Raw genomic sequence first — 72089 nt, 5'->3', positions numbered from 1 at the left:
AGCTGGGTAATCTTTATAAAATCAAAATCCTACATAGGCTACTAGAGCTGGGTAATATTTATAAAATCAAAACCCTACATAGGCTACAAGAGCTGGGTAATCTTTATAAAATCAAAACCCTACATAGGCTACTAGAGCTGGGTTGTAAAATCAAAACCCTACATAGGCTACTAGAGCTGGGTTGTAAAATCAAAAACCTACATAGGCTACTAGAGCTGGGTTGTAAAATCAAAACCCTACACAGGCTACTAGAGCTGGGTTGTAAAATCAAAACCCTACATAGGCTACTAGAGCTGGGTAATCTTTGTAAAATCAAAACCCTACATATGCTACTAGAGCTGGGTTGTAAAATCAAAACCCAACAATAGGCTACTAGAGCTGGGTAATCTTTGTAAAATCAAAACCCTACATAGGCTACAAGAGCTGGGTAATCTTTATAAAATCAAAACCCTATATAGGCTACTAGAGCTGGGTTGTAAAATCAAAACCCTACATAGGCTAATAGAGCTGGGTTGTAAAATCAAAACCCTACATAGGCTACTAGAGCTGGGTTGTAAAATCAAAACCCAACAATAGGCTACTAGAGCTGGGTAATCTTTGTAAAATCAAAACCCTACATAGGCTACAAGAGCTGGGTTGTAAAATCAAAACCCAACAATAGGCTACTAGAGCTGGGTAATCTTTGTAAAATCAAAACCCTACATAGGCTACTAGAGCTGGGTTGTAAAATCAAAACCCTACATAGGTTAATAGAGCTGGGTAATCTTTGTAAAATCAAAACCCTACATAGGCTACTAGAGCTGGGTAATCTTTGTAAAATCAAAACCCTACATAGGCTACTAGAGCTGGGTTGTAAAATCAAAACCCTACATAGGCTACTAGAGCTGGGTAATCTTTGTAAAATCAAAACCCTACATAGGCTACAAGAGCTGGGTAATCTTTGTAAAATCAAAACCCTACATAGGCTACTAGAGCTGGGTAATCTTTGTAAAATCAAAACCCTACATAGGCTAATAGAGCTGGGTAATCTTTGTAAAATCAAAACCCTACATAGGCTACTAGAGCTAGGTAATCTTTGTAAAATCAAAACCCTACATAGGCTAATAGAGCTGGGTAATCTTTGTAAAATCAAAACCCTACATAGGCTACTAGAGCTGGGTAATCTTTGTAAAATCAAAACCCAACAATAGGCTACTAGAGCTGGGTAATCTTTATAAAATCAAAACCCTACATAGGCTACAAGAGCTGGGTAATCTTTATAAAATCAAAACCCTACATAGGCTAATAGAGCTGGGTAATCTTTGTAAAATCAAAACCCTACATAGGCTACTAGAGCTGGGTAATCTTTGTAAAATCAAAACCCTACATAGGCTACTAGAGCTGGGTAATCTTTGTAAAATCAAAACCCTACATAGGCTACTAGAGCTGGGTAATCTTTGTAAAATCAAAACCCTACATAGGCTACTAGAGCTGGGTAATCTTTGTAAAATCAAAACCCTACATAGGCTACTAGAGCTGGGTAATCTTTGTAAAATCAAAACCCTACATAGGCTACTAGAGCTGGGTAATCTTTATAAAATCAAAACCCTATATAGGCTACAAGAGCTTGGTAATCTTTATAAAATCAAATCAAGCTACCTGATAGGGCCTCCATGAGTCCAAAATATTGGACTTGAGTACTCGAGGGTCAAATTCGACCCGGACCCGAGTATATAACACTTACCTAGATGATAATAAGACTAAGGCATAAAGTAAAATAGCATTATGCATCTTAATTCCAGTGATGAACATGGGTTCCAAATCATACCATTGTATTGCATTTCACATATTCGACTTCTGTTTTCCCTTCATGTCTCATATCCCTATAATGTAACCAGCTGCAAGCATATGTTAAAAGGACATAAAAAATATAATTAAATGAGAGTGCTCTTCCTTGCACAGGTACTAGAGTCCTGTGAACGGACTCGAGTCTTGCTAAACTCGACCCGTGCCCGAGTACTCGAGTACTTGTGGAGACCCTACTATCTGAGCTGCATCTTCTAGGCTACAGCATGTGACCATTGGGCAAGTGACTGCCATATACAGGATAATTAGAGCTGTACCTGTATATGTAGGCACTGGTATTACTATAGTTACAAAGTACATGTATTCTGGGTGACCCTCTCTCACATTTTACCAAAAAAAAGTAAAGTTTGTTTTATTTAACGACGCCACTAGAGCACATTGATTTTTTTATCTTATCATCGGCTATTGGATGTCAAACATATGGTCATTCTGACACAGTTTTTTTTAGAGGAAACCCGCTGTTGCCACATAAGCTACTCTTTTTTATGACAGGCAGCAAGGGATCTTTTATTTGCACTTCCCACAGGCAGGATAGCACAAACCATGGCCTCTGTTGAACCAGTTATGGATCATTGGTCGGTGCAAGTGGTTTACACCTACTCATTGAGCCTTGCGGAGCACTCACTCAGGGTTTGAAGTCGGTATCTGGATTAAAAATCCCATGCCTCGACTGGGATCCGAACCCAGTACCTACCAGCCTGTAGACCGATGGCCTAACCACGACGCCACCGAGGCCGGTCACATTGTACCAATGCCTGGCATCTTTTATCAGTAACCCTGTCAGTGAGTAATGAGCTATTTCTCATTTCAGCCAGTGCACCACGACTGGTATATAAAAAACTGTGGTATGTGCAATCCTGTCTGTGTGAACAAAACAAACTACAGTTGAATCCCATTGGTTCAAACCCCGTTGGTGCTTGAGAAAGTGTTCGACCCATTGCATGGTTCGACCTATCAATTCGTGTAACTCAGGACTACGTTTTTGGTTCAAGCGCTGTGGTGTATTCGACCTTTCCGTATTCGAACCAACGAGATTATACTGTCTTATGAGCAATTTCTCTCGGACAAGAATTCAAGAATATAGCATACCCTTTTGATATACCAGTAGTGAGGTGCTGGTTGAAATGGAAAAACAATGATCCACTAACTGTTCGACCGAATAGTGCCATAATCATTAATGATTTATGTATATTTATGAATGTGTTGCTTAACAGTGTGTAACTAGAGAATAAAAATGTATATACATTGCATTGTGCATTTGCATCATCAAATAAAACTTACCTCTATTTTAGCCTCTCCAAGCTGCACAAACACTACATAAACACCATGGTCATGTAGGGCCTGTAAAATATATAAACACTAATGATTAAACTGATCTGTTAAATGCAAAAGAAAGCAACAAAAGAAAACAAAAGTGGACAGACCAATACGTAACAATGTCATGACCAGCAGAAAGATGAGGATTGGGGAGTAATTTCTGCCTCCTCGCAAGTAATATTCTAAAATAACAACGAACAAAAGTTCCTATCTGGATTAAACAATAGTTTGTACTTGATACAAATAATAGTCCATGATTTAAACAATTAAACAATGGTTCTCACTTGATACAAACAATATTCCTTACCTGATACAACCAGTAGTCCATGATTCAAACAATAGTCCTTACCTGATACAACCAATAGTCCATGATTCAAACAATAGTCCTTACCTGATACAACCAATAGTCCATGATTCAAACAATAGTCCTTACCTGATACAACCAATAGTAGACCATAGTCCATTCAAACAATAGTCCTTACCTGATAAACAACCACCCAGTAGAAACCATGATTTCAAACAATAGTCCTTACCTGATACAACCAATAGTCCATGATTCAAACAATAGTCCTTACCTGATACAACCAATAGTCCATGATTCAAACAATAGTCCTTACCTGATACAACCAATAGTCCATGATTCAAACAATAGTCCTTACCTGATACAACCAATAGTCCATGATTCAAACAATAGTCCTTACCTGATACAACCAGTAGACCATAATTCAAACAATAGTCCTTACCTGATACAACCAGTAGACCATGATTCAAACAATAGTCCTTACCTGATACAACCAGTAGACCATGATTCAAACAATAGTCCTTACCTGATACAACCAATAGTCCATGATTCAAACAATAGTCCTTACCTGATACAACCAATAGTCCATGATTCAAACAATAGTCCTTACCTGATACAACCAGTAGACCATGATTCAAACAATAGTCCTTACCTGATACAACCAGTAGACCATGATTCAAACAATAGTCCTTACCTGATACAACCAATAGTCCATGATTCAAACAATAGTCCTTACCTGATACAACCAGTAGACCATGATTCAAACAATAGTCCTTACCTGATACAACCAGTAGACCATGATTCAAACAATAGTCCTTACCTGATACAACCAGTAGACCATGATTCAAACAATAGTCCTTACCTGATACAACCAATAGTCCATGATTCAAACAATAGTCCTTACCTGATACAACCAGTAGTCCATGATTCAAACAATAGTCCTTACCTGATACAACCAGTAGACCATGATTCAAACAATAGTCCTTACCTGATACAACCAGTAGACCATGATTCAAACAATAGTCCTTACCTGATACAACCAATAGTCCATGATTCAAACAATAGTCCTTACCTGATACAACCAGTAGACCATGATTCAAACAATAGTCCTTACCTGATACAACCAGTAGACCATGATTCAAACAATAGTCCTTACCCAGTACAAACCAATAGTCCATGATTCAAACAATAGTCCTTACCTGATACAACCAATAGTCCATGATTCAAACAATAGTCCTTACCTGATACAACCAGTACAATTACAAACAATAGTCCACCTGATTCAAAAACAATAGTCCTTACCTGATACAACCAGTAGACCATGATTCAAACAATAGTCCTTACCTGATACAACCAACAGTCCATGATTCAAACAATAGTCCTTACCTGATACAACCAGTAGACCATGATTCAAACAATAGTCCTTACCTGATACAACCAGTAGTCCATGATTCAAACAATAGTCCTTACCTGATACAACCAGTAGACCATGATTCAAACAATAGTCCTTACCTGATACAACCAATAGTCCATGATTCAAACAATAGTCCTTACCTGATACAACCAATAGTCCATGATTCAAACAATAGTCCTTACCTGATACAACCAGTAGACCATGATTCAAACAATAGTCCTTACCTGATACAACCAGTAGACCATGATTCAAACAATAGTCCTTACCTGATACAACCAGTAGACCATGATTCAAACAATAGTCCTTACCTGATACAACCAACAGTCCATGATTCAAACAATAGTCCTTACCTGATACAACCAGTAGACCATGATTCAAACAATAGTCCTTACCTGATACAACCAGTAGACCATGATTCAAACAATAGTCCTTACCTGATACAACCAGTAGTCCATGATTCAAACAATAGTCCTTACCTGATACAACCAGTAGACCATGATTCAAACAATAGTCCTTACCTGATACAACCAGTAGACCATGATTCAAACAATAGTCCTTACCTGATACAACCAACAGTCCATGATTCAAACAATAGTCCTTACAAACAATAGTCCTTACCTGATACAACCAGTAGACCATGATTCAAACAATAGTCCTTACCTGATACAACCAGTAGACCATGATTCAAACAATAGTCCTTACCTGATACAACCAATAGTCCATGATTCAAACAATAGTCCTTACCTGATACAACCAGTAGTCCATGATTCAAACAATAGTCCTTACCTGATACAACCAGTAGACCATGATTCAAACAATAGTCCTTACCTGATACAACCAGTAGTCCATGATTCAAACAATAGTCCTTACCTGATACAACCAGTAGACCATGATTCAAACAATAGTCCTTACCTGATACAACCAATAGTCCATGATTCAAACAATAGTCCTTACCTGATACAACCAATAGTCCATGATTCAAACAATAGTCCTTACCTGATACAACCAGTAGACCATGATTCAAACAATAGTCCTTACCTGATACAACCAGTAGACCATGATTCAAACAATAGTCCTTACCTGATACAACCAGTAGACCATGATTCAAACAATAGTCCTTACCTGATACAACCAGTAGACCATGATTCAAACAATAGTCCTTACCTGATACAACCAGTAGACCATGATTCAAACAATAGTCCTTACCTGATACAACCAGTAGACCATGATTCAAACAATAGTCCTTACCTGATACAACCAGTAGACCATGATTCAAACAATAGTCCTTACCTGATACAACCAATAGTCCATGATTCAAACAATAGTCCTTACCTGATACAACCAGTAGACCATGATTCAAACAATAGTCCTTACCTGATACAACCAATAGTCCATGATTCAAACAATAGTCCTTACCTGATACAACCAGTAGACCATGATTCAAACAATAGTCCTTACCTGATACAACCAGTAGACCATGATTCAAACAATAGTCCTTACCTGATACAACCAGTAGACCATGATTCAAACAATAGTCCTTACCTGATACAACCAGTAGACCATGATTCAAACAATAGTCCTTACCCAGTACAAACCAATAGTCCATGATTCAAACAATAGTCCTTACCTGATACAACCAGTAGACCATGATTCAAACAATAGTCCTTACCTGATACAACCAGTAGACCATGATTCAAACAATAGTCCTTACCTGATACAACCAGTAGACCATGATTCAAACAATAGTCCTTACCTGATACAACCAGTAGACCATGATTCAAACAATAGTCCTTACCTGATACAACCAGTAGACCATGATTCAAACAATAGTCCTTACCTGATACAACCAGTAGACCATGATTCAAACAATAGTCCTTACCTGATACAACCAGTAGACCATGATTTAAACAATAGTCCTTACCCAGTACAAACCAATAGTCCATGATTCAAACAATAGTCCTTACCTGATACAACCAGTAGACCATGATTCAAACAATAGTCCTTACCTGATACAACCAGTAGTCCATGATTCAAACAATAGTCCTTACCTGATACAACCAGTAGACCATGATTCAAACAATAGTCCTTACCTGATACAACCAATAGTCCATGATTCAAACAATAGTCCTTACCTGATACAACCAGTAGACCATGATTCAAACAATAGTCCTTACCTGATACAACCAACAGTCCATGATTCAAACAATAGTCCTTACCTGATACAACCAATAGTCCATGATTCAAACAATAGTCCTTACCTGATACAACCAGTAGACCATGATTCAAACAATAGTCCTTACCTGATACAACCAATAGTCCATGATTCAAACAATAGTCCTTACCTGATACAACCAGTAGACCATGATTCAAACAATAGTCCTTACCTGATACAACCAGTAGACCATGATTCAAACAATAGTCCTTACCTGATACAACCAATAGTCCATGATTCAAACAATAGTCCTTACCTGATACAACCAGTAGACCATGATTCAAACAATAGTCCTTACCTGATACAACCAGTAGACCATGATTCAAACAATAGTCCTTACCTGATACAACCAGTAGACCATGATTCAAACAATAGTCCTTACCTGATACAACCAGTAGACCATGATTCAAACAATAGTCCTTACCTGATACAACCAGTAGACCATGATTCAAACAATAGTCCTTACCTGATACAACCAAGACCATGATTCAAACAATAGTCCTTACCTGATGCAACCAGTAGACCATGATTCAAACAATAGTCCTTACCTGATGCAACCAGTAGACCATGATTCAAACAATAGTCCTTACCTGATGCAACCAGTAGACCATGATTCAAACAATAGTCCTTACCTGATGCAACCAGTAGACCATGATTCAAACAATAGTCCTTACCTGATACAACCAGTAGACCATGATTCAAACAATAGTCCTTACCTGATACAACCAGTAGACCATGATTCAAACAATAGTCCTTACCTGATACAACCAGTAGTCCATGATTCAAACAATAGTCCTTACCTGATACAACCAATAGTCCATGATTCAAACAATAGTCCTTACCTGATACAACCAGTAGACCATGATTCAAACAATAGTCCTTACCTGATACAACCAATAGTCCATGATTCAAACAATAGTCCTTACCTGATACAACCAGTAGACCATGATTCAAACAATAGTCCTTACCTGATACAACCAATAGTCCAGGCTTCAAACAATAGTCCTTACCTGATACAACCAGTAGACCATGATTCAAACAATAGTCCTTACCTGATACAACCAATAGTCCATGATTCAAACAATAGTCCTTACCTGATACAACCAGTAGACCATGATTCAAACAATAGTCCTTACCTGATACAACCAGTAGACCATGATTTAAACAATAGTCCTTACCTGATACAACCAATAGACCATGATTCAAACAATAGTCCTTACCTGATACAACCAGTAGACCATGATTCAAACAATAGTCCTTACCTGATACAACCAGTAGACCATGATTTAAACAATAGTCCTTACCCAGTACAAACCAATAGTCCATGATTCAAACAATAGTCCTTACCTGATACAACCAGTAGTCCATGATTCAAACAATAGTCCTTACCTGATACAACCAGTAGACCATGATTCAAACAATAGTCCTTACCTGATACAACCAATAGTCCATGATTCAAACAATAGTCCTTACCTGATACAACCAGTAGACCATGATTTAAACAATAGTCCTTACCTGATACAACCAATAGTCCATGATTCAAACAATAGTCCTTACCTGATACAACCAATAGTCCATGATTCAAACAATAGTCCTTACCTGATACAACCAATAGTCCATGATTCAAACAATAGTCCTTACCTGATACAACCAATAGTCCATGATTCAAACAATAGTCCTTACCTGATACAACCAATAGTCCATGATTCAAACAATAGTCCTTACCTGATACAACCAGTAGACCATGATTCAAACAATAGTCCTTACCTGATACAACCAGTAGTCCATGATTCAAACAATAGTCCTTACCTGATACAACCAGTAGACCATGATTCAAACAATAGTCCTTACCTGATACAACCAATAGTCCATGATTCAAACAATAGTCCTTACCTGATACAACCAATAGTCCATGATTCAAACAATAGTCCTTACCTGATACAACCAGTAGACCATGATTCAAACAATAGTCCTTACCTGATACAACCAGTAGACCATGATTTAAACAATAGTCCTTACCTGATACAACCAGTAGTCCATGATTTAAACAATAGTCCTTACCTGATACAACCAGTAGACCATGATTCAAACAATAGTCCTTACCTGATACAACCAGTAGACCATGATTCAAACAATAGTCCTTACCTGATACAACCAGTAGTCCATGATTCAAACAATAGTCCTTACCTGATACAACCAATAGTCCATGATTCAAACAATAGTCCTTACCTGATACAACCAGTAGACCATGATTTAAACAATAGTCCTTACCCAGTACAAACCAATAGTCCAGGCTTCAAACAATAGTCCTTACCTGATACAACCAGTAGACCATGATTCAAACAATAGTCCTTACCTGATACAACCAGTAGACCATGATTCAAACAATAGTCCTTACCTGATACAACCAGTAGACCATGATTCAAACAATAGTCCTTACCTGATACAACCAGTAGACCATGATTCAAACAATAGTCCTTACCTGATACAACCAGTAGACCATGATTCAAACAATAGTCCTTACCTGATACAACCAGTAGTCCATGATTCAAACAATAGTCCTTACCTGATACAACCAGTAGACCATGATTCAAACAATAGTCCTTACCTGATACAACCAGTAGACCATGATTCAAACAATAGTCCTTACCTGATACAACCAATAGTCCATGATTCAAACAATAGTCCTTACCTGATACAACCAGTAGACCATGATTCAAACAATAGTCCTTACCTGATACAACCAATAGTCCATGATTCAAACAATAGTCCTTACCTGATACAACCAGTAGACCATGATTCAAACAATAGTCCTTACCTGATACAACCAGTAGACCATGATTCAAACAATAGTCCTTACCTGATACAACCAGTAGTCCATGATTCAAACAATAGTCCTTACCTGATACAACCAGTAGACCATGATTCAAACAATAGTCCTTACCTGATACAACCAGTAGACCATGATTCAAACAATAGTCCTTACCTGATACAACCAGTAGTCCATGATTTAAACAATAGTCCTTACCTGATACAACCAATAGTCCATGATTCAAACAATAGTCCTTACCTGATACAACCAGTAGACCATGATTCAAACAATAGTCCTTACCCAGTACAAACCAATAGTCCAGGCTTCAAACAATAGTCCTTACCTGATACAACCAGTAGACCATGATTCAAACAATAGTCCTTACCCAATACAAACCAATAGTCCAGGCTTCAAACAATAGTCCTTACCTGATACAACCAGTAGACCATGATTCAAACAATAGTCCTTACCTGATACAACCAATAGTCCATGATTCAAACAATAGTCCTTACCTGATACAACCAGTAGACCATGATTCAAACAATAGTCCTTACCTGATACAACCAGTAGACCATGATTTAAACAATAGTCCTTACCTGATACAACCAGTAGACCATAATTCAAACAATAGTCCTTACCTGATACAACCAGTAGACCATGATTTAAACAATAGTCCTTACCTGATACAACCAGTAGACCATGATTTAAACAATAGTCCTTACCTGATACAACCAGTAGTCCATGATTTAAACAATAGTCCTTACCTGATACAACCAATAGTCCATGATTCAAACAATAGTCCTTACCTGATACAACCAGTAGTCCATGATTCAAACAATAGTCCTTACCTGATACAACCAGTAGACCATGATTCAAACAATAGTCCTTACCTGATACAACCAATAGTCCATGATTCAAACAATAGTCCTTACCTGATACAACCAGTAGACCATGATTTAAACAATAGTCCTTACCTGATACAACCAGTAGACCATGATTTAAACAATAGTCCTTACCCAGTACAAACCAATAGTCCAGGCTTCAAACAATAGTCCTTACCTGATACAACCAATAGTCCATGATTCAAACAATAGTCCTTACCTGATACAACCAGTAGACCATAATTCAAACAATAGTCCTTACCTGATACAACCAATAGTCCATGATTCAAACAATAGTCCTTACCTGATACAACCAGTAGACCATGATTCAAACAATAGTCCTTACCTGATACAACCAATAGTCCATGATTCAAACAATAGTCCTTACCTGATACAACCAGTAGACCATGATTTAAACAATAGTCCTTACCTGATACAACCAATAGACCATGATTCAAACAATAGTCCTTACCTGATACAACCAATAGTCCAGGCTTCAAACAATAGTTACTACCTAATGTATGCAGTGTACAGCTGTTTAAAGTGTAATCTCAATCAAGTGGAAGATGAATATCATTTTCTTTTAGTATGTCCATATTATGCTTTGAGCAGGAAATATTTCATATCACAATACTTTATAGTAAATATTTCAAGAGAAACATTTAATTCATTGATTTCCACCCAAAATATAAATAGCCAGTTTAAATTGAATATACATGTATTGTAATTTGTACACGCATAGCACACGATTCATTTCTTTTAAAAGTAATTATCTTTGTCATGTGGCCTAAATAACTGAATAAATAGCTTGTCTTGTGTTGTCTTGTATGCAGTATTATACAAATACCACCATTTTACAATGCAATATTATGCAAATTGGTTAGCACTTACTTGTTTTTCGCTAACTTTGGCTCCTAGGATGTCTCTATAGAGGCTTGTGGCTTTCTCCAGGTCAGGGCAGGCGATCGCCACGTGATTCAGGTTCCCGATTTTCCATGCCTGTTCAAGGAAGGAAGGAAGGAAGGAAATGTTTCATTTAACGATGAACTCATTCATTAACGATTTCATTTATGGTTATATGGCGTTGGACATATGGTTAAGGATTACACAGCTATTGAGAAAGGAAACCCGCTGTCACCACTTCATGGGCTACTCCTTTCGATTAGCAGCAAGGGATCTTTTATCCAGTCTGTTGGATGGTGCATACCACGACCTTTGTTAGACCAGTTGTGGAGCACTGGCTGGAACGAGAAATAGCCATATGGGTCCATCGACGGGGATCGGTCCTAGACCGACCGCGCATCAAGCGAACGCTTTACCACCAGGCTACGTCGTGTCCACTAACGATCGTGTCACTTCCCCCCACTAGATATCGTTCCTACAGTTGTGATATTGGAAACATAGAGAGGCACAATCAAAGAAGACGAGCTGGATTTGTTAACCCCTAGAACCACGAACATACGGTCTTTAAAGCCGCACACCCTAGTTCCATCCAGCGAAAATAAATTATAATTTGGTTAATCTACAAACCTGTAACACACTTAGATCACGTTTTTATCAAATGGAGTGAAAAAGCAGGTTTTATATCGATAAATACCATGGGAATCCCCATGTCCCAAATGCTTGAAATAATTTTGAAAGTTAGTATTCTGATGTCACCGGTAGATGTCGCTCGATGCACAACAATGCCTACGTCACGACAAATTTCACAGACTTTGGGTGCGTTCGTTTCACCTCTCCTGGACATGTTCCAACTGTTCTGTCCTGGTTGTATCCCCTCTCCAGATATCGTAAGACTTAGCAAAATTATTGGTTTTAAGGGTTTGTAACGTTTTGTATTGAGACACTTACTTGTCTGAACTTTATTGTTACTGAAAATGTTCACGAACTGTGAAGAAAAATCTCACAAATGAACAACAACAAATCGGATGTTGATTGCGCGAACCGTGCACGAGAAAACAAACCGAACCAAAATGATAACGGTCACGTGATATACCAACGTCTGTGACATTGAAATAGAAATATCCCCTCTAAAAATAGATTGGACCTCGCTTGCTTAACGGTTTTTTCTCGACAACAAGTCTTGTGAACAAATGCAAAAAATGCATTTCGTGGTTTTACAAACATCAGGATTACCAAAAAGCACTTCAGGTGAATGGAAATGTGTATTCTAAATAATAAAATGTAAGTAAAGTGCAATTTTATTTGTGAAAAATGGGGTTTAATAGCGAAAAACAACACCGTAATGGATAACAAATAAACGTAACTAGGGTGTGTCCCTTTAAGGAATGTATGTATAATCAATTAGCATTTTGGTTTGAGGGAGGATGTAATATCTTAGTCAAACAGGTGTTTCTGCGTTCCATGACCCACACCCCCTCCGCCTCGCTATGCCATTGCCCTCCATACGCACCTGGGCATTGGTCAGTTCCACAAAAAAAAACAAAAAAAAACAAACAAACAATTAAACGCAACGAATTCATATAGCATGTTATTATGTTACGTCAGATTATTGAGGGGGATATCAAGGCCTTTGCTTTACACGCTGTTCGCGAATTAGCGAATGACTGAACACCTAGGCGAGCCTATTTTAGCCTATATATTAGAATCGTTCCCATTTGTTTCGCACCTTTCTCTATTATAACGGTGCGATTTCCGGTTCCTATAGCCACCAGAGAAAGAAAGAAATGTTTTATTTAACGACGCACTCAACACATTTTATTTACGGTTATATGGCGTCAGACATATGGTTAAAGACCACACAGATGTTGAGAGGAAAATCACCGTCACCACTACATGGGCTACTCTTTCCGATTAGCAGCAAAGGATATTTTATTTGCGCTTCCCACAGGCAGGATAGCACAAACCATGGCCTTTGTTGAACCATTTATGGATCACTGGTCGGTGCAAGTGGTTTACACCTACCCACTGAGCCTTGCGGAGCACTCACTCAGGTTTTGGAGTTGGTATCTGGATTAAAAATCCCATGCCTCGACTGGGATCCGAACCCAGTACCTACCAGCCTGTAGACCGATGGCCTAACCACTATGCCACCGAGGCCGGTAGATAGCCACTAGAGAGAGAGAGAGAGAGAGAGAGAGAGAGAGAGAGAGAGAGAGAGAGAGAGAGAGAGAGAGAGAGAGAGAGAGAGAGAGAGAGAGAGAGAGAGATAGAAATGGGTTGGGGTAGAAGAAGATAAAAAAGGTGTCATGTTAATGGGATTAAAGACTTATACAGAATGGATGCGGCTCGTGCGTGCGGTCCGGCTAAAAAAAACAAAACATACAAAACATAGTTTCAACGCGAGCGTCTAGACTGGATGCGTGCGATGCGTGCGTCTTCAAAAGTCCGGAATTTTTGTTTTCATATCTTAAAAAGAAGTCCGGGAAACCAATTTACACGCTGCTTAAGTTCAAGGGCCATAACTCTATCAAAAATGGGTAAATCGCCATGAAAGTCAAACTTGATCTGTAATAGTACATGATACAGCTAAACACAAAATTTCAGCTCAATATCTCAAAGCCTTGTGCAAAAAACAATAATCCGGAAAACATGTGGGACAGACGGACGGACGGGCAGACCGACCGACCGACAAACAGGCAGAAGGACGGACGGGCAGACCGACCGACCGACAAACAGACAGACGGACCGACAAACGGACGGGCGGACAGACAGAAGGACGGGGGCAGACCGACCGACAAACAGACAGACGGACGGTGCCGGCGGGCGGACGGACGGACAGACAGAAGGACGGACGGGCAGACCGACCGACAGACGGACAGACAGACGGGCGGTGCCGGCCGGGCGGGCGGACGGACAGACAGAAGGACGGAGATGAAACCTATAGTCCCCTCTAATAGTTGTATATGGTGTATATATATGTACAAAACGCAAGCTGCATACGCAACAGTTGGACCGCACGCACGCGCCGCATCCAGTCTATATGAACCGTAATTAAATTTTAATGATCGCAGATCGGAAGTCGAGGGGGGGGGGGGGTGTGTGTATATATAAAATTATTATTATTATTATACGTACCGCTGCAGCCGAGTGAGATGCATGAATCCCTCTGAAACTGTGTAGAAGCTGAATAAGAAAAGAAGAAACCAGAAGGTGAAGTATCTTGACAACAGACCTCGCTCACCATCATCCCCCCTGGGAGACTAGTTCAAGGGGAATCATATTTAGCTTCCATTAGCATGTGGATGATTATGGTATCAATTATACATGTAATAATATCTTAATGACTCCCCATAATCTACGTCAAGGGAGCAATTAATAAATTAATCAATCCCCTCAACTGTTTTCACTACGAGGCCTAGACAATTTTGACAAGCATTATGTCACACATCATTTGAGAAATAGTAGTTGCACCATCGGACTACAGGCTGGTAGGTACAGGGTTCACAGCCCAGTATCGGCTTCAACCCAGAGCGAGTTCTTAACGACTCAGTGTGTAGGTGTAAGACTACTACACCCTCTTTTCTCTCACTAACAACTAACCAACTAACAATTAACCCACTGTCCTAGACAGACAGCCCAGATAGCTGACGTGTGTGCCCAGAACATCGTGCTTGAACCTTAATTGGATATAAGCACGAGAATAAGTTGAAATTGAAATTGCAAACAGGCGCAACATTTTCCAACTTTAGATAGACGTATGAGATGATGTGGGGGATGCGGGAGCGCTTTGGTAATATGAATACCACACTACAGGCGGAACTGTCAAGTTTACCTTTGGAAGTAGGCTATATACACAAGCAAGGGAATCGTGTATCATATCATCAGCAGTTCGATGCATCGGTGTATCGTGACACCACAACTTCATGTATTTACTTTTGTTACTACTCTTTAACACTGCTTGTACCAACATTTAAAAGCCAGCATAAGAAATCACCAAGTTCTAAACGATGTCAGTATATAAATAAATTATATTTCTGTTTAAAAAAATTTAAGGTTTCTAGGAGGTCTTGGTATTTCAGGCGATTCAAAAATTACGTAGACATAAACGGGCCATTTTTTTGTATAGAGACGCCGGAGCTGGGGCCAGTTATTTCAGCAAGAATATAACAAATTTACATAATTAATAATTTGCTCGATAAAAGTCAACATTTGTCTTTTATTCTTAAAAACAACAAAAAACAACAACAACCCTAATAAAATAGTCATTGGCGGATCCAGAGGGGTGTTACTGGGATTACACGCCCTCCCCCACCCACCCCACCCCCCACCGCCCGTTTGAAGCGCTCAAATTTAAAAAAAAAAAAAAAATCAAATTCTTCATCCACAATATATAAGTTATAACACCAAACTGCCTTGGAAACATCTCTTTTAGCATCTTTATGTTAAAACATTTCGGGGAGGATTCCCCGAACCCCCTCCATGAGTCTATCCCTTTGGGACCTCGATCGGATCATTTGCCTTCGACAAACACAAATTGCCCTTTTTATGATTAATGTGACCCCCTTACAAAATCATGGATCCGCCCGTGACCCTACTGACGCCGTAGATTATTAATTTCGTAAAATAACACAATTAATCCATAGTCCGTTAAAAGTCAACCGAGTTATAGCGCTGGTCCGAAGACGCGTTCTGACAACGCTTTTATAAACAATCGTTTCCTGTGCGTGTTCTAAACAAGTTAAATAAATAAAGCGTATGTTTCAAACGAAATTACCTTTAAATTTCACCAAAATATTAGCGATAAACCTCGCTATCCCGAACAAAGTATATTACAAGTTCTATGAACTCACCAAAGGTCGCAACTGTGCAGAAATCCTAGAAACCAACATTGTCGGTTGAACAGGAGTTGTCTTCCCTGTTTTGTTTCACGCAAAATGTTTATATGTGCTGAGGACACCGGTACCAATGCTTTTGTTGTTGTTGGGTGTGGGTTTTTTTTTTTTTGGGGGGGGGATTGGGTTGGTGGAAGCGGGCAACCAAGCAAACGCCCACCCTAATAAATCCTGTTCGAATTGTAAGACAGGCCCATATATAAGGTGGAGGAGGAAAATGATGTGACTGAGGAGGGCCATGAAGGCATGATCGCGAGGTTAATTCATTTCAGTTCAGTTTATTACATCAGTTTCTTACATACCCGTTGGTGAGAACACCATGCATTATTTTTGATAACACATGGGTTGTTAACACACGAATGTGTATTAACAATTTCGTGACATACGACTGGCTGCTCCTAGGTGATGACCAGGTCACCAGTGCCAAGCAGCCAGTGAAAAGCAACACGGTGGAAATAGATTACATTGTGACGTATAGTTAACCTGACAATCATGTGTCTGTGACGTGTAAGTTCGCTACAAATGCAACGGCTGTAAATAACTTTTAGTCCAAAAAGATGTTAAAACCTGGCATTTGCGGATATGTAAGAAATAGAATAATACATTCGTGTTCGTTAGATACCATTTATCTCACAACTCGTTGTTTAAAAACGTATCAAACTCGCTTTCGCTCGTTAGATACATTTTAAAACAACTCGTTGTGAGATAAATGGTATCTAACGGCCACTCATGTACTATTCTCTATTTAACGGTAAGAACTGCCCTCGAGGCACTGTAAGCGCGTGTGAAAGGGGAGGATTCTGGAGATGCGCAGCCCCTCTGACATTCGAAGAGCCCCCGAAATTCAGTGTTTATCAGATAAACATAATGCATTTATTGGTTTTTAGTGGGTAGAGAGTTGCACCCCCTCCCTAGAACAGTCCTATACACCCTCTGCCGACATTTATACTACATGATAATGAGACTAAGGAATAAAGTAAAATAGCATCATGCAGCTTAATTCCAGCGCTGAACATGGATGCCAAATGATGCCATTGTATTGAATTCCACACATTCGACTTTTGTTTTCCATCCATGTCTCATAGCCCTATAATGTAACCGTGGCAACCATATGGCAAAATGACGTAAAAAATATAATTAAATGAGAGTGGTCTTCCTTGCACGGGTACTCGAGTCCTGTGAATGGACTCAGTCTTGCTAGACTTGGCCCGTGCCTGAGTACTCGATTACTCGTGGATACCCTATTATTACGTATATTCACCTCCCCTATTTACAGTTATATCCACCCCCACCCCCACCCCCACCCTGGGAAGAGTAGTAGATAGTAGATAGTGATAGTTTTGTATCTTGTAAGTTTAAAAGGCTTGCCATGAAATTTACAATTAAAGTTTCAACCTGTGAATGTGGACACCTAAGTTTGTAGAATGACTGAATGTTTAACGAAAGCTCAGCACAAAAATACATACTGGATATTGGGAGTTAAGCAAAGGCAAGTTAATTAATATGATTATTTACATTAATATATATATATATGTTTATACAAAAAGTGTAAAGAAATGTAGAACAAAATTCAATGCAATAAAAAAAAAAATAAGTTGAGTATAATCTAAACCTTTGTATAAAAATCAAATTGTTTTTAAAATTTTAAAATTAATTCTGGGTGGAATTAAAAACAAAACAATGCTACAAACCTTTAACACATTTGGATAAAGTTACAATAGAGTGAAACAAGAGTCTGTGACGTTGACACGGGAAATTATACTTAAAAGTAAACAAGAGCTCGTTTCCATAACCGTTATTTTTCCGAGGTACGTACGGTTTTTAAAATATGAAACATGCTCTTTTTTATATTAGAAACACCAGGAAGACCCGATTTACTTTGGGCGTACGGAAATGGATAATCTAACTAAAATTTAAGTAATGTCTGATTTTAACTATCAAAAACTGTTCTAAGAGTGAAAAATACGCCGTAATGTTTAAAAACTCGGTTCTGTAACTCAAATGAATGGGTGAAGTAATTCTTCTCAATTTAGACTCAACCTTACTGTTAATAATTGGGCTGAACAGATGTAGCAATAAACGTTGGAACCGTTCCTGACTGACCCACGTTTTCCAGCAACATTAGCATGTGAAAGAGACCCCGATGGATTGGATATTACCATTAAAGTTTGTTTTATTTAACGACACCACTAGAGCACATTAATATATTTATCATCGGCTATTGGGCGTCAAGCATTTGGTAATCCAATTTTTTTCCATTTGTAGCACGGGATCTTTTTATACAAATCCCACAGACAGGATGGCACATACCACGGCCTTTGATATACCAGTCATGATGCAGTGGAAGGACAAACAGCCCAATTGTCCCACAGACAGGAATCGATCCACGATCGGCCGCGTATCAAGCAAACACTTTACCACTAGGCCACGTCCAGTCCCCTGGTTTGGATTGTAATGTAGAACAAGCTTTATAATGATCAGCAATCCAAATAAACATTTTTGTGAGGAACTAGGGTAGTGATAGACGCTACCCGTTATCTCTGAAATGAGCAGTTTGACCCCATGTTTTTCTGATTCACTTTAAAGGTGAGGCGTGGTTGTATTTATATCCGTGGTTGTCACAAGTGATTAGTTAACTAAAAGAAACAACACATAAAACCAGTATAAGTTTGCTACATTTATTTACATCAGCAAATAATAATCGTATACACTCACACATTTCAATCATTACTCAAACCATAGGCCTATTGATCATTCATCAATGCAAACTAACAACCCCTCACACCCTAACCTTTCTCTCCATTACACATTTAACTAATTTCACCAGTCACCATCTTAGTACAGATGATGACCACACTACTCAATATTAACTACACACAAATACTACTCAATGTATTAAGTATATAGCACCACGTAATATTTAAAATATTACGTATTCAAAATAAAATATCAGTGTCCACTTATGACTTCATATATCTTCATTAAAACAGTTCTTTTATAACACCCAAAGTCACTTAGTTATATTAATATATATAACTAATTATGCAGTATTGCACATACCACTTTCTACCAATTAGCAAATATCACTGCTAATGTTTCAACACATACATGAGCACGTTGTTAACTAATACAATTATGAACTGATTGCACAACTCATCCTTCTCTTCACCTTCCGAATTCACCACACCTCCATTATTATACTTGCACAGTATAATAATAATATTCCAAAACAACCCGTTGTTTTGTTTACTTAACCCAAACACGGCTAATAAATAGCCCACACGTGGAACTTCATTTCCACATTACCACCGCACTGCACTCTCTCGTGTACCACTCCTCCATGAGCTCAACTCTCAGCCACTTCTTCATACAGGCAAGCCACCTCTACATCTCTGGATACATCTGCATACAGGCAAGCCACCTCAACATCTCTGGATACATCTTCATACAGGCAAGCCACCTCTACATCTCTGGATACATCTTCATACAGGCAAGCCACCTCTACATCTCTCGGTAGACACTACTGCTGTACCAGCTATAACCGTGACCTCTTACAGTGCTGTAACCAAGATACATTTAATTACTATGATGTAACACCTTATTATTCCATACACTTTATATACCAACCAACTTCATCTCTTTGCTCAATGTCCACATTATGCAAGTTATACTAAACATTCATTATCCACATCTTTATAAAATTAATATGTCATTACCATACTACTACATTTTAATATAATACAGTGTTTTATAACCATCACAAAATAACAATACATACTAAATATCAAGTATTTAATTACTTACGGTTAAGCAATAACCCGAACTATAAACACAAACTCTTTCACAAACTTCTGTCCAACTTGCACAAATCTTGTTCACTGTTCTCTCTCAAAAATAAATCGCACTGCCCCAAATAATAACTAAGTCATCTCTTTTATTCACACAGTCAGCTTTTCAGCTACCAACTACTCACTCCTGCTACAAGCTATAACAATACAAATTACTACCTTGCCTAATTAATCTCATACCAAGAAACCTTTAGTTTTATGATCCAAGCTATAACTAATCTATTCCATTTCTCTCAACTGTACAACCTGGCTTTCCAGAGACCGGGCTCGGGACAGACATGCTTGAAACCCTAGTGGTATATAAGCATGTAAATAAATATTGGAATGGAATGTACAACCTGTATTACCGTAAAATTGATAATAAGTATTATATTATAAACTTCATATGTACAACAAAAAATACCACATGTGTTCTAATAAAGATAATATAGTAAATCTACAAATCATCACTTTCTGCTCTGATTACCCTTGACTTGTGACAGTGGTGTTTATGTCGATTGATACGCTGCAGGTAGGAGTTTTAGCTACATATGTTACTATTGTCGTCTGTGAGATTTGTTTTGGTGGTATACACCCTGAACATCAGGTACAGTGACCAGTCAAGCGAAAATCCACACGTATGCAAATGTTCATTGGCACTATGACGTCATTCGATTCGATCCACTTCCGAGTTCTGGCGTGATTGGCGAAACAAAACACAAATCAGGACAGCACACCAGCATGATACTTTACCCGTACGTGGCGTCAGAAGACACACCGACAGCTAATTCGTACCAGCAGTCGTTTCATAACGTTTATAAACAGGCAGTGTTTTACTTGTTTGCAGCACAATGTCCACACGGTGCCCTACAGGAAGTGAAAAATATCAATAACTAGAACTGTCAATACCGTCCTTCCTGCAAGACACGACTGTCCCATTAGTCTATATTATTATTATCTAGTCAGTGGAAAGGTGCAGAAGTAGTCTGTTTTAAAAAGAAGAACATTGATTTAAGTTCTTTACATAAGCAGTAAAAGTCAGGTCTGCATTAGATAGATCCAGGAAAGGGATCTAATTCAGTCGGTAGGATGCTTGTCTGAGGTGCTTTGATCGCAGGACCGAACCTTCTCGGTGGATCCAGTCTCTGACTTTATTCACGTCCCAAACAATGTCCCACGACTGGTATATCAAAGACCGTTTTATGTACTGTCCTGTCTGCGGGAAAGTGCATATAAAAGATCCCTTGCCACTAATAGAAAACTATTGCATGTTTTCTCTGATGACTATGAGTCAAAATTACCACACGTTTGACTATCTAATAGCCAATGACTTGAAACAACTAATAAACAAAGACAAAAAACAAACATAACAAAAAAACACACAAAAAACCGAAAACAACAACAAACAACAACCCCCCCCCCACCCACCCCACCCCCACAAAAAAAAAAAAGCAAACAAAAAACATCTTGGTCAAATCCTTATTATTCAGTATGATGGCTGTTATTTTAAATAATTTCTCACCAATATTACAAACTGAATGTGTTCGTGATTTGTACTCTTTGTCGTGAAACTGTCCGGTGTATACTGCATATCGATTACCAGTAACAATCCAGGGACAATTCCAGCATTTACCTTCGTGCCTGTAGCTAAAATAAGATTTAATCTATATAATGTAATGGTAAATTCTAGATTTAATCGACATAGTGGATGGTACTTTAAGAAACCTTATACGTGTATTTATATTTCTAGATTTAAAAAACAAAATTTCATGCGAGTTGGTATGTGTATAAAACTTAATAATATGTTATTATTATTATTTTTTTTTTTAATAATTATTAATTATAAGTACATGTACATGCCAATTATCTCTTAAATGAGCAGCTTGCCCTTCAATTTTTTTCTGATTGAGTTTAAGGGCGAGGGGTGGTAGTATTTATATCCTCGGTGTATATGTCAATTGATACGCTGCAGGTAGGAATGTTAGCCACATATGTTATTATTGTTGTCTATGGGATTTGATTTGGTGGTATACACCCAACTGGCACATTTAGAACAGTTTTAATAAGCGTCTATTACGTTTTAACATGCTGTGGTTAAAGGGCGAGAGGTAGATCAGTGGTAAAACGCTCGATTGATGCGCGGTCGGTCTAGCATCGATTCATGTCGGTGGACCCATTTCTCATTGCAGCCAGTGCACCACGACTCGATGGTATATAATATGCCGTGGCATGTGCTATCCTGTATGTGGGATGGTGCATATAAAGGTAGCGGGTTTCCTATCTAAGACTATTTGTCAAAGTTACCAAATGTTTGACATCCTTTCATTTCATTTCAACTTATTTTCGTGTTTATACCCAAGCACGGTTCAAGCACGCTGTCCTGGGCACACACCTCAGCTATCTTGGCTGTCTGTCCAGGACATTGGGTTAGTTGTTAGTGATTAGTGAGAGAGAAAGGGTATAGTGGTCTTACACTTACCCACTGAGTCGTTAAAACTTGCTCTAGGTGGGAGCCGGTACGGGACTGTGAACCGTGTACCTACCAGCCTTATATCCGATGGCTTAACCACGACACACCCGAAGCTTGTTACTTGTTTAGCTGTAATTACGGCTCTAATCAAAGAGGAGCCAGACCATCAAGAAACACGTTCGATGAACTCCTTGATGTGCTTCACGTTAAACCAAATGACCACATCTATTTGATTAGTTCCCGACCTGGCCATTTGGTTTAACGCGAAGCGCATAAACCAGTCTAGCGGACGTTAGCGAAAAAGCGGTTAACTGAACTTACCCCTGGTGTACGTTCAGACAAACATTTTCGTTAAACGTTTTTTTTCTAATTATATTGACTGATTCCTAATGTGGTCATTCCGTTTAATGTATAGCGTAAAAACCAGTCGGGCAAGCGTTGGCGACAAACGGTTAGCTGAACGTATCCAGGACACGTGCTCCTGCTAAGCCTTGGTTATTTTATTACTGACCCTCCCCCACCAACACCACACACACACACAACCACTTAGCCCGGTCATTATTTTGGGCTAGGTATAATCATTGGCATTAAAGGACATGAATTGACACGTATTATAATGAATAATGTTAAAATTAATTTAAAACCATATTTAGACAGATCAATTGACACGTATTGTAATGAATAATGTTAAAATTAATTTAAAACCATATACTATTAAGTTTGGACAGATCAATTGACACGTATTATAATGAATAATGTTAGAATTAATTTAAAACCATAATACTATTCAATCTGATTAAAATTAGCTCTACTGGTAGATCTAACAGCATTGCGTGAACTCCCATGTCCAGGTGACATTTTATCTATAAATAACAATTCAAATATCTGTAACGGGGACTAAATATTTGGCCGTTTGTATATAAATAACATATTTTATCTATTACTATTAATATTTATTTTAGGATTCAATTTATTTTATTATAGGATATTCTCAATCTGCATTGAGAATATCGTATTGGTGCATTAGACAAAGCCTTTTATGGTTGTTTCTCGCCATACTGGCTAGGGACGATCACCTCTTGGTCAATTAAACAAACATCAAATATTCACACGTCAAACACCTTGAATCTGGCAACACACCCTGGGTGCACTACTATCAGACAGAACGCCTTAAAACTAGCACCCAGATAAAATACCTTGAAAGTAAACAACACCCAAAATATTTGGGCAACTACAACTCTAAGGCTGGGGTGTCACTAACACAACCTGAAATAACACATTCACATCTGCGCTGATGTGTATCAGTGTGTATGTATGTATGTGCGTCAAGAAAGAAATGCTGAAAAGAAACAGTACTCAGCAAGACAGCAAAAGAAAACAAAATTTAGAATTGTGCAATGCAATGTGTATTAAATACAAACAATTACTAAAATTAATATCAGGTGCAACCTAACAATAATATAGTTATAATTAAACTATTTTAGTTCCTAACTATTATTGCATTACATTATTTCCAGTTATGGAGTCCCTATCTAATTTAATTTCTATTCAATACTACAGGATGTTTTTTTTTTGTCATTTAAAATGACACTAAACTAACATTCAAATAACCCACAGCAAGGATGAAGATCACAGAATGCTAAATTAAATAGTATGTCATCACATCATGAATGGGGAAAACAAAAATTCAACAAAAAAAATCAAATCAAAAAAAAAAAAAAAAAAAAAATCACAAATAAACAACCCTTACACTAAGTAAGGATGAAGGAAAAAAAAAATTCAGGAATAAAACACAATAACAAACATTACACCAAAAAAATCAGGAACAAACCACAAATTAAAAGAAATAATTCAAAAAAAAAATTCAAAACAAAACAAAATTAAACACACAACTCACATTAAGTTATTAACTAAATTATTATTATTATTTTTTTTTTTATATATATTTTTTTTAAATTAAATTTAAAATAAATACATTCAAATTATAGCAAACAATCACTCGCTAAATTTTTTTTTTTATTAAATATTAAACAAGTGATATATTTACTTATTTACTAAACTTAGTATTATATAAATAAACCAGGTCACAGAAACCTATATAAAAACAAATATTCACCAACTTTAAACCATGTCACAAGTTCGTTGAAATTATTCAACAACTTTGTAGCCAAAAAAAATAAAAAAAATATATATATATATATATATCGGTACAAAAGTATACCTCAAGTTACATTATTTTTTTTTTATTTTTTTTTTAAATCCAACAGTAAACTAAGTACAATTAAGGAAAAAAAAAAAAAACTACTGGCAAGTTTTGTTTACATCCGAGTACACATATGCAATAATAATGGGCATGTAAGTACTCACATATACATCATGAAAAGAATATATGAAGTTCAGCAAACACAAACTGAAACTTTCAAACACTTGTTATGAAGTCATTGTTCACATCACTGTCACAAATACACAAAAGTATTTCCGTTCCTCCACTGTCCCTGTGTCCGTGGAAACAGGATGTGACGTCCGATGGTCAGGCGATGTGGCCCATTCATCAGTGTCCGAGAGAGCCTCGTGTCCCTACGTCGGCTCCATTGTAGCCTACTGGAAAGTAATCGCCCACAGCGAAGAACCACGCGTATGGTGTGATCGAGAGAATAAACCCTCGAACCCTTCCCAGCCTTGTTGTGTTTCTTTTGGGGGAATACTTTCCAGTAGGCTACATATCGACCAATTACACTTCGCCATTTATAACGTTATTCGGGAGCATACAAATTCTAAAAATATCGGGCGATGATGATGATAATGATAACTAGTTTAACGTGCCCATATACCACTAGGATTTCGAACACGCCCATCCCGAGTCCGACCTCCGATAAGATCGGTGGCCTGACTCGGGATGGAGGGTGGGGGATTGGGGGGGGGGGGGGGCGATAGAGGTTGAACATGGGTAGAATTTTGAAAATAGCACTTAGTAAAAAAGTTAATAGAATAGGTAAAAAAAAGAAAAAGGTTACAAGTCAAAAATAAAAAAGAATTGACTGCTCGGCCGAATATTTATATAAGTTGGAGCATTTTAGAAGGACAGTCCAAAATTAAATACGAGAAAGAAGAGAGGATCGGACTATTTAATAATATTAAAAAAAGAAGAAGTAATTTCAACATACAATTTTGAACGCAGATCTAAAAGTTTAAAGTCGGATCGATATGTCCACGCGAGTGGCCTCGTTAAGGCCGTTTTGGTACACAGCTTAAAGGGACGAGATGGGTTGCATCCCGTCAAGAAAACCCCTAGATTGACAGTCGATAGACGTTGAAGGTGTATGGCTGTGCTGAAATACAGATCTTGAGAAGCCGGATCCGTCTGAACGAGAGAGAGTATCAGACTAAGGTATAGTCCAGTCGTCATGGGTTGGTATAGTGGTGCGGACGGGCCCGACTCCGGAGGATACGAGATGGCATCATTATAAAGCAAGGTAAAGTCTAGAAAAAGAGTAGTAGGGGCCGACCCCGCTTCCTATTTCTTCTTAGAGTGGGGCGGTCAATCTTCCAGTGCTGCTAGGACAGGCTCGGACATGTAGAGACTAAACGCGAACAACCGTGGCGTTCTGCAGAATGGCCGTCATACGAGTCACGAAAAAAACAAGTCTACAGTCAGACGGAGAAATGACGTGGAGGCAAGGAATCTCGCTAAAAACAGAATCCAACCTGGTGGTGCAGGCTGTCGAAACAAGAAGCGTTCCAGCGTTCAGTCAGTTCCAATGGTCGCATACATCCCAGTAGAAAACTTCATTTCGCTGACAAAAACGAACGAAATGAAGGACCCCCAAGTCGAGCACAAGAAAGCACGTGCAGTGTGCACAAGCGAAACAAACACGTCTTACCGCGTGGAGCTCTAGACTGGTAATGATATCGGGCGAGACTATTTATGCAATAGGCGAACTTGTTGGTCTATTTCAACATTAAAAAGCAGGGCAAAAGTGCAGTAATAAACTCTGGATTGTATACTAGTATAAACAGATTTTATTGCTATACCATCACAGTTGGGTTTTTTCGTCTTGAAACGAATTTTATATAAAATTTTATATTGAAATTAGATTCCGGCATACTTCGTACTTCACCCGAATCATTTCGTATTACCTCGGCATAATCCCGAATGTTTTCAAATTCTTTTCAAATCACGGGCATGATTTTGCAAGTAAGGTTTTGATTGGTCGAATGAAAGGTCAACTGAACATGAGCTCCAACGGGCTGCTGTTAGATCCACATGTAATAGTGGAGCTAATTTTAATTAGATTGAATACTATTAAGTTTGGACAGATCAATTGACACGTATTATAATGAATAATGTCAAAATTTAATATAAAACCATAATACTATTGAGTTTGGACAGATCGATTGACACGTATTATAATGAATAATGTTAAAATTAATTTAAAATCAAAATACTATTAAGTTTGGACAGATCGATTGACACGTATTATAATGAATGATGTTAAAATTAATTTAAAACCATAATACTATTAAATTTAGACAGATCAATTGGCACGTATTATAATGAATGATAGTAAAATTAATTTAAAACCATAATACTATTCAATCTGATTAAAATTAGCTCTACTGGGTCTACCCTGGTAGATCTAACAGCATTGCGTGAACTCCCATGTCCAGGTGACATTTTATCTATCAATAACAATTCAAATATCGACCAATTACACCTCGCCATTTATAACGTTATTCGGGAGCATACAAATTCTAAAAATATCGGGCGATGATGATCAGACAGTTTGGACAGATCAATTGACACGTATTATAATGAATGATGTGAAAATTAATTTTAAACAATAATACTATTGAGTTTGGACAGATCAATTGACACGTATTATAATGAATAATGTTAAAATTAATTTTAAACCATAATACTATTGAGTTTGGACAGATGAAATGGCACGTATTATAATGAATGATGTGAAAATTAATTTTAAACCATAATACTATTAAATTTTAAATCTGAATGACAAAAGCGTATACAGTAATCAAAATCATGGTTCTGCACAAGGCAGATTAGAAAGGACGTTTTAGGCAAAGTCGTGATTGCTGTCATGATCCACTAGCAGGTGGTTATCTCTGGGAGGACCGCCACTCCCCTAGGAGATCCGGAACATGACGTTTCATCACTCTTGCACCGCCTACACGAGACCGCCACTCCCCTAGGAGATCCGGAACACGACGTTTCATCACTCTTGCACCGCCTACACGAGGTCCGCCACTCCCCTAGGAGATCCGGAACACGACGTTTCATCACTCTTGCACCGCCTACACGAGGACCGCCACTCTCCTAGGAGATCCGGAACACGTTTCATCACTCTTGCACCGCCTACACGAGGACTGCCACTCTCCTAGGAGATCCGGAACATGACGTTTCATCACTCTTGCACCGCCTACTCGAGGACTGTCACTCCAAACACTTGGAATTTTTAACACTTGCAATGTATACAAAAAAAGGTTTTTAACAATTGGCATAATACTATTAACTTTGGACAGGTGAATTGGCACGTATCATAATGAATAATGTTAAAATTAATTTAAAACTTACATCACTGTTGCACCGCCTCTGGGGTACAGCCACTCCCAATCTACACCAACTCGCATAGATTGTTTTTAAATCTTGCAATGTATACAAAAAGGTTTTTAACAATTGTCATTAAACTGTACAGGTTAAACCTCCCTTCTTCTTCTCCTCCTCCTCCTCCTCCTCCTCCTCCTCCTCCTCCTCCTCCTCCTCCTCCTTCTTCTTCTTCTTCTTCTTCTTTGATCATGCTTTAGATTTGGAGTTCAGTTGTGGCGATAAAAACGCTGTCTTTGTCAAGTCTTCTTTGGAATCCCAAAGCTTGACAACCAGTGTTGCTCCGTTCGGCCAGTAGAGGAGGGAAGAATTGCAGGATGTGCTCTGGAGACTGTGGTCCTGTTTGACATGGATATTCAGCAGTGTCTGCCAGTTTCAGGCGGTACATATGGGATCTGAGATGGCAATGACCGGTTCTTAGCCTGAAAATGGTTGTCTCTTGGTATCTCTCCAGATGATGGATTGGATCCTTGGTTGTAGCGTGGGTGCATCGGAACTTTCTTTTAATTATAAACCTCTCTTCTAATACGTACACAGGCATGAAGACAACTACTGGAACAGCCAAAGTACATCCAATCCTGCCTTTACCAGGTGTGATCTGCATATTGATGACTATATTAGTGATAATTCAGGCGCAGTTGCCCGTCACGGCTATTCCAGCGTTTACCTTCATCCTTGTATCCAGCCAGTGCTCCACAACTGGTGTAACAAAGGCCGTGATATGTACTATCCTGTCTGTGGGATGTTGCATATAAAAGATCCCTTGCTGCTAATCGAAAAGAGTAGCCCATGAAGTGGCATCAGCGGGTTTCCTCTCTCAATATCTGTGTAGTCTGACGCCCTATAACCGTAAATAAAATGTGTTGAGTGCGTCGTTAAATAAAACATGTCCTCCCTTCTTTCATCCTTGTATCAAGAATGAGATTTCATCTTTACAATTTCCCTTCTTTCATTTGCGTTGCTGTTTCAAAACTTAAAAAAAAACCCAACTTAGTATTGTTCATTATAGACAAGTGATGTTCCAGTGATCGATTATAATCGATAATTGATCGGTTTGACTCTACCGATGGATTGTATAGGAATACGTTAACTGTAATTATTCCGTCAGTTTAAATGATGGAAGTGATGTGAATGTGTTGGCTTGGTGGTTTGTATTCATGTGAACAAAAAGGATAAATATATTAAATAGTTATTAAAGGTACAATTATCCAACTGTAGGGTCCAGATCCCGGTAAACACGACAAAAGGTGTATAACTGAAATTCTTCTTATGTTCACATTATTCTAACCGAGTCTGTAATCGAAAGTTGGTTGGTTGGTCGGTGCCAACCATCCAACCATCCATCCAGTGCTATCCTGTCTGTGGGATGGTGCATATGAAAGATCCCTTGCTGCTTATCGAAAAGAGTAGCCTATGAAGTGGCGACAGAGGGTTTATTCTCTCAATATCTGTGTTGTCCTTAACCATATGTCTGACGCCATATAACAGTACATAAAATGTGTTGAGTGCGTCTTTAAATAAAACATTTCCTGCCTTCCTACGGTACCAACCAGTTATAAGATACGATCGATGATGAAATTCCAACCGATTCGCAACACAGTTATATACTTACAAGTGTATGAGCTTTAGGGTGTATACCACCAAATCGAATCCCCCAGGCGACAATAGTAACATGTGGCTAAAACTACTACCTGCAGCGTATCAATCGATATATACTCCACGTATATAAATACTAACCTCCTCAATATTAAAGTGAATCAGAAAATATTGGGGACCAAGCTGCTCGTTTCAAAAATAACGAGTAGCGTCTGTGACTACCCTAGTTTCGCACACAATTTGAGTACTTTTTTTTTTACAGGTACCCCATACAGGTTTCATGCATAAGGCTACGTGACACAGTGGTACTAGATGAAATAAAATTGCATACATTTTTTGCACAGATGAAACAGATGATCGGTTGGTGCCAATCAATTATAACAAATAATATAATTATACACCAGTTCATCTGTCTTCCTTTGACCCAAACGCACTCTAAAGTGCTCAGGCATATAACTTGTTAAAAGACATTGGTCTACTGATTGTACTGAATGATGCCATTATAACCATTATAAATCAATCGTATGCATGTAATTGCAAGGGCCATACCTACCTAGACCGGCACATGCACCCATGACAGCCGTGCGCTACAACAGCTTGCGCTGAATGTGCACATAAAACCATCTGACCCGACCTGACCTAAAGGAACAATTTAGCGGGTTTTCTCTCTAAGAATATGTCAAAGTTACCTAATGTTTGACATCAAATAGCCAAACATTAATTAATCAATATGCTCTAGTGGTGTCGTATTTTATCATGTGAGCACCTGAATCCATTGCTCCCTGTCACGGGGATTCTATAATACCCGTAACTGAATAAAACACGATTGTCCAAATATCTCTCCTAACTGTATATCTATTAGATCTCTTTGTAACAGGCAGTATATACCCGCGTTGGCTCGTCTAGGTATGATCAGAGATAAGATCTTATATAAAGTATATATTATTATAGCACGTTTAGTTCACTAGAAAACACAACAAAAACACAATACACTTTGGAATCTGTATTAACCTACGCAGACCAATGTACCGCCGCAGTAGTTAATTAATAACAACAATAATAAAAACCCAGGAACTGATCACTTAATTAGTTAATCTCTAGGTGTCTAGTTTACACAATATGCTAATCACTTCACCGTGACACAACACCCACAAGTGTGATAATTGAGAAACGCTTCCAGGGTAACTTAATTAATAAAGGAATTACAGCTCTATTCCTAACTGGTTAATTTTTAATTAACCCTAACTACTCATTCAGTAACCTTGTAACACAGAATTAATACTGGTACCTATCACAATAAAGACAATAACCTACAGTTTACCTAGGTCTTCTAGGATGACTGGCTAAGCTTTATATTACCAAATACTCGTACAAATATAGAACAGTAAGACTACGATTTACTTCGTCAGATGACCGAAGACCCTGTCTAAAGAATATTGGTATAATACAGTATTAAAATATTTAAAAGTCACATCAATCACATCAAGGTTATACAACAGAGCAGAAATAATATATTTACCAAAGTCCAGACGGACAACGTTCCCCCGGGATACCTTCTTATGGTTCTCCTCGATATATCTAAAAAAAACTAGCTATTTATTATAAAATCAGAATATCGCCTGGGGGTACAAGGCGGTCCTCCCCCTACCAAGTGATATATTTTTCTCTTTGATCGCCAGACTTACTGACGCCAGTTCGCTAGAGATTCCATGGTCGCGCGGAGGTATTACGTAACTACTGGCCACATGGCCTCCGCACCTGGCTGGGTGTGTATTAGACGACCGTCGCGCAAAGGTATTACGTAACAAGTTGCCCACCTGAGCTAAGTGCATTTGGAACTGCACACGGCCTTCTAAAACAATTGTTATTACGCGTGTGCTTCGTATGGTTATTATTAACTCGGTTATGTTGAACCATATGGATAATAATGCGTGTTTAGCACTGGCCTACGTCCCGCCACCAAAATTCATTGTATTATTTTGCTTAAACACATGATTTTCCAAGGCAACGTATCCGCGTCTGAAACATTGGCATAGTCAGGATTTTATATATGGAGAGAACTCATATTCGGGAAGGCATCCACACTGTCTATAAGTGTGTTATGTGGAGACAAGCAACATTATATTAAAGTTAAAATCTGTTTTTGTTTAACAACATCACTAGGGCAGATTGATTCATTAATCATCGGCTATTAGATGTCAAGATAGTGATTTTGACATATAGTCTTAGAGAGGAAACCCGCTAAAGTTTTCATTTAGTAGCAAGCGATCTTTTATATGCATCATCCCACAGGCATGATATTACATACCACGACCTTGGTGGTGCACTAGCTGGAACGAGAAATGGCCCAATGGGCCCAGCGACGGGGATCGATCCTTGACCGATCGCGCATCTAGCCATTATATTAAAGGTGGTGAGAAAAAAGAATTGTGATTGGTAGTGTTTGCATGCTCCTGTATACACCCTAAAGCTCATACACTTGTAAGTATATAATGAATCTGTGTTTGATACATAGCCTTTAATAAACAACAAACAAACAACAAACAAAACAAAACAAAAACAACAAAACAAAAAAGCACCAGTAGAGATCAACTGCATTATTATAAAATAATAGAGCTGATTTATAGGAAACACGGGCCGAGGATCAATAACGTACTATCGATATGGTTTAATCACGATCTCACCCATTCGTGGAATTGTAAAAGAAAAGAAAAATCCCATGATTTCGTTTTCAGATCTTTGCTGGAGACATCATTCATGTTTTTATATTGATATGATGGGGACATCGGATTACCACCTCCGGTTTATTTCATCTCGTGCATGCTAACTTCCGGTCCGAGTCTGAACGGGTCGCGGCACATGGAAATGGACGGAACAAAAGGTCTGTGTCCTAGTACGGCCGATACCAGGAAGAATAAAGCATTTCTCGGGAATGAACTACGTAGGAACATTATCCAGCGATGCCAATATATTGAATTACACCAAAATAAACAGAGAAACAAGCAAGGCGCCCTAGAGACAAAAACAAGCAAACAAATCGAAAATAGATCTAGACCCGCGCCAATTGGGATGTGTGCAAAAAAGACAAAAATAAGATGAAACAAAACAAAAACACAGCAGTCCAATCCAATCCAAATAAAACCACACCATACAATACAATACCCACAACACAACACAGCACAACACAACACAACATACAACACAATACATAACACAGCACATCGCAGCACAACACAGCACAGCACAACACAGCACAACACACAACACAGCACAGCACAACACAACAACACAATACAATACAACAAAATACACAACACAACACAACACAACACACAGCACAGCACATCCTTATTCAAAAGCTAAAGTCAGAGCCAAACCCATGTCAACCCAACAGGAACCCAAACTAGAATGGATGAGACAATACATGTTTAACGACGCCTCATCGCGAAATATATTTCGACTACTGGGTGTCAAACAAAGATGAAAAACACAAATCAATCCAAACTCAACACATCTGAAAACAGAACTTAACAAAACCGACTCAAACAAAGTCGGGGCGGGATGTAGCTCAGTCGATTGAGTGATCGCTTGAGGTGCTTGTGTCGCAGGATCGAACCATCTCGATGGACCCATTCAGCTGATTGGGTTTATTCTCGTTCCAACCAGTGCATAACAACTGGACAAAGGCTGTGGTATGTTCTTTCCTGTCTGTGGGAAAGTGCATATAAAAGATCCCTTGCTGCATTAAGAAAAATGTAGTGGGTTTCCTCTGATGACCATGTTTCAGATTTACCAAATGTTTGACATCCAATAGCCGATGATTACTTAATCAATGTGCTCCAGTGGTGTCGTTAAACAAAACAAACAAACAAACAAAGTCAGTAAGCGAGGAATTATGAATCACACCAGAAACCAACAGGTTCTCATAGACCAAATCAATTCCTATTGCCGATAATGTTAACATTTACTAATAAAACTGATATAAGCAGTTTCAACACACCCAGGAAGTAGAGCAATAGAAAGTGTGGCACCTCACATCTAATCTACCTGCAAGAAAATGGTGGGGGGGGGGGGGGGGGGTCACGTATTATTTAACAGATTCAATTAATGATTTTAATAGCAACTGTCATTTTTGCTGAAAATTGCAGTTACATTTTTGGGGGTACCCCGCATTACTTTCAACCTCTTGTATATACTGTATAATAAATGTATAACAAATAAAAGTGTATTTATTTATTGTCAATGGATAATAGTATTTGCACAAATAATCAATGTCACATATTACTACCAATCACACCCACAGCTGCTTTTAAATATTTGACGATGCACGTCGAACTTTGACACTGAACTCTCTTCTTTGGTACTATGCAACCTATAAAGGCAGAAGCTGTTGATGATCCATGGGCTGGGGGTTCAGCGAGAAAGAAAGATGGGAATATGTACACGTTCTAAAAATAAAGATACTTGATCGTCTTGTAGCAAACAGAAGACAAGGTATCATTTTTATCTCGGGCATGGATCTAATGTGCCCGGAAAACAATCAGGTGTTTAACATGAATATGATAGATTGTTTAAAGGGACATTCCTGAGTTTGTTGCATTGTAAGATGTTTCCGACTACTAAAATATTTCTACGATTAAACTTGCATATTAAATATATTTTCTTGTTTAGAATATCAGTTTCTGTATATTCAATGTGTTTATAGTCGTCTTAATATTTGTAAGAAGCCCAAACTGGATTTTGTCTTCAAATAATTTCGTACGAAAAAAAACATAGTTTAGGAAATAAAATGAAACTTAACCTAGTACAACTATTAGAACGATTGGAAACACGTTTAATATACAGCCACTAATATTTTATGCAGAAAAATATATTTGATATGTAATTACAATCGTTAAAAAATCTCTTGTTAGTCGATAACATCTTAAAAATTGCAGCAAACTCAGGAATGTCCCTTTAATTTATTTTTAATGAGGAAGATGTAGTATCTACTACTGATCTTTCGCTAGGGATATACCAAATGCATGTCATGGGCAACAATATGTGATCATTGAGACAATACCAGACCTCCCCCCTTCATGGTTTGTGATTGGCTAACAGGCCAAACATAAAAATAAAATTGTGAAACATCTGAACATAGCCCAGTCCAGATTTTTTCACTTACACATTTTTAATATACTGTGATAATGCATGTTTACTTCCGTCGTTAAACACGTGTAGACTCTGTCCGACGAACTGATCGCTAGCACATGCGAAGGAAAACAGCATAAAGCTTTTTAGTGTTGGTATTGTTGTATTATCATGTATGTACTTACAATCGTGTTCTTGATTTAAAGTTTTAAACAGCTTTTGTATTTTGTGGTTTGTTCCGTGACAGGAGGGAGCACAGCTTTGTTACTACTAGCCTTGTACATCGGAAACTAATGTGGTATAGTTGAACGAGACTACATATTTTTTTATTTTTTTTGTCGACCTTTATAAAAAGTTTATTTTCGCGTGGAATAATTATATTTTCACGAATTTCATTCACACGCGAAAAACGCGAAAATAAATTCCACGCGAAAATAAAGTATTATACAGTATATATAAATAAAGATAAAATTATGGCCCCACCCCCGAACGAGGCTATGACCTCATCACTAGAGATTGTGACCCCACTCCAGATATCGTCCGTACAGGTCTGTATGTAGTTTGAATGTTCCATACATCAGGCACGGCGGAAGCAAGTAGACATTGTGGGGCTGACTGAGAAAGAGGACGCAAAATTTAGAATTATTGATGGGGCTAAAGCCCCCCCCCCCCCCCCCCCGCTCCGCCGTGCCTGTACATCACCATAGTAATGCATGACTACTGTACAATTAGGTATGTCATCCATCGAACACAATAAAGGCAGTTGCTTTACTTGACATGTTTTCCCAAATATCCAAGAGCGAAAGCTGAGTAATACATTTTAGGGGCGGGGCGTAGCTCATTGGTAAAGCGCTCGCTTGATGCGCGGTCGGTCTGGAATAGACCCCCGTCGGTGGGCTTTATTGGACTATTTCTCGTCAGCCAGTGCACCACGACTGGTATATCAAATGTCGTGGTATGTGCTATCCTGTCTGGAATGGTGTATATAAAAGATCCCTTGCTACTAATGGAAAACTGTAATGGGTTTCCTCTCTATGACTGTCAAAATGACCATATGTTTAACATCCAATAGCCGATGACTAATAGATCAATGTGCTCTAATGGTGTCGTTAAACAAAACAAACTTTATTTTTTAGTAAATCTTAGCCGGCTAGGTGATTTTGTAGGAAGATTACTTTTGCATAAAGTATATTAGTTTACTACAAGTACCCTACTTTCACATTGTACCTCCTCCCTAAAAACATCCTGCAACCATCCTTGCATCTTGTAGGAATCACAATCGATACAATATATTTGTGTTTCAATAGTTAGACACAACATTTCAGATGAACACACTTAAATGAGCAGAATGCGGCAATAATAAAGAAGTATGAAAAACCGGAGCATTCGGGAAATGGTAGAAGACCCTTGAAACAATCTGTTCTGGAATTCGACCAATGAAATAAATTAAAGCATATGCTAACAATAACAAAGCACTTTCATGAACACCGTCTTCTATGTGTCATTTGTTGGTGTTCGATAAATGAAGATAAAAGAACCCCCAATATAATCGATACATCATACACAACATTATTTACAAGTACACAGTCAAAGATCTCTTCAAATGTATATAAAGTATGTCACATAAATCATTATTGAAGGTTATCGAATCGGGTGCGCTGCCAAGGTCATCTCTATAACAACGCGAGTCTATTCATCTATTACAACTACGTAACACAAAAGAGGCGTCAACTACTACTTGTAAAAAGTCAATGCTAATGTTACAATCCAGACTTTAGTATCACTTGACTAAAGATATTCTAGTTTACTCAATATTGTCATTTGTTGGTAGGGAGGCGCTATTTTGTTTCAAAACAATGTCATTCTGCACTGACTTGGGTTTTCTATAAAAACGACCATTGTGATTGAAATATAAAATGTCTTTATCCTTCATGTGATAGTTCTTAAGAGCCATTTGTTACACTGGATACCCAAACTTAAAAAAATAATGCTACTACGAGATTGTCTTAGTTCAGCAACGCTCTGTCTTAAAAGTCATCCAGAAGACAGCATTTAAAAATGTCAATGTCATTATAGAGTGTTTTTTATCAATGGTTTATAAATAGCCTCCTAGAAACACAGTATCATGTAATATTCAACTGTCAAAACAAAAATACATACACAATTTTTGTTTGTTTGTTTTGTTTAACGACACCACTAGAGTACATTGATTTATTAATCATCGTCTATGTTGATGTCAAACATTTGGTAATTTTGACATATATAGTCTTAGAGAGAAAACCCGATACATTTTTCCATTAGTAGCAAGGGATATTTTATATGTACCATCCCACAGACAGGACAGCACATACCACGGCCTTTGATATACCAGTCGTGGTGTACTGGCTGGAAAGAGAAATAGCTCAATTCAGCAACGCTAGAGCTATATCTTGAAACGCATTCAGTACTTTAAAATACATAGCCGTGACCTTCGGTTCAATGTCATTATAGAGTGCTTTTTATCAATATTTTATAAACTGCCCCCTAGAAACAGTCTCGTGTAATTTCCATATAGCAAAACAAAACTATATTGTCACGAAAGAAGAAGAAGAAGAAGAAAAAGAAATATATATTTTTTTATCATTTTAATTTAAATCTATGACAAAACTGTGCTTTATTTTTCTTTATGTTAACTTACTAACGAACGAACGAATCAACTAACCAACCAACCAACCAACCAACCACCACCAACCAAACAACCAACCAACCAAACAACCAACCAACTTATTAACTAACCAGCCAACCAACTAATCAACGAACGAACTAACCAACCAGCCAAATAAACAAACAACTAACTTTCTTTATTTTGACGTATTTTCGTGCTTATATCCAATTACGGTTCAAGCACGCTATCCTGGTCACACACCTCAAACAAACCTCAAAGCTATCTGGGCTGTCTGTCCAGGACAGTGAGTTAGTTGTTAGTTGTTAGTTGTTAGTGAGAGAGAAGAGGGTGTAGTGATCTTACACCTTCCCACTGAGTCGTCAAAACTCGCTCTGGGTGGGGGCCAGTACCGGGCTGCGAACCCTGTACCTGCCAGCCTTATGTCCGATGGCTTAACAACACCATCACCGAGGCCGGTACAACTAACTAGCTACTAGTATGTAATTATTAATTAATTATCTGTTTTACGTTCAATATGCGCCGTTAGTCATTAGCACGGATCAAACTATCTTAGACGGTAACACGTTGTTGCTCGTTACCGTGATCGAAAGGCGTGCTTGTTTATAAAAGAGTTAACACTAACAATAATCAAAAATATATTAGTACTATTTCGTCTTGATTGAAACATTAAAAGAATAAATTGATATAGTTTCTAAGATTTTCCGTAATAATTGGTTTTAAACCAAAGAACCGAGAATGATAGAGTCGATACGTAGATTGATTAACGTTTTACGGGACATTAAAGTTGCAACTTTCAAGTATTTAGTATTTCAGAATGTAGAACCTAACATTCAGTATTAGTTTCTTCCGACAAAATCGCGATGCTTCGTTTAATTGCTAAAGAATTGTTGTTATCACCAATGCATGTCAAGACAATACAAGAATTTAATAATAAATTCTTGTATTGTCTTGTATTGTATTGTCTACATACAATTTATAAAATCCACGTGACAAGATGTTTATAATAAACATATACAAAGACCAATAAATAAAATTCTTTAAGAACAAGGTGAATAACAAAAACTCTAAATACATTAGATACATGTACACATTTAAGAACATCGTTATACACATACCAAAGGTTGGTGTTCATATAAATATAGATATAATCTAGATATACATCGTATGTGACCAAGTACTTATATATAGAATACTATACGATTTTTCGCTAGATATAATTTTTACGAAACGAGTGAACTTCCCAAACGTATCTAACCTCACTTTCGTTCGGTCAGATACATTTGGGAAGTTCACTCGTTTCGTAAAAATGATATCTAGCGAAAACGAGTGTGGTATTTTATTTATTACCCTCCTTTAAATCACGCAAATTATGAAAAATAAATCAATCAATCAATCAATTTTGCATTTCAAGACCGGATGTTGATTTACATAACTAGCCGGTGCACGACTACATACCGCCGCATTGAGAAATAGTTCGTTGTACTTCCGCTACTTCTCAGTGACGTTTTCAGGGGAGTGATGTAGACGTACTTCCCCATAAATTTCCATCGGGTTTGTTTTTTTAATTTAAAGAAAGCTGTAAGGTACATGCATAAATATATGTTTATTTTCATATTGGGTGAAAAATGGGTAAAACTAATGCATAATTCCATATTTTAACAAAACGCCCCCCAAGAAACAAATGTTCCCGTTACGCCACAGGTTATGCTAATAATGATGAATTAACAAATCACAACTGACAATAACAATTTGTTGACCAAAAATCCAACCATTAAGAGAATAACAAGTGTTTTTGCAGTTAAAAACGTGTAGCTTGCAAAAGCAGCTGAGTTCACGGGAAAACTAAAGTTATTACTTTAAGGTCGACGACAGTCACTTTTCGTGCCCTTGTTTTGGCTTTGTACACAATAAATATAGCATATTTTACCGTAATTTCACTTGAAATCCATATTTCGTAAAAGGTACAATTTTTTAATCACAGAATTTTCTTCAAACACATTCAGGTGCTTCAGTAATGTTCGAAAAAAAAATTAATAATCAATAGGAATTTTGCATTGGATTTTTTCCTCTTAAAACGGAAACGTCATGTACCCAGTGTGTTTATTGTAAGGAGGTGCAATGTGACGTCATTGGAATTCTGACGTCATTCAAATTCAAAATTAGCTATATTATTACAATGCATCGCCACATTAAAATAAAAACTGGTCTACTAACCTTGACCCCTGTTAAATTTATACAATAGGCAAACAACGCTTTTTACAGGTCGGTATATTTTACTTTTTCATAATTCTACAAAAAATATTAAGTTTAAGTTTAAAAAAATAAAAAACTACCTTTTGTCAAATATATCATATGAAAAAATTAACGTTGGATATGTTTCATTTATTGTGTACGAAGCCAAAACAAGGGTCCAAAAAGTGACTGTCGTAGACCTTAATAATGATGAATTCACAAATCACAACTGACAATAACAATTTGTAGACCAAAAATCCACATAATAAATAAAATAAATATGTTTAATTATTGTTCTGTTCATTATTTTATTTCTATTTTTTATTTTAAAATATTTCTCGCGCGGTCCAGTTTACATCAACTTTTAATGAATGACATTGCTGAATCGGTGAATGACATTTGTAGTAAAAGTTGTGGATGTTACTGACCTTGACATTAATTATGAATGAAAAAATAGTCCCATTATGCTAATAAGGTCGCTGTCCAACCAATCGAAATTGACTCTGTTCCCTGTTGACAAATCAAAATATAGTTTGTAATACGCACGTGGTGGTGCGTACGAAATTTGTACGACACCGCTATATCTTCACCAGGAGGGTAATAAAAGCAAATATGTCATCGTAAAAATAATAATTATATATTTTTGTTTGGTTTGGTTAGGGACGTTTAAAGTTACAAATAATTACGTTTATAAAATATGCTAATTTCTTTAATATTCCGATTCGCTTACTGTACATTAATTCTTTAAATGTATAAGTACTTGGTCGTTTATAGTAATATGGATATATATACTGAATTACGAAAAATTTACAAACAAACTAAAAGTGAAACTCATCGCTAATATCGTTTACGTTGCATAGTGTATAAAGTCTCTCATCTATAGCTATGGTTTTCCAACGACAAGTCAAATGACAATGTAATCTTATCCGACAGGAAATGCTGATGGCGTCTACACTTTTTGTGATAACTTCTGAAGGTTGCAATTACCATAAGCAAGATACTAGTATATAATACTAACTAATTACATCTGTAGACAGTGTCCAATAGTTAGGCGTTTTCAGTTATAGGTTGTATTGCACCCTAATCCGAGAGTTTCGTGTCAAAATTCAAGTATCTGTATACAGAAGAACAGAAACACGTCGAATTTGCAAAAATGTATATTTTATTTAAAAAGAAGAAGAAAACCCCCAGCCGTGTAAGTAATATCCAAGTTAATGGTAAGAAAGCTGTAATAACCCCTAAATATTGGACACTGTCTAAACACTGACGATGACAGTTTTAAATTTCTGATAGTATATGCAGGCATCGAAATAAGTCGAGAACGGTCGTTCAGGTTACCGGGAGGTTACCACATGTTAGAGAAGTCGAGAACGGTGTTTCGTTCTCGACAAAAATTTCAACGAACGGTAGTTTCGTTTCCGAACGTAAACCAGGCAATGCATTCAGGACTTCTGCGTTTCATTATCTCGTCAGGAATTGTATCGATGTTCGCGCGCAAGTCACTCCGCGTTTAAGCAGCGTCCACTAGATGAATTTATGTCCGCGTTTTTTTTTCTCGTACAAAATTGCACCGATGTTCGTGCGCACTTGTGCAATTGCAAAGCAAATTTTGGCAATCCGCGTTTAAGCAGCGCCCACTAGGTAAATTTACTTCCGGATTTCGTTTCTCGTACCTATGTTCGCGCGCACCGTTACAATTTCAGAACGACCGCGTAGTAGTAACAGGAATTCAATTCTAACTTTCATATAGTTGTGGAAACCTATAGGTTACCAGGTTATATTTTGTGGTAACCTGTAAATGGGTTACCAGACACAATGCTTATTTCGATGCCTGTATATGTCTTGCCTACTTAAAAGAAAACCCCCCATCCGAATCCATATTGGGATCTGAAATTAACAATGCAACAAAACAAAACAAAACAAAAAAAGAAGAAGAAAAGGTAAAACAGAAGGAGGAGGGGAAGATATATAAAAAATGAGATGAATGAGAAAGTGGAGGAGGGAAACAAAGAAGCATAAAAAAGAAGATAAAGAAGGAGAAGGGGGGGGGGGGGGGGGGGAGGGGCAAAAATATATGAAGAAGAAAACGAAAAACCGAACGAAAAACATACACACATAAAAAAGAAAAATAACAACAAAGAAAAGATGACAAGAGAGGTATATATACTCTTTAAAAAAAAAACCAACTTGACGTTGGTAAAAATACTGCTATCGGATTAGTTTTACAGAATCAAAAACATCGTAAAGACAATAAAGTAAGTGAGCGAATGGTGATGCAAAAACATTAGAAGAAAACATGTTCGATCTGCATAAACGTAGCCATAGTGAACATTTGTACTGAAACGCAAAAGCGGGATCCTCAGAGAAGCACGTGCATCATGAAGTTCTGTAACTTTGCATGCCGAACCATCCGTTGGTAGGGCATAAACGGCTACATCAGCAGTGATTCAAACACACCGCATAATGACACTGTAGGTAACGCAATAATGCCATGATGGACGTCAGCTCAACGCAATAATGCCATTGGGAGATTGCAAGCAGGGGCAACTCAATAAGTTGTGGCAAGGCATTTTGGCGTCTCCAGAGTAACCGCTGCCGCTTAAGATCGATACATCTTCGAAATCGAACTACAACAGTAACTACCACAGCGACACAAATCCCTGGACTACACAGAATTTCTGACCAGACAGTTCCTAATCGGCTGAGGGAGGCAGGAATTTTCCCTAGAAGACCAGTGTAACGTAACGTTTTGACCCCACATCACTTAGCGGAGCGTCTGCAGTGGCACCAGCAGATGGTAAGATGGACACGTGCCAAAACATTCCACAACATGTTGTGCAACGTTTGATTGCTTCCATGCGTCGCTGTTGTCAAGCTGTCATCAGGGCTCGTGGTGGTCATAACCGATACTGACATTTTGCCCACCCGTATATCACAAATAATGTTATGCCTGTGTACATGTTTCAGGTGGATTCCCAGAGATACTGTTTCGGACATGTACAGAGTAATCCCCTTCCCACGGCGTCTTTATCTTTGGTTTACCTTTTTTAAAATTAAACTTTGAAAATCAATGTCGAGTTTCTTTTTTTGAAGAGTATATTTATTTTGTTTTAATCGATAAAAACCAACTAATTCAAGACAAATGGATTAAAAAGTCTATAAAATCTTTGTTTTCCATGATATAGATGGCAGACATCCAGTGAAAGAGAACCGGACCACACATCTTATTAACCACACCATTCGGGACACCTCGGCTGATTAACCACACCATTCGGGACACCTCGGCTGATTACGTCTTCATTCCTATGTAGGGGGCGGGACGTAGCCCGGTAAAGCGCTCGCTCGATGCGCGGTCGGTCTGGGATCTATCCCCGTCGGTGGGCCCATTGAGCTATTTCTCGTTCCAGCCAGTGCACCACGACTGGTATATCAAAGGCCGTGGTATGTACTACCCTGTCTGTGGGATGGTGCATATAAAAGATCCCTTGCTGCTAATCGAAAAGAGTAGCCCATGAAGTGGCGACAGCGGGTTTCCTCTCTCAATATCTGCGTGGTTCTTAACCATATGTCTGACGCCATATAACCGTAAATAAAATGTGTTGAGTGCGTCGTTAAATAAAACATTTTTCTTTCATTCGTATGTCATTTTTCTTTCTTAATTTTCCAGTCTTTTTTTCTCTCACTATTTGCTATTCCAAATTCTACCCATTTCAAACACTCATCCTTCTGTCCTGGACCCAGCTGGAGATTGTGCCTAGGGTTGACGTGACTGAACCTTAAATGGATATAGGCACGTTAATATGGTATCCCATCCCGACCCGCATTCTTGTAATTACACGTATTTAACTAATATTCAAGCACGTTGTCTTGGGCACACGCCGAGCAGCTGTCTGTTTAGGACCGGCCAGTAGTTAGCTCTCGGTGTTTAATGATATATTTTTTTTAACGACACCACTAGAGCACTTGATTTATTAATCATCGGCAATTGGATGTCAAACATTTGGTAATTTCAACACGTATAGTCTTAGAGAGGAAACCCACTACAAAAACATTTTTCCATCGGCGGGGATCGATCCTGGACCGACCGCGCATCAAGCGAGCGCTTTACCACTGGGCCAAGTCCCGCCCCCCGGAGCGAAAAGACTGTTTATTGGTTTTATTTTCCCATTTCATTTTAACTTATTTTTCGTGCTTATATCCAATTAAGGTTCAAGCACGCTGCCCTGGGCACACACCTCAGCTATCTGGGCTGTCTGTTCAGGACAGTGGGTTAGTTGTTAGTGGTTAGTAGTTACTGAGAGAGAAGAGCGTGTAGCAGTCTTACACCTATCCATTGAGTCGTTAAAACCCGCTCTGGGTGGGAGCCGATACCGAGCTGCGAACCCAGTACCTACCAACCTTATGTCCGATGGCTTAACCACGACGCCACTGAGGCCGGTACTTACTATTCCTCCAATGAGTCGTTAAACCTTTCGTAGGGCTGGATGCTGTATTGGTTTCGCCGTAAGGCCGATGACTCGATCACTGACACCCACCGAAGCCGAAGTTCTGGAGTTCCGGATGTCGACTTCACCTGCTGCTGACGTATAGTTACTTCCGGTTCCACCCAGGAACTAACAAAATACAAAACCACACCCCCAAAACCCATTACGATCGTTAGACGAAATGTTTCAGGCAGAAATTTAAATGAGAAGCTATATTGGCTTCTCTGATGCGGAGACATTGAACTGTTTGATCAATGAAATCATTAATGTCTGTTTGGTTTGGCAGGACCGATCGATGGGAACTGAAAACAACTGGCGTGTTAATATCAGCGTCTGTTAAGCGTAAAGACATGAAAAGGATTATTATATAAGAATGTTAGATGGGTGTTCACTTTTCTGGCGCTCTGACAAGATTTCAAGTATTCTGTTTATACGCCGATCTGCGACATGTGTTTGACAGTTCAAGAGATGATTGTATACTAATATATACAATTATAAGTAACATAAAAAGGTTTTGACATTAGTTGTCAGAGTAGAATAGAAAAAAAAGTTGTGAAACTAAATGGACTTAAGAAATTACGGAAATATTATTGAATTACATGATTTTAAGGAAGAGAATTTTGCTCATAAAACGTTAAGAAAACAAAAACCTGTTTAGTGACAAACCAACTCTCAGACGTTTAAAATTGTTTTAATTCATATAAAGTGTCTGTGGATTTTAATTGTGTTCACTGCAGTTTTTTAAAGGTATCTTCATTTGTCTGACTTGAATTCGGTAGCGTTCACTTTCAAATAAAGTGTTGATTTGTTAGTCAGGTGTTGACTTTCAACTAAAGTGTTGATTTATTAGTCAAGTGTTGACTTTCAAGTAAAGTGTTGATTTATTAGTCAGGTGTTGACTTTCAAGTATAGTGTTGATTTATTAGTAAGGTGTTGACTTTCAAGTAAAGTGTTGATTTATTAGTAAGGTGTTGATTTAAACACGAAGAGTTATGGTGTTCGCTTGAACTTTAAATGTTGTGTTAATGTTGACGTTCAGTTAACTGTTGATGGCGTTATGTCAACGATGAACTGGGATGCTAACGTACTGTGTTGACTTTTGAAGTAATTTTGAAGTAATTTAATGTCGAATTAAAATTACTGAATTTGAATTTGAGGTCACATTTTACTTGGATTTTAATCTGAAATCGAATGTTTGCATTGTAGTGATTGCCAAATCGAAACTTGGCAATGGATTATCGTTGTGAATGACAGTAGTCGGATAACGCTTCAAAGCCCAATTTAAATATTTCTTAATCACTTTATTTAACACTGACTCAAGTATGGAATCAAAAATGTTCCTGGTGCTTGTTTTTCTTGTGTGGTGGAGCGCGTTTGTATGGAATATACCCACAACGTACGCACAGACGACGGATGATTCTACAACTGGTAAGGCATTTAGCTTAGTAATATGTTTTGTCTTCATTATTTTTCTGTTTCAATTTTCAATTTTGTTTTAAAACGTCTTAATCTGCGCGTGTACGAGAAATAATTAATGTAATAATCTGCATTTGGATGTATGAAATGGAAATTCGATTTACTCAGACTGAAATATTAGAGGTTATGGTATTTATGTAACGATTTGAATTATGATGAATTAAGACGGAAACAGAAATGTTATGAGTACATCATCGAAACATAACTGATCAGATGTATTGTTTTCATTTATGCATAAGACTGTTGTTTAGTTTTGTAATTTGTAATTCGTAAATAACATATTGTTTCCAATTTTTTAAGTATTAATATTAAATCAAATGTTAATGGTAAGTATTATATTCATCAACTGACATAAATAGTTCCTTATTTATTCATCCAGTGTTTCGAAATCTTTACACGTTTCCAAGAAAACAACAACAACAACAAAACCCACAATCACACAAAACCCCAAACAACCCACCCACCTAAAAAAACGAGAGGAAAAAACCCCCAACGAAAACTAGAAAAACCCCACACACAAAAATAAAAACACGTTATATTAAGCTTGAAATTATATGATAAAAAGATTATTACTCTCGTATGTTTCGGTATCGTCAATATCATATATTAGGAATAAAAATAATGTATTATGCTTGCCAGAGGCTCGCATAATACAATTTGTATTCCTTATATATGATACTGACGATACCAAAAAACACTCTGGTAATAACCCCCCCCCCCCTCTCTCTCTCTCTCTCTCTCTCTCTCTCTCTCTCTCTCTCTCTCTCTCTCTCTCTCTCTCTCTCTCTCTCTCTCTCTCTCTCTCTCTCTCTCTCTCTATATATATATATATATATATATGCACACACACATGTATATAATATATAGTAAAGTACACTTAAGACGAACATGCTTAGAACGAATTACTACATAGAACGAACTGATTCTACAGTCCCGTTTTATATCCCTATACATAAATAACCAACTTATGCAAATATGTACAACGAACTACTGCTATAACGAAGTAACTATCATGGTCCCTTCCAGTTCGTTATAAGAGTAGTTTACTTTATAAATATACATGAAGGAAGAGGTTAAATGTACGTGCACTACGAGTAATCCAAAGATATTAATAAATAAAAAATAAAAGAATTGATGAAAGTGCGTTTTTCATATTCCAAACTTTTTAAGACATTAAAACCTTTTTTTTAAAACCACAAAAAAAACCCATTACTTTTGATTTGGCCAATTCTGGTTTGTCAGTTCGTGATATTTTGTTAGTTCAGATCTGTATGTAATGTCAAAAAAAATCCATGTTTGTTTTGTTAAACATAAAAATATAACTTCAAGTTTGTTTAAACCATTAACATGCCGGCAGAGTGTTTCCTTTGAATACTGTTCTAACATAGCCGATTTAACACTGAGTGAACCTTAAGGAAAACAATTGTTTGGATTTTTTCTGTCACGAGCTAAACTTCCGCGGCTGTAACTGTACTTAAATTCACTCATGAATAATGTTGTAATAGTAATGTGTAATATCCACAAAATGCATACATCAATAAAGTTCTTCAAAAAATAAATAGATTTTCAATAAAACTGGGTTTTTTTCTCTGAGATCCATCTAGAGACGATTGTTTTTGTTAATTTTTTTCTGGGTTTTTTTTTCTCTGTATTATATATGTGCGAGTCATAAAAAAAAAAAAAAAAAAACCCATACAAATTTTGCACAACAGCAGTTTATTCTGTTGTCTATTGACAATAGAAATTTCAATTTGATACACAATTTACTTTTAAAATGAAGGAAGGAAGGAAAATTTTACTTAACGACGCACTCAACACATTTTAATTACGGTTATATGGCGTCGGACATCTATCGCCTCTTCATGGGCTATATGGCTTTGGGTATATGGTTGAGGACCACCTAGATAATGAGGAAACCCGATGCCGCCATGCAATGGGCTAAAAAAAACAAAAAAACAACAACATCCGATTAGCAGCAAAGAGTATTTTATGTGTATAATCCCACAGACCACGACATTTATTACACCAGTCGTAGAGAAAGGAAGGAAATATTTTATTTAACGATGCATTCAACACATTTTATTTACGGTTATATGGCGTCGGACATATGGTTAAGGACCACACAGCTATTGAGAGAGAAAACCCGTTGTCGCCGTTTCACGATTAGCAGCAAGGGATCTTTTATATGCACCATCCCACAGACAGGATAACACATACCATGGCCTTTGATATACTAGTCGTGGTGCACTGGCTGGAGCGAGAAACAGCCCAATGGGCTCACCGAATATCCAGTTTATAAACATATTTTAGAATGTCTGAACATTTGTACTTAAACCAACAGAGGTGCATTAAATCCTTACTAAACATATGACAAAATTCACATACATTTATCTGAATTTTTATAAATACCATATATTATCAAGTGCTCATTTGTTAAAATAAATAAAATAAATATTGTACTGAAAATGTTTATGAGAACACAAAATTTAAAGATTAAAGTTTGTTTAACAATACCACTAGAGCATACTGATATATTAATCATCGGCTATTGGGTGTCAAACATTTGGTACTGATATACCAGTCGTGGTGCACTGACTGGAACGAGAAATAGACCAATGGGCCCACCGACGGGGATCGATCCCAAACAGACAGCGCATCAAGCGGGCGCTTTACCACTGAATAAAGCTTCAAACGGTCTGTGTCTAACAAACACATGCTATACTTAAAGTTAGTTTGTTTTTTGTTTAACGTCATCGTTAGAGCACATCGGCTATTGTATGTCAAACATTTGGTAATTTTGACATATATTCTTAGAGAGAAACCCGCAAAAATTGTTTCCATTAGTAGCAAGGGATCTTTTATATGCACCGCGATCCACCCAATAGACATGATGGCACATACTATGGTATTTTTCAGTTAGTAGCAAGGGATGTTTATATTTTTATGCAACTTCCCACGGACAGGATAGCACATACCTCGGCCTTTGATATACTAGTCGTGGTGGCTGGCTGGAACTGGAAATAGCCTAATATGCCCTCCGCCCGGTATCGATCCTAGACGGACCGCGCATCAGGTGAGCGCTTTACGTCCTGCCCCTATAACATACATGGACAATAAATAAATAAAATAATAATGAAATTGTCCCACAGAAGCCGTAACACACACGACCATTATAAATCTGCTTAGCATATTCAATACCGTATCTATTTACGGTTATATGGCTGTCGCCACTTTATGAGCTACTCTTTTCGATTAGCAGCAAGGGATCTTTTATATGCACCATCCCACAGAGAGGATAGCACATACCACGGCCTTTGATATACCAGTCGTGGTGCACTGGCTGGAGCGAGAAATAGCCCAATGAGCCCACCGACGGGGATCTATCCCAGACCGACCACACATCAAGCGAGCGCTTTATCACTGGGCTACGTCCCGCGCCAAGTCAGTCAGAAAGATGTTATGACTGAATCGTGAAGGTAAGTGGTCATGAATCACTGCTAGGTAGGCCCTAGTTTGTTTATAGAAAGATCATGATATTGGGTTCCCGCTCCGTCTGTAGGAGAACTACCTTATATCGCCCGCCAGATCAGTCTGCAAAAAACCGCATACGGATGTGCATAGAATGATGATTCAAGGAACTAAATGTGAGACTAAGTACTTGACAGAAATATTGTATTAAATCTACTACTCAACTTTCGTTGTGGATATTTGGAAAAAACCCATATATCAAGTATCAAGCATTTGGGTTTTGGGATATTTGGGGGGAAAAAATCAAGTATCAATGAATGAATGAATGAATGTTTAACGACATCCCAGCACGAAAAATACATCGGCTATTGGGTGTCACACTATGGTAAAAGCAAAAACATTAAATGTTGAACCACAATATAAAAATTCAAGATTTAAATAAAAACACAGTGTAAAGGACTGTGCAAAAATACAAATATTATAGATAGATCAAATTAAAATTTACAATAAAAGTCAGTATCACGTAGAAACTATAATATAAGTTCTGGATGATGGATGGATTTGGAATATTTTTATGATATTTGGAAAAACATATATCATGTATCAAGCATTTGGGATTTTGGATATATGGAAAAACATATATCAAGTATCAAGCATTTATTGTGTTCCATGGATGACATATTTAATTGTAGTATTTGTTTGTTTGTTTTGTTTACCGACACCACTGGAGCACATTGATTAATTAATCATCGGCTATTGAATGTCAAACATTTGGTAAATCTGACTCGTAGTCATCAGAGGAAACCCGCTACATGTTTCCTAATGCAGCACGGGATCTTTTATATTCACTTTCCCATAGACAGAAAAGCATATACCACCGCCTTTGCCCAGTTGTGGTGCACTGGTTGGAACGAGAAAAAAAACCCAATCAGCTGAATGGATGCACCGAGGTGGTTCGATCCTGCGACGCAAGCACCTCAAACGAGCACTCAGCCGACTGACCTAAATGCCGCCCCTTTAATTGCAGTAATGCATTGCTACTGTGATGTATGGAACATCCAAACCGCATAGTCTCAATGATCGCATCTTTTACAAAATTAACATGTGCAAAAATTGTTTATCATGATATATATTTGCGATATCCGTAGCTAAAGGTGAGTAGTAATTTAGAGAGTAATGTGCTCTAGTGGTGTCGTTAAGCAAAACAAACTCTAACTTTATTTTAGAGGGAGAAACACCCTTAAAGAGACATTCCTGAGTTTGCTGCACTTTTTAAGATGTTATCGACTAACATAGACTTTTTAACGATTGTAATTACATATCAAATATATTTTTCAGCATAAAATATTAGTGGCTGTATATTAAACGTGTTTCTGATTGTTCTAATATTTGCACTAGGTTAAATTTAATTTTATTTCCAAAAATATATATTTTTTCGTACATACGAAATTATTTGAAGACAAAAAACAGTTTGCGCTTCTTACAAATACTAAGACGACCAGAAACACATTGAATATATAGACACTGATATTCTAAACCAGAAAATATATTTAACATGTAAGTTTAATCGTAAAAATATTTTATTAGTCGGAAATATCTTACACTGCAGCAAACTCGGGAATGTCCCTTTAATTGATATGTTACTTGAACCGGCTTTAATCAAATTGTATCATGGCCGACTGAGTTTGGTCATTCAACACAAATAGATCTCGACGTCTATAATGAAACTCTCAATCTGAGAAACATAAAGAACGCATAAATACCCACAAGTCAATAGCATATGTTTTCTTTATTAATCTGTACTCCTACATGCTACACCTTATTGGGCAATCAATGATTGCTTACTCTGTTCCTGAATACGACAAATTATTACCGGAACTTACATCGACCCCGTGTATTGTTTAATGGTTAGAGTGACCGTCCTCGCTAGTGCAGTAACATATAGACGGGTCACCGGGTTTAAGGTTGATCCTGTCAATGGCGAAAGTCACAGGTTAAGTCCAGGATGGGCGTGCCGGAAACCTTCGTGGTATGTGGTCAGGCACAAAGAGTTCGCTCACTTATGCTTATTGGATCCGGGGCGGGACGTAGCCCAGTGGTAAAGCGCTCGTTTGATGCGCGGTCGGTCTAGGATCGATCCCCGTCGGTGGGCCCATTCGAGTTATTTCTCGTTTCCAACCAGTACATCAAAGGCCGTGTTATGTGCTACGAGCTACTCTCGGCATACTAAGTTCAAAAATAATTCTTAGCTACCTTTTTTTTATCTTTCGGTGAACCGTTAAAAAATGCGCAAAAATTCCTATAGAAAATGCGCAATATTTTCTTTTTTGACTTAATTCTACGGGATATTCAAATTCAGTAGCACCAAAATTGCCCGATATCGACCTCGGTCGGACTGTTAGTGCTCCCTTGCACTTGCCTCAACGGGCGATTCCTTCTCCGTCCCACATCTACCCTTTCCTTTCCTGGACGGAGGAGCCAACCGAGGCCGGCACCTGCGTCCACGACAAGCGTGCGCTACAACAGCTTTTTCTGAATGTGCACGTAAAAGACCTGACCTAATGGGAAAATGTAGCGGCTTTCCTCTTTAAGACTTTGTGTCAAAATTATCCAGTGTTGTGACAGAACAATAGCCGATAATTAATAGATCAATGTGATCTAGTGATGTCCAACCCAGAATGAAAGCAAGAAGCTTGAGTACATTGATTAATTAATAATTGCTTATTGATAGCAGTAAGGGATCTGTTATATGCTCTTTCCCACAGACAGGACAACATATACGACGGATTTTGATATACCAGTCATGGGGTACTGGTTAGAACTGGAAAAGCCAAAACAGACAATGGGTCTACCAACGGAGTTTGATCCTCCGACCCAAGTACATCTAGCGAGCGCTCTACCGACTGAGCTAGATCGCGCCCCCCGACCCCCTCCAAACCCACAGAGAAAACGTAGTTCATTAATAGGTGTAAAGTCACTACAGACTTCCTCTAGATCGCGCCCCCCCCCCCCCGACCCCCTCCAAACCCACAGAGAAAACGTAGTTCATTAATAGGTGTAAAGTCACTACAGACTTCCTCTAGATCGCCCCCCCCCCCGACCCCCTCCAAACCCACAGAGAAAACGTAGTTCATTAATAGGTGTAAAGTCACTACATACTTCCTCTAGATCGCGCCCCCCACCCCCCCCGACCCCTCCAAACCCACAGAGAAAACGTAGTTCATTAATAGGTGTAAAGTCACTACAGACTTCCTCTAGATCGCGCCCCCCCCCCGACCCCCTCCAAACCCACAGAGAAAACGTAGTTCATTAATAGGTGTAAAGTCACTACAGACTTCCTCTAGATCGCCCCCCCCCCCCGACCCCCTCCAAACCCACAGAGAAAACGTAGTTCATTAATAGGTGTAAAGTCACTACAGACTTCCTCTAGATCGCGCCCCCCCCCCGACCCCCTCCAAACCCACAGAGAAAACGTAGTTCATTAATAGGTGTAAAGTCACTACAGACTTCCTCTAGATCGCGCCCCCCCCCCGACCCCCTCCAAACCCACAGAGAAAACGTAGTTCATTAATAGGTGTAAAGTCACTACAGACTTCCTCTAGATCGCCCCCCCCCCCCGACCCCCTCCAAACCCACAGAGAAAACGTAGTTCATTAATAGGTGTAAAGTCACTACAGACTTCCTCTAGATCGCCCCCCCCCCCGACCCCCTCCAAACCCACAGAGAAAACGTAGTTCATTAATAGGTGTAAAGTCACTACAGACTTCCTCTAGATCGCGCCCCCCCCCCCGACCCCCTCCAAACCCACAGAGAAAACGTAGTTCATTAATAGGTGTAAAGTCACTACAGACTTCCTCTAGATCGCCCCCCCCCCCCCGACCCCCTCCAAACCCACAGAGAAAACGTAGTTCATTAATAGGTGTAAAGTCACTACATACTTCCTCTAGATCGCGCCCCCCCCCCGACCCCCTCCAAACCCACAGAGAAAACGTAGTTCATTAATAGGTGTAAAGTCACTACAGACTTCCTCTAGATCGCGCCCCCCCCCCGACCCCCTCCAAACCCACAGAGAAAACGTAGTTCATTAATAGGTGTAAAGTCACTACAGACTTCCTCTAGATCGCGCCCCCCCCCCCCCCCGACCCCCTCCAAACCCACAGAGAAAACGTAGTTCATTAATAGGTGTAAAGTCACTACAGACTTCCTCTCAGGAACCAGTATCCCGTAATTTGAACGACAAAACCATTAGCACTGTCAAAATCGTATTTATAGACGAAACAGAGTCAAAAGGATGTTTTGATATTAGCATGACTGCTCCCATTAGTCACCTCAGTTGTTTCACCATTCAGAGGACTGCCACTTACTTCGTCTGTAGGAGAATTGCCATTTCCAAGAAATATATATCCCTCCTACTTCGCTCGCAATGAGGACTGCCACTTCTCATGACTATGTATCCTTCCTACGTCGCTCGCAGGATGACTGTCACTTCTCATGACTATATATCCCTCCTACTTCGCTCGCAGAGGACTGCCACTTATCATGGCTATATATCCTTCCTACTTCGCTTAAAGGAGAACTGCCTCTTCATATGACTATATACCCTTCCTATTTCGCTTGCAGGAGGACTGTCACTTCTCATGGCTATATATCCTTCGTCTGTAGCACGAGAACTGCCACTTCCCAGGACTATGACTATGCATCTTTTCTACTTCGCTTGCATCAGGAGAGAGAGAGAGAGATAGAGAGAGAGAGAGAGAGAGAGAGAGAGAGAGAGAGAGAGAGAGAGAGAGAGAGAGAGAGAGAGAGAGAGAGAGAGAGAGTGGAGGGAGGGAGCAGTCGTGTGCATCGTGGTTTTGCGTCTCCCCACTGAGCCGTTAAAGGGACATTCCTGATTTTGCTGCATTGTATGATGTCATGTCATGTCATAGGGTTTTACGTGCACATTCAGAACAAGCTGTTGTAGCGCATGCCTGTCGTGGGCACAAGAGCCGGCCTTGGCCGGCTCCTCCGTCCATGAAAGGAAAGGTTGGGGGAGGGGAGAGGAGGGGAGAGGAGGGGAGAGGAGGGACCGCCTGCACTGGTAGGTGCAAGGGAGCACCAGCAGTCCGACCGAATCGGTAGCAGGCGGGTGGGGGTGGTGGTGGTGCTATGGAATTTTGAATGGAGCCGTTAATGCCAAAGAGAAAGTGGTGCGCAATTTTGATTGAGGAAGTTTGGCGCAATTTTGAACGGTCAGTCGAAAGGCAAATGGCTGAGCTAGCATAGGTTTTGATATTAGTGAATCGAGAGTAGCTCGTTAATTATAGACCTTTATGTCGCTGGTTGTCTCCCTAGGTTGCCCATAGGGCCCTTATAAGGACCTGACCGATTCTGGTCGTGGCATGACAACCCAGGGGAGACTCGTGCAATTGTGTATTTGGCACTGGTAGACAAGGCAGCTGTTCCGGGTTGTTCGGCTTGATGTTTGTTGACGGGGTCCTTCGTGTCCTCCTTTTAGTGTCACCAAGTACAAGTTACACCAGCAGCAAGTATTTGGGGTTTGGGTAGGGGAGGCCGATATTCTTTTGTTCAGCTTCCCCCGGGTGCATTTGCAATTGTGTACTCGGAACCAGTATTCTTTTGTCCGGTTCCTTATTAGAGCACGTGCTGGGCCATTAAATGGGTGCGGGTGGATTGTTATCATTAGTCAATGCACCCTGTGTACCGATGCGGTGAGCGTGTAGTCTGTGTGTGGTTTCTAATTTTGTGTTAAGGTTGTACTTATTGTCTTAAGTCCCTATTCTAGTGTGTTCAACGGTCATTCATGACCACCCATCCTCCTCCGTCTTTGTATAGCATTGAATACAATGACGGAGGGGGAGTTAGACTAATCTAGCTATCTAATTTGAAGGGTGAAACCCTTATAGTGTAGGTATTGGTTTAAAAGCCTAATGCTTGACATACTTAACTTTATTACCAATGAATAAAAATGAGCTTAATAGTATCTAGTAGCAATTGTACAGGAGTATAGTTGACAGCTAAGTATAGTTTAAGATTTTTGATTCCCACCCCCTGAATAGATTATTTTATGAATAAATGAAATAACTGAGGCGAAATGAACAATATCTATATGTTGGTAATCGTTTGTAGTATAGAATAATTTATTAGGCTTACTTGGTTTGTCTTTAGGTCTATCTTGTTTTCCTGCTTGCTATTTCCTCTGTTGCCCTAGTTGACTTACCTTAGTCAGCCAGGATTTCATGCATCAGTAATAAAGAACATGGTGCGAGTGCAAAAGACACAAATGTGCAGTTTATTTACATGTGAGGTTCCTTGTTCGTGATTGGCTGGATTGGACCAATGAGAATGCTGCAAGAAAAAGTGGTAATTAGTGGTATCCTATCTTGTTTGTTTTAAGGGCCACCAAAACATTTGGGAGTGGTATACATCAATTGCAACACACGAGTTTCAGAACCTGAATAAATATTTACAGTAAGGTTAACAATGGTTATTAATTATTCGCTACCGTCCCGCCGTTGAACCCCGGGGTTGGAGTGCTTGTCGGTCGTGTGCTTAAGGTCGCTCTTCCCTCCCGGAGTTGTACAGGCGGGTGGTTTTGAATAATTGTTGATTAATATTTTTATTTTATGCCAGCTATCTAGTTTAAGTATATGCTTTTACTTGTGTCGTTTCACCGTTCTCCCCTCGGATTGGAATACATAGTCTGGTCGAGTGCGAAGGGTGGATGTTCCGCCAAGGGGTCACAGGTGTCACGATTTAAGTATTGTCATATCTAGTAGTTATTAATCACTCGCTACCGTCCCGCCGTTGATCTCTCTGGTTGGAGTGCTTGTTGGTCGAGTGCTTAAGGTCGCTCTTCCATCCAAGAGATGTACAGGCGGGAGGTTTTGAGCAATTGTTAATTTATAGCTGCATTTGTATCAGCTAACTTGTTTAGGCATATGGTTGTACTTTTGTCGTTTCACCGTTTTCTCCCCGGGTTGGAATACCTAGTCTGTTCGAGTGCGTAGGGTGGATGTTCCTTCCAGGGAGCCACAGGTGTCACGAGTTAAGTAGTATACTAATTATTTATCTTAGTTATAGATCGCCACCTTCCCTCCGTTGGTCTCCCAGATTGGAGTGCGTGTCGGTCGAGTGCAGAAGGTCGCTCTTCCCTCCAGGAGACGTACAGGCGGGTGGTTGCGATCTTTTTCAATTTTTTTAGCTTTTGACTAAATGACTTGCCAAGAGCCCAGTGGGTACGCTACGGCTTCCCATCCTACCTGCGATCGGTCGAGTTGGTGGTTTGCGCCGATCGAACGCTGGCACGGCGGGTGGCACGTGGCTTTTATAATTTTGGTTTGGTGGACTGGACGAATTGGTATACTGCTTTGAAGGTTTTGAGTTTGAGGAATTTATCAGGGTTAAGTAAAAAATTAGGAGTAATTGGTTTGTTATGGTTGGCTTCGGTTATTGATTCTATCATTAGTTTTCTCTGACTGTCGTGTAACGTGCAATCCAGGAGATAATGTTTCATGTCTTCCCGGGTGCCACACTCACAGTCAGGGTTTTTATTGGTGAAAGAGCAGCTGTTGAGCTGCGATGATTTACCTATGCGCAATTTAGTAATTATTTTATCCACATAAGTGTTTAGGTGTTTAGGTCGGATAGAGTTGACTAGTGGTTTGATGTTATAGTGCCATGTATTGGTTGTTAGGTCCCAGTTGGCCTGCCATTGATTAATGTAATGTTTTCTTGCTTTTGACATGAGTTCTGAAATTCCTAAAGGTAGTGTTGTAATTTTACTAGTGATTGAAAGTGCAGTTTTGGCTCCATAGTCAGCTATTTCATTGCCAATTATCCCTACGTGAGCTGGGACCCATTCGAACACTACTGTTAAATTGAGATGGTTTAGTTCATGAAGTTTATTGTGGATAGCTAACTGGTAGATTTATTAGTTTGAAGTGATTGAATAGAGCTAAGACTGTCTGAGAAAATAACGCTTTTTGAGTATTTTTGGGTTTTGATCCAGATTAGAGCTTCATGGATGGCTGTCAGTTCTGCTGTATAGACTGATAGATTATCTGACAGCCTGGAGTGTTTAACTAATTTATAGTGTTTAGATATTTTTTCTTCAACTATTGCGAAGCCAACCCTACCGTTATCTGGATTTTCTGAGCCATCCGTGTAGATATGGATGTGCTCAGGGTAATTTTCGTTGGCTGCGGCTTCGAACAGGATTTTCTTAAATGGTGGAAATGGAGTTGAATCCGTAGCTTGTTTAATTAGATATGGTGTGTGGCACTCGACTGGCTGATTGATATGGTATAGTGCCACTGGCGTGTTATCTACACCTACACCTACTTCTATTTCTATTTTACTAGCTTTAGTGGCGAAAGAATCGTTAAGATTTTTATTAGTTTTGAATACTAGTCCTGGTTTAGCTATGATAGGAGTGAGTTCCTGAACTGGGTGATCTAGTTTAAGAGAGTGGATTTTTAGATGATAATTAAGATGTTGAAGATTGCGACGATATTTCAGTGGCATAATGTTAAACTCAACTTCTAAGCTCTGCCCGCTGGTATTTGATGGAACTTTAGCTATGATTCTAAGAGCTTGGTTTTGAATAACATCTAATTTATGTAACAGTTTGGGGGCGGCGCAGCTGTAGGCTTGGGCTCCATAATCTATTCTGGAGAGTATGCATGCTTTGTAAACCATAAGCAATGCCTCTGTTTGCGCTTCCCAACTGGTACCTGAGATGGCTCTTAACAAGTTTAGAGTATTTTTTGAGTTCCTCACTATGTCATTGATATGGTCACTAAAGGTTAGTTTTGAGTCAAAAGTTACACCTAGAAATTAAAAAAATTTGATTCTAGGAATTATTTTATCACCTGATTTAAGTTGGTGATTATCTGATTTATTGACTTTATTAAAAAGCATATAGACAGTTTTAGTTTCTGATAGTTTAATGCCCCAGTCCAGGGCCCATTTGTTAAGTCTATTCATATCAGCTTGCATTAGGTGAAATAAATTAGTGGTTGTGTTGCCTGTGCGCCAGATGGCGCAATCATCGGCAAATAGTGCTGTGTTTAATGGCGTGGTCGTTTTTGTGTTTCCTTTAGCATTAAGTGCTTTAGTTATGTCATTAATAAAAATGTTGAATAAGGTTGGTGAGAGGACCGAACCTTGTGGTATGCCATTAATTATTTCGGTTCTTTCTGAATAGTGACCGTTCACTCTAACTGAGATTGATCTATTATGGATGAAATTGTTGATAAAATTAAACATATTACGTATGACGTGCTTGATCCATAATTGAACTAATTATAATGAAATGGTTACGCTAGGATATTAATGATCAAACTCTGATTTACTCATTCCTCAAACTGCTTGATTCACGACCCGCTACTGGCTACAACCCAGAGTGAGTTCAAATTCTAGTACGGGTGGGGTGGAGGTAAGGCCTTTAGACCAACTTCTCACGCGATTACCGCTTGGCTTGACACCCCCCCCCCCCCCCCCCGCTAGTCTTGACCGAGATGTGTTCTCAGGCCAGCAGCAAGCGGTAAATGTATAAATAAAATTTGAAAAATAAATAAATAAATAAATAAATAAAACACTTTCCAACAAAACAAAATAAAGCTAAACAGCCAAAAAGCAGAGACCCCCCAAAAAACCCCACAAACCCCCCCCCCAAAAAAAAAATACCCAACCCCACCCAAACAAACAAACAGAAAAAAACTAAACAAAAATCATTCTACACATCCACTAAAATACATAAGAAAACCACTACGAACCCTCCCAACCCCAAACTCTCCAACCCCACCCCCCCTCCCCCAAACAAAAACCCCACAAAAAAAACAAAACAAACAACAACAACAAAAAAACAAAAACAACCCACCCCAACACGAATCAAAAGAAAAAAATAACGAAAGAAAAGAGAAATAAAGCAAACCCGCCCAAACATAACTAAAACAAAAGCAAAATAATTGTGTGACGTCATTAAGAATTAATTCATATCAATACGATAATAAAATTCAATAAACATGATCTTTGAACAACTTTGAATACAAAACTATCGTAATCAATAGTACATGTTTTCTTTATTCATCCGTACTCTTGGGTTTATTTACACTTAACTGAACAATCAATGATTTCTTACTCTGTGCCGGTGTTTGAAAAATAGTGAACGACTATTACATCGATCTCGTGCATTGTTTTAATGATTAGATCAATCGCTCTCGCTATCAGAATTGATCAGCCATTGAGTTTAAGACTCGTATACGTAGGTACTGAGTTCGTATCGCAATACCGGCTTCAACGCAGAATAAGTGGATAATTCAGATATAACGTATAAAAAAAAGTTTGTAAAGTTTGTTTTATTTAACGACGCCGCTAGAGCACATTGATTTTTTATCTTATCATCGGCTATTGGACGTCAAACATATGGTCATTCTGACACTGTTTTTAGAGGAAACCCGCTGTCGCCACATAGGCTACTCTTTTTACGACAGGCAGCAAGGGATCTTTTATTTGCGCTTCCCACAGGCAGGATAGCACAAACCATGGCCTTTGTTGAACCAGTTATGGATCACTGGTCAGTGCAAGTGGGTTACACCTACCCATTGAGCCTTGCGGAGCACTCACTCAGGGTTTGGAGTCGGTATCTCGATTAAAAATCCCATGCCTCGACTGGGATCCGAACCCAGTACCTACCAGCCTGTACACCGATGGCCTGCCACGACGCCACCGAGGCCGGTCATATAACGTATAATGTCAGACAGAAAGACAGACAGACAGACAGAAAGAAAGAAAGAAAGAAAGAAAGACAGACAGACAGACAGACAGAAAAGACAATCCAATTCAATTCAATTTATTGTCCAATACCAAACAATCTGGTGTCGGCAAACAGAGAATTGAATAACATCAATAACAACAACAACAACAACAACAACAAATAATAAATAATAATAATAATAATAATAATAATAATAATAATAATAATACGAATGCACAGACCAGATGGAGACTCAAAATGTGTCTTATATTTGTAGGAATACAATTACTATATATAATAATAAAGTATATTATAAAACATTAAATGGTCAAAGTAACTGGAAATAATTAAAATAAATTATTGCACCATTGATAGCCGGAACAAGAACTATATGTTTAGAAATATAATACATGGTTAAGAATTTCAATGTCACCATTATTATATGACACAATAAATATAAATTGTAAATTGTTATTTAGAGTAGAAAAGTCGGAAAAAAGAGTTTAACTTATTCAGTAGTTGTTGCCTTTCAACATAATAACTAGGAGTGTCTAAAAGCTTGGAAATTACAAACAAAACAAGCCTTCTGTTCCATTAGGTTGTTGTTGTTGTTTGTTGTTTTTTTGTTCAGTATGAAGATTGTGTGCACTAATTATCATTTTAGTAAATTGTCGGCATTGTTCGAATTTTAGGCCGGGACATAGCCCAGTGGGAAAACGCTCGCTTGATGCGCGGTCAGTCTAGGATCGATCCCCGTCGGTGGGCCTATTAGGCTATTTCTCGCTCTAGCCATTGCACCACGACTGGTATATCAAAGGCCGTAGTATGTTCTATCCGGTCTGTGGGATGGTGCATATAAAAGATCCCTTGCTACTAATGGAAAAATGTAGCGGGTTTCATCTCTATGACAGACAGACAGACAGACAGACAGACAGATAGATAGACAGACACACACAGACGGAAAGATGAAGTTAAAGTTTGTTTTGTTTAACGACACAATTAGAGAACAATGGTTTATTAACCATCGACTATTGGATATCAAACATTTGGTAATTTGACATATAGTCTCATAGGGAAACCCTTACATTTTCCATTAGTAGTAAAGGATCATTTATATGCATAATCCCACAGACGGGATAGCACATACAACGTCATTTGATATACCAGTCGTGGCGCACTGGCTGGGAAAAAAATAGCCCAATGGGCCCACCAACAGTGGTCGAACCCAGACCGACCGCGCATCAAGCGAGCGCTTTACCACTGGGCTACGTCCCGCCCCTTCTCGATAAGAAATACGTCAATAAAAATAAATGCACGAATCTGATCAACAGCAGTAATTGTTATCTAAAACCTTTGTTCGCAGAGACAGGTCGTGACGCAATTGATCTGTCAACTGTGTCGGCATGCGTTTTAATCGAAACTGAAGTATAACACCTTGAAATGGTATTTTGCGACACAAAGGAAAACAAATCCACGATCGTTGCCAAATCATTACATCACTAAATGAGGAATATAAATAGTCGATTGTCATCAAGGGCAAGTTGAACGTACTATCGTAGTTTAACATTATAATAGGTCACCGAAGTGCAGCGTATCTTTCACTGATAATACCCTGACAAATATTTGGCAAACATGTATATATTTATGTCAGTCCATAAATATTAACTTTAGTATTAAAAAATAATGCATGGAAAATTCGTATCATAGAGTATTGTATCGTATCTGATCTGATATATATATATACTCACGGCCAAAAGAAACTTTACAAATATTATATTTGGATGTGTGGGGAAACGGCAAATAATAAGTATAACATTATTTGTGATATTATTTAATAGTTCAATACTAAATGTAAATCATCAACAAAAACAACGTGACTGCAGGTAATAATTACGTCATAATGTGAAAGTTACACGTGGGGTCAAAAAACAAATTTACACTGAAATGTCACCCAATGAAGTCGAGCAAAATGAGATATTTCAGACTCGATAATGTCACTAATAACGTGTGTGACCCCCGTGAGCTCGGATACATGCATGCACACGCATAGATATAGTCAGCCTTCTGAGCACGTCATTAGGGATGCGTCGCCATTCCTCAACTAGGGATTGTTGCAGTTGTTGTCTGTTGAGTGGGGGCTGTTGTCTCTGTCGAATGTGGCGATCAAGGTAGTCCGAAAGATGTTCTATAGGTGACATGTCTGTAGAGCGTGCAGGCCATGACAAGACGTTAACGTTGTTCTGATAGAGGAAGTCCTGAACAATGCGAGCAACGTGAGGTCTCGCATTATCCTGCTAGAACATGATCCCTTGAGGCTGTTGCTGTAGGAATGGCATAACAACTGATCTTAGCACTTCATCCCTGTAACGTTGAGCGTCCAGATGGCCATCAATGATGACACGTTCAGTGGTCTGATCGCCACAGATGCCTCCCTACACCATCACACTACCACCTCCGAAAGGTTCGACTTCATTAACGCAACAACGGGCTGTACGTTCTCCTCTACGCCGATATACTCTTATTCTCCCATCCCCACGGAACAGACAGAACCTACTCTCATCGGAAACAAGAACCCTTCGCCAATCACGAATCAGCTAACGCCTCACATGCCTGGCCCATCGTAGTCTAAGCCGATGGTGTTGGTCTGGCAATGTGGTCCCACGGTAGGGTCTGTAGGCTCTGATACCAGCAGCATGTAATCTTCTTGACACCGTGTGTCTACTCACACAGTGGCCGAATGCCGTTGCCGCTGATGACGTCACCGTCAGAAAAAGATTACTTAGGTGTAATGTTGGTAGGTATGGGTCATCCCGTTGAGTTGTGACACGTGGTCTACCCGTTCTTGGCCTGTCCGATGTCCGACCTGTCTGTTGGTATCGGGTTATCAGGTTACCAACAGCAACTCTAGAACATCCAAACGTCGTTGCGACATGAGCGTTAAATGCCCCCATTTGTATCATGCCTATGACTCGCTCGCGTTGTTCTGCAGTACGTCGTGGCATTCATTTGGTGGTTTTCTATCAAATGCATACCCTACAAGTATCCTGGCTCATTTTAATGCCATTATTGCACGGGTGAATTTCGCAGGTCCTGGAAAACGTGATTTCGATATTTTTTTGGCTGGCATGAAACGCATGCAACGTTATTTTTCAAATATACTGTAGAAAGTTGCTTACGTTTGTGTGATTATTTATGCAATTGGTTACGTTAGGATATATGGACTAAATTTTGTATATATATATGTATGTACATATAGCCGAAGCCGAGACTACATCGGAACCTGAGTCTACAGCAGAACCTGAGTCTACAGCTGAAGCTGAGACTACATCGGAACCTGAGTCTACAGCAGAAGCCGAGACTACATCAGAACCTGAGTCTACAGCAGAAGCCGAGACTACATCAGAACCTGAGTCTACAGCTGAAGCAGAGTCTACAGCAGAAGCCGATACTACATCAGAACCTGAGTCTACAGCTGAAGCCGAGACTACATCAGAACCTGAGTCTACAGCTGAAGCAGAGTCTACAGCAGAAGCCGAGACTACATCAGAACCTGAGTCTACAGCAGAAGCCGAGACTACATCAGAACCTGAGTCTACAGCTGAAGCCGAGATTACATCGGAACCTGAGTCTACAGTAGAAGCCGAGTCTACAGCTGAACCTGAATCTACGGCAGAATCTGAATCTACAGCAGAATCCGAGGCTACATCAGAACCTGAGTCTACAGCTGAGCCTGAATCTACGTCAGAACCCGAGTTAACGTCAGAACCTGAGTCTAACAGCGTTAGTACAGAACCACTGTCAGAAATCACATCAGAACCGCAAGCAGAAACCACGTCAGAACCAATAGCAGAAAAAGGGGCGGAACCGGAGGAGCGTCCCACAGCAATTGAAATTGTCCTGCCTCCATTCATGTTTATTGCCTTCATTTTGTTTGGTAATTATTTTGTTAATTATTTTCAACCGGTTTTTTTTTTTAGACACTGGTTTGAACGGTTTACAGATTAACATGTATTTTTGAGACAGATTAAATCGTGTTACGTGATATTAATAAAATCATGCTACGTGATATTAAATAACTCGACAAAAACATCACTGACTTCATAACTATCATGCTGCTTTTGTTTTGAGTAGAAGTAGCCTATATGTCGGTATCTGGTTTCTACACTTCTTTTTCACGGCTAAGCGTCGAAATAACCGTATGTTAGATATCAAATAGCCATAAGCCCTAGTGTTTTTTAAATGTGCAAATTTTTCTGTTTTTTTTATTTTTCTTGCCTGCTAATGAAATCCATCGTTGTTAATCACAGGTCTGTTAATTCTCCGGCTGAAGGTCCGGTACGCATCCCCCACCAGTACACTCATCAACGTCGGCAAGAACATCCTGCAGGGCATGGGGAAACAGCCGGACAGCGGCAACATCCTGACTCTCACCTCTCTGGAAAACAGCGAAGAGAAGGGCAGGATCTCGCACGATGCATTTCTCACTCCCTTCGACATCGAGGTGCTCGAGAGTCTGGAGACGTCGCACAACAACACGAAAGAGCTGCTGCGGATCTCCATACCCGCGCTTCTCTCACTTGCCCTGTGTCCTGTGACGTTGTTCCTCTACGAGCCGCTGACGACCTACTTCTGGCCCAAGGACAGGTTCTCTTCACCTCCAGACATCAGTGACGCCATCTCCTGTTTCCTGGCGCCGGCCGGACTCGTGTACGCGACGTCGTTCGGGTTCGCCTTCCAGTCCGCCTTGAGTAAGCAGCACGAGATCCTGACGAAGATGACGAACGAGATCAGCATGATCGACCAGATAGCGACGTTTGCAGCCAAGCTAAATCTGCCGAAGCCCAGTATGAGGATAGAGATCCTGGAGGCCATCAAGGCGGAAGCCATCTTCATGATCCTGCAGATTCTCAACCGAGATCCATCGACCTACGCCAAGCAGTCGCCTGATGACATACAAAGTAAGCAGTCGATTAATATATGGAAACCACAGGTGTCGTAAGATGGCAGCACCTGTAGGTTGTGGTGGTGGTAGGATCATTTGTTATATTAAATTGCTTCTCGTTTTGAAGGGTCGATTCATAACCTTCAGAGTTGGGAGGGGACACAACTTCCCCATTGATTCTAATGTCTATTGAAACCATTAACTTCATAAAGGTTATTCCAGAGAGATCGGTTTTAATTTAAGAGGCAGACGACGGGAGGGTTAGGATTATAGTGACTTTGACACTTTTATCTCACTACTCATATACCATAGTTTTAACATTGTGATACCATAGTGTGGGTGGAACAAGATAAAAAGGGATCTTGCCTTGAAATAACATTAAAAGGAAAATGGCCTATGACTGATTTAGTGCTATTAGCCACTTATCAGCCCAGCTACCGTTATTAGCAATTTGTCGAATTTGGTCAGAAGTTCTGTAGTCATATTCAAAGTTCAGTTAGTCGATGACAAGGCTTTTAAAAGAAAAAAAAAAAAAAATTCATTTAATTTTCAAGTTTGTGTTGTTGTGTTTTTGCTATTTGGTAATGATATTTAATTTTCAAGTTCAGTTTTAATCTCTCTCTCTCTCTCTCTCTCTCTCTCTCTCTCTCTCTCTCTCTCTCTCTCTCTCTCTCTCTCTCTCTCTCTCTCTCTCTCTCTCTCTCTCTCTCTCTCTCTCTGGACATCTGATGCGTGCTGGAGATCCTGCGACTTTTATTTTGTAGAAAGTTTGAATGAAAATGTCTACCGTATCTGTTAGACTACTCCTTTCCTCTCTCAGTAAAGATCTGGTCTGGTCTGGTCTGGATATTCTGATACTCTTTTTTTATAGAAAGTGTTGATCAAAACGTCTACCGTGTCTGTCATACTAAGATATGCTTTTCTTCTCTCAGTAAAGATCTGGTGCGTGCTGGACATCCTGCGCCACGTGAACGCCGAGGTGAAACACCACGTGGACCGCGTCCTGTGTGAGAAGATCATGAACCACATCATGCAGCTCAACAGCATCTGCTCCGATCGGATGGGGATACTGCACGCCAGAATTCACCCTCTCAAGTAAGTGAGCTGATTCGACTAAGGCAAATTTGTTTTGTATCTGGAATTATATGTTAATAAATGCACCACAATTCTTTATTTTATTACCTACTTATTAATACATCATATTCTAATCTCTGTACGATTATCTAACATATTCTAATCTCTGGACGATTATCTAACATATTCTAATCTCTGGGCGATTATCTAACATATTCTAATCTCTGGACGATTCTCTAACATCTGGACGATTCTCTAACATCTGGACGATTATCTAATATACTCTAATCTCTGGACGATTCTCTAGCATACTCTAACATCTGAACCATTCTCTAACATTCTAATCTCTGAATGATTCTCTAACATATTCTAATCTCTGGATGATTCTCTAAAATACTCTAATCTCTGAATGATTCTCTAACATACTCTAATCTCTGGATGATTCTTTAACATTCTAATCTCTGGACGATTCTCTAACATACTCTATCATCTGGACGATTCTCTAACATACTCTAATCTCTGGACAATTCTCTCACATACTCTATCATCTGGATGATTCTCTAACATACTCTATCATCTAAACGATTCTCTAACATATTCTAATCTCTAGATGATTCTTTAACATACCATAATCTCTGGACGATTCTCTAACATATTCTAATCTCCAGAAGAGTCTCTAACATACTCTATCATCTTGACAATTCTCTAACATATTCTAATCTCTAGATGATTCTCTAACATACTCTAATCTCTGGACGATTCTCTAACATACTCTATCATCTGGACGATTTTCTAACATACTGTAATCTCTGGACAATTCTCTAACATACTCTATCATCTGGATGATTCTCTAACATACTCTATCATCTAAACGATTCTCTGACATATTCTAATCTCTAGATGATTCTCTAACATACTCTAATTTCTGGACAATTCTCTAACATACTCTATCATCTGGACGATTTTCTAACATACTCTAATTTCTGGACAATTCTCTAACATATTCTATCATCTGGATGATTCTCTAACATACTCTATCATCTAAACGATTCTCTGACATATTCTAATCTCTGGACGATTCTCTAGCATATTCTAATCTCCGGAAGAGTCTCTAACATACTCTATCATCTGGACGATTCTCTAACATATTCTAATCTCTAGATGATTCTCTAACATACTCTAATCTCTGGACGATTCTCTAGCATATTCTAATCTCCGGAAGAGTCTCTAACATACTCTATCATCTGGACGATTCTCTAACATATTCTAATCTCTAGATGATTCTCTAACATACTCTAATCTCTGGACGATTCTCTAGCATATTCTAATCTCCGGAAGAGTCTCTAACATACTCTATCATCTGGACGATTCTCTAACGTATTCTAATCTCTGGACGATTCTCTAACATACTCTATCATCTGGACGATTTTGTAACATATTTTAATCTCTAGACGATTCTCTAACATACTCTAATATCCGGACGATTTTCTGACAGATGGGTATTCCTAAGAGTCCCTCGGCTTCTTCTCGTTCATGTATCTAGACTTATGTTAATACACACAACACAATGCTTTATTTATTACCTGCACAGTAATACATCTACCCAGGCTTGGCAAATCGTTTTGACATTTCCCGTCACGTGATTCTAAACATAATACGTCACATGTCAGTGTACAAATCGCCGTTATGTTTATTTCTGATTTATGGACCGTCGTCATAATTCAGTTGTTGTTGTTTTGAGGTTTTTTGGGTGTGTTTTTTTATAATAAAATATCAATAATAAGTGGAATATGGTGGTTATGTAGATAGTTAAATAAAGTACTTTTAGGGAAAAATCAAATGTATATATTTTCAAATAATACTTTGTTGGGCCATTAATTAGGTCAACGATCTGTGAGTAAATGCCTTTAAAATATCTATATCATGAATATTCTAATCTTTAGACGATTTTCATAACAGATCTATATGCTTTCTTCGAGTCCCTCGGCTTCTTCTCCTTCGTGTATCTAGACTTATACGTTAATACCACAATGCTTTATTTATTACCTGCACAGTAATACATCTACATCATGAATATGCTAATCTGTGGGCGGTTCTCTCCAACAGGTGGGCGTTCCTCGAAACCCTCGGCTTCTTCTCGTTCATCGGGATCCTGCTGCTGCGCGCCTACTCCTACAAGATGGAGCTGCTCATGTGTCTGCTCACCGTCTTCTCCATCTCCATGCTGTGTTACGTCGTCTCCGATCTCGACTCGCCATTCAGCGGATTCTTCAGGGTCGACCTCAGCGTGCTGGCGGACGTCATCGAACGGATCGCCACCATGCACGAGCTGACCAGAATGGGTCAAGGTCACATTATCTTCTACCCGCCGAAAGGACAATCTGTGTCGAAGAAGAAACTTTTGAAGGAAGTTCGGTCGTGGATTTAAATGCTGTCTCGCTTTAAATTCACGGTCATAGGGCTGTTTTAGAGTATTTATCCAACAGAAAAACAAGTGGCGAATGATTATGTATCATATATTAATAATTAAACATTCAAAAAAAAAAGATAGTACGAAGAAAAGATGTAAAATAATTGATCAACTTTGCTTTAGACAGCAACTGATCATTGTCCGCGACAGACTGCCACTCCCCAGGACGACAGATCTTTCAAAATTCACTCACTGTAAGAGGACTGCCACTCTCAAGACTGGTTCAACAAAAAGGTTAAAAATCCAGATGTCTTCTCTTTCGATAATGACTAATCATTAACCTCTATCATGTGCTAGACTTAGAAGGAGAAACTCAGAAGTAAATGCCCAGAACGGCGTGTTTGAACCGTAACTGAATATAAGCTGAGCATGAAGATAAATTGAAAACATTATAATAATATATGATGATCAAATTATGCTAAAACTGATAATAATCATATTAATAATATGTAGTCAGTTTCTGAAAATATAGTTTGAATAGTATTAAATACTAGTAATACAGCCCATATACTAATATAAGTCCAAAACAAATCTGTAACAAAGTGTCCAGACTGAAGCTATTTGTATGAGTGACTTTATGAACAGTAATGCCTGGCGCACACCTACCGAGTAATTCCTCTCGACTGTCGAGTCGGCAGTGGTCTGAAAATATGCCTTTGTACACACCAGTCGACTCGACAGTCTAATCGGAGAAAAACAGAAAATTAGACGCGACTGTCGTGTCTTTGTCCTACACACAGCTAGAGATTAACGCTGACGTCGACTGTCAAGTCGGCGTTAATGGTAGGTGTGTGCCTACCATTATAACAGTGACGGCCTAGCGTAATTTGTCGTCGAACTAGGCGCTCTTGAATCTAGACTATGTCCCGCCTACACTAGAATTTGTCACCTGAATAACACGATGATTTATTTGGCGTCGTTGGCAAACATTCAGCATTACTCACTGACGGCAACACGATACATTGTCAACATCATCAACTGAGTAAAATTAATTTATATACTGTTACTGAGACAAAAAGGTTTAGCAACGTGGTAATCGTTCTTAAATGAAAGAAAACTTGTGACTTTCAAAAGTGAAATCAGGCACTGAATTTAATTGATGCATCATTTCTCACTAAAAAAAAAAAACAAAACGTTACAAGAGATTTTCAGAACAGTGTAATGCATAATTGTAACGTTATTGAATGTAGCCTTCGTGTGGCTTGTATTTTAAAATACAATGCAGTAGTACCTATTGTTAAAAAGAAAAGAAAAATGTATTCTTCGTAGTTTACATACAATTTTTAATAATAATTAACTTTGAAGGTATTCTTGAAACGACACTATTATTATCCTAGCTCCAGTACTCTGACGTAAAGAGAGCTAGACGGACCCTGTCTAACCGTCAGAGACCAATCTATATAAATTCTGCGCAATCGCTGCCTACCAAACAGTAGTCAAAGATTCCCGCTCTAATACAACAACATTTGACGTTAATAACTGTGCAAATGTCCGTCTAACTCTCTTGCCATCAGAGTACTCTGGCTACGATTATCCATATATATATATATATATATATAGTGAATTGACACGAGATAAGCACGCACATTTTTGTTTATTTATCCACAGCAAAATATTGCTATGTTTGTTTATTTAAGAATTGATCGCAATTATTTTTTGGTTCATGCAAGTATGAACCAAAAACACGATTTGCACACTGTATGATCCCGCGTAGCGGGTCATACAAAAGTGTGCACATCGTTTTTTCGGTTCATACTTGCATGAACCAAAAATTAATTGCGGTCAAATCTTATAATTAAATTTATATGCATACTTTAACAATACATAACTGAATTTATTTTGTTTAGCGTTACATACACCTGTAGTATTGTTTGTGTAAAATTCATTGATACTTATGTCGCGTAAGAATGCAAACGTTCATTCACTATTATTTGAATCAGGTGATTTTTTGTAAATGATGTCATTTCCTCTAGCTGCTGTGCATTTTTACGGATCATTTAGTTAGGCCTATATCATAGGTACTTGATGACAGGATAATAAACTATTTCCCAATGACACTACTACATGATACGGTGGTTACTGCATTGGGTTAGTCACTGTGATTGAAAGCCCAATGTCCGATAAACATTCAGTACTATTTTTGTTTTGTTTTATTTTGTTTTATTTTGTTTTAACAGCACCCTATCCTAAGCATTTCGATTCGCGTTTTATTCCCGGCCAGGACGAGTGAGGATTTTACCCCGCCCATAATGCAAATATTAAAACACGAAACTACATAACAGAAATGTAAAAATAAGTAAAGAAATTACTTTTACAGCTTAATGTGTATCATATGCTTCTTGAAAAATACCTTATGACGTTGATATAATCAGGTATTAAAAACACTTCATCATATATTCGACTTTGAAAATGTAAGTTCTTTAATTACTTTGTATAATATCTACATTTGACATTTTATTGCAACTTCATAAACCAGTCAAGAGATATAAAATGTTTAATTAATTAAACATCAATTATTTCGTCAGTTTTCAAATTTATATCTTTGCGTTCAGTGTAGGGAAAACGTTTGTTAAGCCTTGTAACAATATAGGCTACGTGTTAGTGGTTATCATTATTATTATTTAAAAAAAAAAATTTGTTCTCTTCCACTTTGACAACAGCAATATTTTCAGGGGTTTGTATGTAGGCTAGTGCGTGCTAAGAGGGTTTTTTGAGGGGTATATTGTGGTATATTGACAATATTTACATTATCCTGTCATCAAGTGCCTATGGCCTATATTGGAAGGAATTGTCCTATTCGTGTTTAGTTTATATTTTATACTGTCGGTGGAACCGTTTAATTTTCGCTAACAGCTGTTGAACATCGCTTACAAGTAAGTTACAGGCGTGAAGTTTCCTACATGATTTCTTTGACCAACGACAGTCTCATGTCCTGATTACCGAAGAGGTTTTTTTTTTTTTTTTTTTTTTTTTTTAATCAGTGCGTATAGTAAAAAAAAATGTTTGTTTTATTTAACGACGCCGCTAGAGCACATTGATTTTTTATCTTATCATCGGCTATTGGACGTCAAACATATGGTCATTCTGACTGTTTTTAGAGGAAACCCGCTGTCGCCACATAGGCTACTCTTTTTACGACAGGCAGCAAGGGATCTTTTATTTGCGCTTCCCACAGGCAGGATAGCACAAACCATGGCCTTTGTTGAACCAGTTATGGATCACTGGTCGGTGCAAGTGGTTTACACCTACCCATTGAGCCTTGCGGTGCACTCACTCAGGGTTTGGAGTCGGTATCT

General features: G+C 38.7%; 2 protein-coding genes across 3 annotated transcripts in view; one reads left to right on the top strand and one right to left on the bottom strand.

Annotated features, from left to right (window-relative positions):
* The window catches only part of LOC121386959 (methylmalonyl-CoA epimerase, mitochondrial-like), a 20669-nt gene extending 4070 nt beyond the window's left edge, over window positions 1-16599 (bottom strand). For both annotated transcript variants that reach the window (XM_041518017.1, XM_041518024.1), the window contains exons 1-4: window positions 16536-16599; window positions 14821-14868; window positions 11674-11781; window positions 3127-3186 (exon numbers count right to left, since the gene is read on the bottom strand). In XM_041518017.1, the coding sequence (XP_041373951.1) occupies window positions 3127-3186; window positions 11674-11781; window positions 14821-14868; window positions 16536-16574 (255 nt within the window). In that variant the 5' untranslated portion in view covers window positions 16575-16599. The remainder of the gene's footprint in view (window positions 1-3126; window positions 3187-11673; window positions 11782-14820; window positions 14869-16535) is intronic.
* A 37256-nt stretch (window positions 16600-53855) lies between these two features.
* LOC121389020 lies at window positions 53856-70380 on the top strand. The gene is made up of 7 exons (XM_041520617.1): window positions 53856-53880; window positions 54385-54398; window positions 62689-62797; window positions 63564-64241; window positions 64615-65265; window positions 66182-66344; window positions 68430-70380. Exons 1-7 carry the CDS (start codon window positions 53856-53858, stop codon window positions 68749-68751), a joined length of 1962 nt encoding a protein of 653 aa, XP_041376551.1. The 3' UTR covers window positions 68752-70380.
* The last annotated feature ends 1709 nt before the right edge of the window (window positions 70381-72089 follow it).

The sequence above is a fragment of the Gigantopelta aegis genome, chromosome 2 (genome assembly GCF_016097555.1).
Source record: "Gigantopelta aegis isolate Gae_Host chromosome 2, Gae_host_genome, whole genome shotgun sequence".
NCBI classification, from domain to species: Eukaryota; Metazoa; Mollusca; class Gastropoda; order Neomphalida; family Peltospiridae; genus Gigantopelta; species Gigantopelta aegis.
The sequence above is the reverse complement of the archived record's forward strand: the minus strand, read 5'-3'. Positions and strand labels throughout refer to the sequence as shown.

Coding starts and splice junctions, on each gene's coding strand:
- LOC121389020 (XM_041520617.1), top strand. CDS start 53,856: ATGACTGCTCCCATTAGTCACCTCA. Junction 62,798..63,563: donor CATTAACGCAACAACGGGCT/GTACGTTCTCCT, acceptor ATGTACATATAG/CCGAAGCCGAGACTACATCG. Junction 66,345..68,429: donor GCCAGAATTCACCCTCTCAA/GTAAGTGAGCTG, acceptor TCTCTCCAACAG/GTGGGCGTTCCTCGAAACCC.